The 72,089-nt window shown below is 40.4% G+C and overlaps 1 protein-coding gene across 2 annotated transcripts; it reads right to left on the reverse strand.

Annotated features, from left to right (window-relative positions):
- Window positions 1-12,998: 12,998 nt before the first annotated feature.
- LOC147180369 (Krueppel-like factor 6) lies at window positions 12,999-38,322 on the reverse strand. 2 transcript variants are annotated; one of them, XM_086081637.1, is made up of 4 exons: window positions 38,229-38,322; window positions 19,180-19,765; window positions 16,844-16,967; window positions 12,999-15,819 (listed from the first exon to the last, which is right to left on the reverse strand). In XM_086081637.1, exons 1-4 carry the CDS (start codon window positions 38,241-38,243, stop codon window positions 15,768-15,770), a joined length of 777 nt encoding a protein of 258 aa, XP_085937763.1. In that variant the 5' UTR covers window positions 38,244-38,322; the 3' UTR covers window positions 12,999-15,767. The 2 variants fall into 2 exon arrangements, with proteins under 2 accessions (XP_085937763.1, XP_085937762.1); XM_086081636.1 differs by lacking the exon at window positions 38,229-38,322 and adding an exon at window positions 23,953-24,233.
- Window positions 38,323-72,089: the final 33,767 nt, after the last annotated feature.

The raw sequence follows: 72,089 nt of genomic DNA on the forward strand, positions 1-72,089 counted from the left end.
TATAAAAAAACAATACATAATCTGAAAATGTCATTTGAAAAATGATTAACACCGTTAATGTTCATAAAGGTCAACCAAATGGCACAATTGGTTCGCCTGGACTTCTCTTAGGAAAAAAACACAACAGATATAATTTCTATACAATATAAATAGTTTTGGGCCTAGCACAGACCCTTGGGGAACTCCATGAGTGATCTTCAAGTGTGTTTTGATTGTATATTGTTTAACTACAAGTACTGATATCTATTGTCCAAATAGCTTTTCGTCCATTCATATGCTAAACTTCTTATGCCATATCTCTCAAATGTATTCATGAACTCTTTTACTGCCAAAAACGTTAAATAACGTTTAGTAAAATCCTACGGAGGGGCGCCAAAGACGTTAAAAGACGTTCACTATGTTTTTTTGTTGGAAACGGTTGGAGGAAAGCCTTGGCCAGCTGTGCTGAAAGTATCAAGCAGATCTAGTTAGTATAATGACTAGTTTTGGCCCCTAGATGGCAGCGATGACTCTCTTTGAACAAGATTGGGTGGCCGTCAGTAGAAGACGTGAGGCGGCGCTAGAGTGTATCCTGTTGCGTCTCCTTGCACGCAGGGGAGTGTTACACAAAAAGAAAAACTGTCGTTGAAATATCCACATAATTGTAAATAGTACCACAGTTGCACACATTTGTAAATAGTTTGCCAAATTGTTACACTGTTGAATGTAAATAAACTTATTTTGCTATCAAAAAACACATGTTCATTGTTGGTGGTAGTGTTTTACAGAAGTAAAGCACTGTTTAGATGTTTGTGGCATCATTCATGGAAAAAAAGGGTGTCAAATTCACTAGAGTGCATGAAATAATATCGTTTCACCAAAAGCTTGATTTCTCCGTATTTTGGTCCAAAACAAGCGCATTTGGATGAAACTAACCATTTTCTATTGTTGATTACTGAAGAACGGAATAAGGTAGAAACAAACTTTTTTTTTTGACAAAAGATGGGAGTTCATTCTTTCATTTGGTAGTATGTGTGTTTCCATAGTCCAAACAGAAAATATTCTATGGACCATGAAAGATCAGTCAAAATGCTTAAATCGGCTGGCACTGACAGCATCCCTTTTCTGAAAACGTCTGGCAGTCAAAGAGTTAATATAGAATGATCTATGGTATCAAATGCTTTTTTTTTTTTAGATCTATAAAAATCCCAACAGTATTTTTTTTTTTTCTATGATAGTAGATATTGCTTTTACGAGTTCCTGACTGAAGGAAGCCATGTCGATGCTAACCGCCCAGATCGGGTCTCTTACCTTGAAGGTGGAGCAGAGATCGGACTCCACGGCTGCTGAAGGATCACGACCAGCTGGGGCGCCTCCTGTCTCCTCCGCGTCCGCGGCCCAATCAGCTGGTAACTCCGTACTTCGGGAACCCAATTGTTATGATTTGTGTATATCATGCTTAGGTTTGTTGTTTTGGCTTTGTGTCCTGTCTTGCTTGTTAGGTTTTGCTCGCACCTGTACTCGTCATCCTGTTCCCTTGTGTCATCCAATCATCTTCCCCGGCCACTTGTGGCTTGTCCAGGTGTCTCTCGTTGTCTCGTCAGTTGGCTTGTATTTTGTTTCCTGGTTTCGTTCAGTCTTTGATGGATCATTGTTGCTGTCACCACTCTTGTGTTTTGTTGTTACTTAGATTTTTGGTCTTTTCAGAACTTTGTTGGTTTTGTTTGTTTAGAGTTTTACCCAGTTCCCCGGTTAGTGTTTTTGTTAAATAAATTGTGTTCAGTATTACACGCATTCGTGCCGTGGTTCTCCTGCCTCCCTGCATTTGGGTCCTCCACCCCTTCGTGACAACAATATTCCCCATCCTTCCCGCTACTCTAGCGACATTGGTGGGTGTGACCAATTCATTCACCAGCGTAGTCTGGTTTTTGACCAACAGCCGCAAAATTTTCCCTAACGATGGCGCCAAGGTCGCCTTCGTGATGAGCCTACTTTCCGGCCAGGCGGCATTACGGGCGATGGCGGTCAGTAAAGCCAATCCGGAGCTCCGAGCTTCATTGCCTGCTTTCCTGTCGGAACTCAGAAACGTCTTCGACCGCCCGGTAAAAGGAAAGGAAGCAGGCGACCGCTCGCTAGATCTCAAGCAAGCCGACTCGTCAGTTGCTGCATACTCTATCTCCTTCTGGGTTTTGGCCGCCGAGAGCCGTTACGACAAATCTTTGGGCGGGGCCTCAGCCCACGAATCAAAGATGAGTTGGCTGCACGGGACGAGACATCCGGTCTGGAGAAACTCATCAAACTGGCCATTCGATAGGACAACAGATTGCGGGAGCGGCAGCAGGTGCGGAAGTAGGAGCGACGACCTGCGGCAGCAGACACAGCTCAGCCGTCGTCTTCAACCACGTCCGCGTCTCCATCGACGCCCCGCCTCCTGATGCTTCGTGGCGACGCCCTCCTGCGGGAGACGACATCGAGCCCATGCAGATGGAAGGAGGACGACTTTCTGCGGCGGAGCACAGGAAACGGATGAGGGATCGGGAGTGCCTATATTGCGGACAGCCCGGACACCAAGACGTCTGGACGTCGCACCCGCTCCAGCCACAACCGTTCAACCCCAACAAAACATCCAATGTGAGTACTCGGCGGGATCATGTGACACAAATAGCAACTTAGACATTAAAAGACTGCGATTGTCAGGAGAGATGACATGGGGTGGTGGGAGCATAAAGATGGCGGCTTTGGTGGACTCCGGCGTGGATGATTGTATTGTGGAGCCGAAAATTGTTAACACCTTGAAATGTCTCGTCGTTAGACTTGATAAAACCAAGGAAGTGTAAGACCTCAACGGGCGCCTCTACAGAACGGAGAATCTACACATGCGTTTGTCGGGAAATCGCGTCGAAACGAGACCATTTTTCGTCAGCCCCGGTGGTCCTGGGTCTGACTTGGCTGGCTAGGCACAACCCTGACATACATTTGGACATTCCTAGGTTAGAGGGATGGAGTTTGTTTTGGACTCAGCAGGCCGAGGCCGCCTTTGTTAAATTGAAATTGAAGTTCTTCCATTTGTTGTCGAGGTTGATGCTTCAGAGACAGGAGTGGGGGGGGGGGGGGGGGGGGGGGCGGTGTTATCCCAACGGTCCCCAGTCCACCAGAGGCTGCATCCCGGCGCCTACTTCTCTCGTCGGCTCAACCAAGCGTAGCGCTACGATGCGGGCAACCGTGAGCTGCTGGCCATCATTCTGCCGTTACAGGAGTGGAGGCACTGGCTGGAGGGCGCGCCGGAACCCTTCCGGATCTTCACGGACCACAAAAACTTGCCGTACGTCCGGTCCGCTCAGAGACTCGATCCTCGTCAAGCACGTTGGGCGCCGTCTTGGCGCGTTTTGATTACGTCATCACTTACAGACCAGGATCCCGGAATGCCAAGCCGGATGCCTTCGAAACGATCGTTCCGGAGAACAGAGTGTTGGGGGGGTAGAGAGGAAGGTGGTGGAAGCAACTGGCAACACCCTGGAAATAAGGGTTTCGTACCCGCACACCTTTGTCAAGAGGTGCTGCAGTGGGGGCATACATGAAAGGTGGCATGTCATCCTGGGGTCGGTCGAACGCTGTCCCTAATAGCGCAGAGGTTTTGGTGACCAAGGCTACGCAAGGACATAAAATAATATGTTTCCTCCTGTACAGTGTGTGCTCGAAAAAAAAGCCCTCTCACCGTAAGCTCCACCTTTTTTAGTAAAAAAGCAGCAAGCTAAGTTATCAAACAAAACAAAACCAATCTAAAAAAAGAAAAAGTAATTAGTAAAATAAAAGTTAAAAAAAATACTATCCTAAAATATTAACTACAAGTTTTAACTAATGACTCTTATTGTAATGCAAAAAATATTGAGTTTGAACATTAAATACAAAACTCACGTCACGTTAAGTCTTGACCATAGAGTAACATAAAAATTAAATAAACAAAAAAATGAATCCTGTTTTTTCCCCCTGTATATTTTCAACAGGACATTTCATGACATGACTTATAGTACGTTTGATTCAAACTTCATAATTGTATTTCATTGTTATCATGACCAGACTTGACTGACTGGCTGACAAAAGTCACATGATTTCTGCTACCAAATAAGGGCTGCCAAATAATGGCTTACGAGACCAAATATGGTTTCTTGTGCCATACAGAAAATTCATCTTCCTTTTTTTTTTCTCTACACACAGTCTTATGTTATACTAAATAGCTTATGCTTGCTCTTGCAAATTTCCGCACAATATTTACATCTGTATTATTAATATTTACATCTAAACGCGTGCACTGTGTGTATGTGCACTGTAAACTGTATGGCACAGAAAAGAAATGGAGCAGCAAAAAGTCAGCTAGCGTCGCTATCGTTATATAATTATATGTCAAGCATTGGAGGCCCAAAATAGCGCCACTGCCTGGCCTGGGGGTAGGAGGGGCGGGGGGGGGGCGAGGGGCGGTGGTTGGAGATGAAGTACATGGGGTTAAAAATATCAAGGAAGGTATTAGTGATGCAACTAGGCCCAAAAATAATAATAAAATATATTTTTGGCAATAAGTTGCCGTCAATTTTAATTTACCTCCAAAATACCCCCCCCCCAAACCCCCCCCCCAAAAAAAACACCTAATAATCTGCTACAATTTGTGTGTTTGCTGTTATTTGTTTTGTCTAAAAAAATAATAATAAATAAAACAAAATGACAAACGCCGTAAATCTACGAGGCTAAAATATCATCTAGTAAATGTAACAGCTAAAATTTCTAAAACGTTATTTGCTTTAAAATATCACCAAAAATATTCATCATAAAACTACGCCCACAACTATTTTTAAACATAAATATTTTAACACTTTAAAAGAACAATTTGTAGATGATTATTTAGAAATATTCATATTTTGCATATATATGAAAATATGCAAAAATAATTAAACATATTTAAAACTTATTAAATAAAACAATAATTCAACAAGCACTAGAAAAAAATTGCAGAATTATCTTCATTACAGTAATAGTGTCAACCATACGCAAAATGTTAATATTAAAATATTATAAAACTTCAACGAAAAAAAGAAATTTACATCAAATCTATGCAACAAAAATAACCTTTTATGATGATGATGATGATTATTATTAAAGTACTTTTTTTAGTTATATTTTAATATGCAGCATTTTGTCTCCAGTTACCATGGTTACTTGCATGTGGAGTGATTGTGTGGGGTCTTTGTCCGAGGAGATGAAATACATTTGGGAATGGGAGGGGGCAGGGGTTGTTGGTTCAAGGCCTGACGTGACCGTGGAATAAGAATGCTGGTCAAACAATGTGCAGCGCGCACACGCACACACGCACACACACGCACACACACGCCCTGTTCGATGTGTAGTCCATGTAGCGTCCATCCCGTTGTTCACATGCATGACGTAAAGTGCTGAAGTGTTGACTTGCTGATGTCGCCTGATGACAAGTTCAAAGGACAAGTGACGCCACCTTCAGCATAGCTTGTCTTTATTATTATTATTATTATTATTATTGTAATAATCTTCTGACAAGAGATGTTTTCAAAACATGTCACGTGACTGAGCGTAGTGGAAAGTTGCGTCACATCATAAGGTTATTACGGCCAGTGTGATCCACTCGCTTGGCCACTTCATTAGGAACACAGTTGAATGTGAGCCAATTATTATGATTATTTTTTTTTAATGTCACTTATACTGTCTATAAACTAAATACAATTAAACAACTGTGAACGTCCCAATACTTTTTGTCCAAGCAGGTTTTCATCACTTCCGTCCCATTACGTTCGTTCTTCATTTTCTTGTTCTACAATTTTGCCCAGTTCACACTTTTGCCCTCAAGTGAACTTTCTGACTTCCCGCAGTTGTCCCAATACTTTTGCCAACCTTCTATTGACTGATAACATCATCTGTTTGTGTAGTCATCACATGCCCAGAGTGTAAATAAAAAAAAAAAACCTCCAGCAGTCTTCCCCAGGAGAGTAAATGGAGTCCAATCAACTGGAAGAACCACTGGATTGGCAACCCCCCCCCCCCCCCCCCATGCAGGAATCAGGCCAAAGGAGAAGACGTCATGTGTGATCATCCATCAGGTTATCAAGTGTCACGAGCAGACATTGATAGAGATGCTTGTTCCACTTGGTTCAGCCTACTGACCCAATTGACCCCCCCCCCCCCCACCGACCCCCCCCCCCCCACCGACCCCCCCCCCCTCCCTTCCATAAACACACGGGCGCACACACTATACAACCACTGTAAAATAACTGCCTTTTGTTTTATTGATTGATTTATAGATTGTTCTGTGTGTGTCCTAATACTTTTGCCCAAACTCCCCTGTTCTCATCCTGTAGGTGTTCCAATACTTTTGTCCAAAGCAAGTGTCCCATTACATTTGTCCAAATTGTATTTCCATGTCCTAAAACCTTTTTCCGCATTTTCGTAAACTTTTTCCACGTCCTGCAGGTGTCCCAATACTTTCGTCTAGAATCCCAGTTTGCTTCCGAAGCTGTTTGAAATCAGAGAGAGTGGCTCCTATTTAAGTGGTACAATGTCTATAAAAAAATAAAAAATCATAAATATGAAGAAATATGAAGCAAAGGTGTGTTTCAATTGTAGGTGCGAATTAGTGGAATAATTTTGGAATGAACCTGAAAAGTTGTGAATGACTTGCTCTGTTTAAAAATGTATGAAGACAAAAGTACAACAAAAAGATTGAAATCAAGTATAAGTCAGTATAAATTCAATTAAAAATGTATGTGATGATACATTGCATATTTATGAAGCTGTTTATAGGTGCAAGTTTTTTTTTTTTTTTTTTTCTTGTAAGGGGGTTAGGACGAGATACGGTTTTTACTTCTTCCTACTCCCTTTCGAACATGTAAACTGTGCTTAATGATGACTTATGAATGTCAAACATGACTTTTCTTTTCATCTTTTTTTATTTTTTTATTTTAATTACCGTATTTCTGTTACTGGTTCATGTGTTCAATAAACAAACAAATAATATTTTCTTCACTTTTTCCATGTCCTGCTGGTGTCCCAATACTTTTGACGACACTCCCAGGTTACGCCCTGCAGGTGTTTCAATACTTTTGTCCCAGCAAAGTATACGCCAATACTTTCGTCTTAAGTTGCAGTCGATGTCCCAATGCAAACTTTTATCCAGATAGCACATTTTTTTTTCACATCCAAATCCGAATATTTTTGTCTACGTTTTCACCGCCGGAAGGCGTCCCAATTTTTTTGTCTGTAATTTCAGGGACTCATTTTTGAGAAAATTTTCGTAATCTTAAAAGTATTTTAAATTCGATTTTTTTTTTTTTTTTTTTAAGTCAGATTTGATCGAACTGGGACAAGAATTAGGTCTTCTTTTTGACAGAATGTTTTTGTATTTTCTCCAAGAATGAATTCGGCGTCGCGTCGTGGTTGTCGACTTGCGATTGACGGCGGGCCGGCGTCGGTCCAGCGTTTACGTAAGACGAGGAAACGCGCCAGCTGGAGCTGACGACAAGCCAACAAATGCGCACGGCGAGCTTTGATCTGCTCTCCGAATGTCAACACAAGAATTTGCATGCGCGGCAAACAATATTGATTTATGCTCAGTAGTCGACATCACGAGCGCCTCGCGCCCTCGTCCGAACAAAAACACAAAGTTACTCGAGTAAAGTCGCGGTCTCGTCCAAAAAAAAAGTTGCTTTGTAGAAACAAAAAGTCCAGTGGCACAAATATTGATTCATGTTTGTCACGAGGACGTCAATGCGATCAAAACAAAATCTTACAGGGATGAAATAAAACAGTTGGTATTCACAAAAGAAAGAAAATATCATTTTTCGAGAATAAAGTTGGATTTTTGGAGTAGCAAAAGAACGCAAACACAATCTCATACATACACGCACAAAATTGTATGATTTCCGGTATTTATATATCAGTGATAAGAAATAAAACAAATAATAAAATATGTACAGTCTATCCCCCTGAAGAGTGTCTCTGCGGGTTCACATGCTTGTGGAGTCTTTTTTTTCTTTCTAAAATCTTCTCAATATTTGGTCCCCCCCCCCCCCTGCCCCCCCTTCCCCCCCGGTTTTTTTCCTCCCGCGCCTATTAAAAAAAAAGTTAGTTTTTTTTTGCGGAAAATTTCTTTACAAAAATGCAGTTAGCATTTTTGGAAGAATTGTCGGGTTTGAAGAAATGTGTGTTTGTGATCGGCGCCGCCGCCATCCCTCTCAAACGGGCTTCAATGGCCATCAATTATTTCGGCTTCCAGCTCTCTCCACTGTACATCGTTCACTAAAAGAAAAACTTGACATGCATTTGAAATTTTAAAAATGTTGTTAAACTGTGCAATTAAACACTCGTCATGATATAACAAAAATAAACTAGTGTGTTGAAATAGAATAAGAAAAAAAATTATTGCTCAAATCAAACATCAAATTATGGATTCAAAGTCGGGCTACGGTTTCAAATGATGGCTTCATACTCGGGTTAGGGTTTCAAATTTGTGTTTCAAATTTGTTTCACACATTATGGATAGGATTTAACGAGTACGGTTTCAAGGGAGGGTTAGGGTTTCAAAGTAGTGCTTGAAACCTGGGTTAGAGTTTCAAATGAGGTTTCCAAATTTAGGGGTAGGGTTTCAAATTAGGGTTATTGTTTTAAAAGTGGGGTTTCAAACTAGGGTTAGGTTTTTAAGAGTAAGGTTTCAAACGAAGGTTAGGGTTTAAAAGTAGGGCTTCAAACAAAGGTGAGGTTTCTAACTAGGGTTGCGGTTTCAAATTAGTGCTTCAAACTATAGTCAGCTTTTCAAAGTAGGGTTTCAAACTGAGGTAGGGTTTTAAATTAGGGTTTCTAACTAGGGTTAGGGTTTTCAATTGGGGTCTTAAAGTAGGGTTTCAAATTGAAAGTGGACCATTTTGCTGCCAATCATTTAAATGCTGCCCAGGATTTCAACAATTGAGAACACACACACACACACATTCATGCACGTGCACGCACATGCAGGCGCACGCACGTTACGAGCGGCGGCCATTAAGTGAATGCCGGTGCCGCTCGCATTTGAAGCAAAACAGGACGCGGCTGATGGAGGGCCGAGCGGCCCGGCAACGACAAAAGTGCATTAGCAACACGAAGAAGAGGAAGAGGAGGATGAAGATGAACGAGCGTGTCCGAACGCTGGCGGAGACCAAACGTGCTCGCCCGCCTCCAATTGTTCATCAAAGCGACGGGCTGATAATTACCACATCGTTCATTATTGATCGCTGACACTCCAACAAAGCGCACGCACAACAACACACCACGATGATGATGATGATTACGATGAAGAAGATATTGATCATGATGATGAGCATATATATATATATTTATATATCCATTTTCTTAACCGCTTGTCCTCACAGGGGTCGCGCGGGGTGCTGGAGCCTATCCCAGCTGGCTTTGGGCAGTCGGCGGGTTACACCCTGAACTGGTTGCCAGCCAATCGCAGGGCACACACAGACCAACAACACTCACACTCAGAAAACCCACACAGGCACGGGGAGAGCATGCAAACTCCACCCAGGAAGGCCAAAGCCCGGACTCGATCTCACGTCCTCTGCAATGGGAGGCGGACGTGCTAACCAGTAAACCGCCGTGCCGCCCTTATATAAATAATGATAATGATCATATTGATGATGATGATGATAAGGATGAAGATGATGATGATGTTGGCGATGAAGATGATAATAATGATGTCATGACGGCGTGGATGATAATGATGAAGATGAAGATGATGAGGATGTTGGTGATGAAGGTGATGATGATAATGAAGATGACAATGATGATGATGATGATGATGATGATGATGAAAATTATCATATTGATGATGATGATGAAGATGAAGAGGAGGATGATAGCGATGAAGAAGTTAATGATAATAATTAAAATGATGATGATGATGACGACGATGGTGATGAAGGTGATTACGATCATGACGAAGAGGACGGCGATGAAGATGATGATGTGGACGACTTGAGAAAGCTTCATTTCAAAACCTTCCCGTAATTATTTTCTTTTGTATTGCCATTGTGTCTTTTTTTTTTTTTTTTTTTTTGTACTTCAGCGGAAGTGCGCGCGAAAAGCGAGAGACGTCTGCAACGCCGTCCCACGTCATCTCGCCATCTTTCGATCGTCCCCTCAACTGGCAATGACATTTTCTTCATTTCAGGCGACGGACGGCAGCCGCTTTTGATAAGACATTCTGTCTTCTTTTTCCCCCCGCGCTCTCTCCCGAGCGCGATGGCGCCGCTCGGGGGAAGGAGCGAGCGCAGAATTGCGGCCAGCTATGGGGAACGAGACAGGAGCGTCTCGACGGCTATCTCGCGCGCACGCCTTCTTCTTTTACACGCCACAGTGAGCGCTCGCACGTGTGGAAACTTCCAAACTTCGCACATTAATTCCACTTGCAAACAAAATGGATGACTTCCTCTCTCTTTCTTGGCATGGCGTCTTCAGATTTTTTTTGCGCGTCTCCACTTATGACAGACATGCTCACTGACGGTTCAGGGGATGAATTTAAAAAAAATAGAAGCGAGTTTTTTCTTTTTAAGTCAGTGGACAAGCAATCCTTTGAAAAGAAAAGAGCACCATGACAATGTCCGAAATGGCCACTTGGAACAAAATGTGTCTTTTCATGCATGGATTGTTGTGACTTTTGTGTGGTTCTACTCATGTTAGACACGCCTACTAAAAATGTCATGTTGCTAAATCAAACTGGGTTTTTAAAAAAAAAAATTATAATCCAGTAGAAGTGTGCAAATTGACCCCAAGATGGCCACTTACAACCAAAATGGCTGACTTTGTTTGTCTTCTCAGGCATTTTTTTTTTTTTGTGGATTGCCGACATGTCTACCAATTGTCATCCTGCTAAGTGAAGTGCTAAATGAAAACTATACAGAAATTCCAAACATTCCTCTGAAACACACACGCGGTCCTAAAGTGAAAATATCTCCGAGTTTGTGAACGCGCGTGTGACAAGTGACAACAAGGATACGGCCCCGAGCGCCGCATTTGTGCTACGGGCCCGTGCTAGCATGATAGCATGCTAGCGTAGCACACACAAACTGACGGCTGCCGTCGGTTGATTGTGTGTCAGCCGAGAGAGCCGCAAGATTCAACAGCACATTTCTTGTTCCTGTCCCAAAACTTTTGTTTCGCATTTTGTGGGCGTGCGTCAGGTGATGTGGACGGATCCTGTCCGAGCGGCACCGCCGGCAGAACGGCAACAAAAGCTTGTTTGTTGTCATCACACACACCAACGTGCTGTGGACGACTTTCAACTTCTTCGGCTTTTGGGTCGTCTGAGGAAAAAAAGATCACAAGGTTCAAATCTTTTCTTCAAGTGAAAATACAAAATGCCTTTTTTTTGTCAATGTAAATTTCTGACCTCATTTTACTTAAACTGACTATTCACAAACTTCTCTTCAATTATGTATTTTTCCCCAAGATTTTTTATTTATTTAGTAATGCTCCAACTTTTTTCCCCCCAACAAAATACAACCCGATTCACATAATATTCCAACTATTTTCTAAAAACAAAACAACACTAAATCTGTTATCTTTAAGACAAATCTGTATATCTAAGATTAAAACAGTTTGATCTCATATTATGACTCAAAATTTCAAGATTTTCATTTTCCTTTGAAAAAAATAGCTTTTTCTGACTATTTTCCACAAAAAAAGTAGGACTTAAATTTTGTTGTATTTTTTTTTCCGACCATTTTCTGGCTTTTTGGGGAGGTTAAAAAATGTATTTTATTTTGCAATTTTTTTCCTACAAAAAAAAGAACTTTTTTCTTTCTCTTTTTTTTTATTTTAGAAAAACCTTTTTCCTAAATGTTGTAATATTATAATTACTTATAAAATAATAATGGGTTATTTTTTTATTTTTGGGGGAAAAAATAGTTAGAGTTCCCTTTTTTTTCATTAGAAAAAGCATTGGAAAACTTTGCGCATGAGCTTAGCTCTAGCAGGGGTTTTTCCCAATAAAAGACGATTCGATGTGCATCTCAATATAGAAGGATTGGATTTAGTTCAATATGATGCACTCGTGTTGTTTGAAACCAAATTTCTGATTGAAATCAGTTTTCGTTACACCGCTAGTTAGCAGCATATTCACGTTAGCATCTTCATAGCATGTTCTTATTGGTATCTTCATGTTAGCATCTTCACGCTACGCAACAACCGCACAACAGAGATAAAAAAAAAAAAAGACACTGCAATCCAATAAAAGCTTTTTTTTAATCCACTTTCCCATAAAAAATACATTCATACACATTTTGCGCATTTTACAAAATAAAGTAAAAAGAAAGCGTCACATTTGATCATCCAGACAAATCACATGGCAAATAAAAAAATAACAAAAATAATACTTGTGTTTGCAAAAAAAACATTTGAACAATTTGTCATCATTTATTTTTTAAACAACCCCCACATGGTTTTATTGGTCCCCAGTTTTAAAAGGGCCTTTGTGGAAAATGTCTGCAACAAAAAACTCTTTTGCTTTGTCAACCTCGCCAAGTGGAAACAAAGAACAAAGAAGGGCCGCCCTCGTCGCACGCTTGTTGTCTTGCACAAGTCGCGCCTTTGTTAGCCTTTAGCTTAGCTTATGTCAGCGAGATGAGCCAAACACCTTCAACAATCAACACCCCATTCAAGATGCTATTTTTTTGACCGATTTTTCTAGAAAGAAAGAGACCGCTTACAAGATTAGTTTTGGACCCAAAGAAGTCACAATGAGATGTAAGTAATTTTTTCAGAGCAAAAATTCAAATTTCTAAATAATGTCACATTTTTTAGAGGAATCTTAGAAGATTTATGTCCTCTTTTTCCAGATTTTATTCATTTAATTAGTAAATTGCAAGTCTTAGATCCCCCCCACACCCCGTTTATTTTAAATCATATTTCTTCTTGAGAAAAGGTTGGAAAATAAAGACATTAAAGTTGACCCCCCCCCCCCAGAAGTCATAAAACTGAGATTTAAGTCATTCTTTCTAGAAAGAAATTGGGTTTGTTATTATTTTAACAAAAAAAGTCTTAATGTTATGAGATTTAAGTCATTTATTTTTCTAGAAAAAAAAAGTCATTTATTTTTCTAGAAAAAAAAAGTCATTAACATACGAGATAAAAGTCACATTTTTAAGAAGTGAAAAAGTAGCAATCCTGCTAGATTTAAACCCTCTTTTTCTACAATTAAGAAAAAAACATTGAGATTTAAAGTCGATAATAATTTGTGAAAAACCCGCGAATTAGCGAGGTACATCCCAAGATAAACCCCGTAGCGTAATGGATGAATTTTGGACCCCCCCAAAAAAATCCACGATATAGCGAGACCGTGGTAAGTGAACCGCCAAGTAGTGACGGACGGATATGTATTTTGTCAGAAAAAAATTCAAGTTATTTATAAGTTGTCATTTTTTGGAAAGAATTGCACACCACGACATTATAAATAAGATGAAGATTGATTTTGTATTTTTCTTGAAAAGAACTGGGGAAATCTTGTTGACAAAAAAGTCGTAACATACAATTAAAGGCGGATCTTTTATCTACAAAAAGTCATTTAATTGGGCAATTTTTTTTCTTCTTCCAAGAAAACTATGAATTTAAAACGAAACCTTTTGTAAAGAATAAGTCTTAAATGTTCAAAATTTATTTTTTTCCTGAGAAAAAAAGTCACAATAGTACAAGAGGAGTCAAAAATGCAGAAAATTGACAAGGGGAAAAAGTCACATTTGAACACATAAATCTCTCCTGTCATTAGTAATTTTAATCTTATTTTGAAAGGTCTCTCGTATACGTTAAGCAGAAGGTTTACTACACAGTAGCAAAGCCCATAAGTGCGACCGACAAGTTACCGTCTAACCCAGTTTGGAGAAAAAAAAAGTCCAATCTGAAAACCTCGATCTTGTCTTTCTGACTGTGAAACTCGCGTTTTATTGTGGCGGGGGGCGGAGAGAGGAAATGAGCGTCTGTAAAGCTTTTTCAATAACTGCATTTCTGTGTGTGTGTATATTTAAGAGGACAAGGCCACTTACGTAAGGCATCAGGAAGGTCAACAGTGCACTTTTTTCTCTCTCTTTTGTTTGGACACGTACAAGCCAAAAAAAAGTGAAGGCAACTCGCCTGAAAAGCGCGATTATTAGTGGTACTCCCAACAAAAAGCCTTATTAGCGGTTTTTCGACAATAACAACAAGGAAAGTAGCTGCTCTCCAACGACGTCACCCTCCAAGCGCAACAAATGCGAACCAACCCCCCCCCACCCCAACCCAGAGCTCATGCAAACCTCCCTACCCAAAGCATTTATGCGACATCCACACGGAGTGAAGATACTGCAATGTGCACGCCGGGCCACTAGTTGGCAATGTGACTTTTTTTTGGGAGGAGCGTGTCAAGTCATGTGATGTGTTGTCGTCATGTAAACGAACGGCAAAACAATTTCCATTCAAAGCAGGAAACACTGGAAAGAAAAAACAAGAATTCTGTCGTAAATTTGAGAACAACTGATATGTAATATTGGGGAATATTAGATTTTTTAAACTTATACATTTCAATAGAAAATTTGCTTTTTTTAAATTAAAGATCAAAGTCAGATTTTTATTTAAAAATTGCATTAAAAAAAAAGATTTGATTATTTTCAAGAAGAAAAGTCGTGATTGGAGAAGATATAAAGTTGATTTCTACAGTAACCGTATGAAAAAAGTTGTCATACTGCAAGATTTTTCAGAACATTTAAGATTAAAATAAACCTTTTGGGATCATTTCTTAATTTTTTTTTCTCAGAAAAATCTTATTTTGTCAAGAAAAAATTCAAATAAATTAAAATTTTCAATGAAAGAGCGAATAGTAACTGAACAGATTTCCTTCTAGTAATTTTTTTTTAATATTGCAAGATTTTTCCAGAATGTCAAACATTTTAAGATTAAAGTCAATTTTTTGGGATCATTTCTTTATCTATACAAATTTGCAAGGTTAAAAATAAAAAATAAAATTGTTTTCCTTTCCAGCGTGTCCATGTCACTCCTCCGCCACTTCTGACTGTTGGTGTTCATTGTTTTAAATTTTTCTCTCTCGCTGAACGAACAACAAAATGAGCTTTGTGGCGTGTATGTTGTATGTCAGACAGGCTACGTCACACATTGCACATTTATTAGCTGCACCAAAAAAAGTCCACCCTCCTCTTATTTTTTTCTTCTTTTTCTTCTTCTTCTTCTTCTTTTTTTTTTTTTTTTATAAGCAGGGACCTGTAGTTCCACCTCCAAGCCTGCGGGGGGCGCACAAACAAACAGCAAAGCCCTCCTCTGCTCTCCAGGCTTTCTTTTCATTCACTCGGAGACAAAAAGACGGCATTCGTCCACCATGCACGCCGCACTTCAGCAAACCAGCGCAGGCATCCGCAGTCCAAACACTCCGTCGCCCCCCGAGAAGTCCCAAGATCCTCCGGCGGGGGGAGCCGTAAAAAAAAGCGTCAAACACCATACACGAATTTCCATCCTTTCCAGAATTCTCCGGAACGTTGCAGCTCCAGCTCAGCGAGGTGTTGGAGGCACTGAGTACGGTGCAAAATGAGAGCCTGCGTTTAACTTCCTGCTTTTTTCCCGCTGACCGAGACGCCGCCTGCCGCCGCCGTACCACGTCGACACGACGCACCGGCCTGGCTGACGCCACAAAGGTCAGAAAACATCCGCCCGATTCATTCCGCTTGGCCTTCCACTCCACCGCCGCCGCTGACAACTTAGATGTGCCGCTTCATGTGCAGGGCCAGGTGGTCCGAGCGGGAAAAACACCTGAGCAAAGGCAGGAAAAGCTGTGTCACGTTAATGTGGACGTGACAGGCCAAACTGCTGGACATTAGCATGTAGCATTAGCATTTCCAAAAAGCAGAGCAAAAAGTTATAAAAATTAAGTCATTTTGTCATTTGATAAGAAAATATATATTTTTGTCGGAAAAATTTGAAAAACTTTTATACCTAAAATCAGACTTTTTCCTTTGAAAAAAAAGTGCAAAATGACTGGACTAAAGACAGACCTTTTTTTTTTTATTGGAAAAAGTTGGAAAAACACCTGAACAAAGCCAAAACATGTCATGTCATATTAGCTTGTATGTGACAGGCCAAACTGCTGAACAGTTCCCTTTGTTTGACATGTGACATTAGCATGTAGCATTAGCATTTCCAAAAAGCAGAGCAAAAAGTTATAAAAATGAAGTCAAGAAAAAAATATTTTGTCAGATTTTCTATATATATAAAAAAAACTGAGATTAAAATTTTTCTAGAAAAAAATCGGAAATTTCAGAGAAATTTAAGATGAAGTAAGATTTCGAGATTAACATTTGTCTTTTGGAATATATCGCCCCCCCCCCCCCCCCACCCAGATCCCCCAAGATAAAAAGTCAGACTGTTATAACTATAAAGTCAAATTTGTTGAGGAAAATGTGAAAATATTTCATAATTAAACTCAGACCTTTTTTCTAGGAAAAAATGGTGCAAAAGACTAAAGACAATTTTTTTTTATTGGAAAAAGTAAAACAAAAAAAACCACATGAACAAAGAAATGTCATGTCATGTTAGCTTGTATGTGACAAGCCAAACATCTGAACATTTCCATTCACTTGATATGGAACATTAGCATTTAGCATGTAGCACAATAAGATAAAGTCATATTTTTTAATTGGAAAAAACTACTTTTTAATGTTTGATTAACGTCAGATTTTTTCTCTATAAAAATTGAGAAAATCTCCCACTTAAAATTTTTAAAGACTTTTTAAAAAATAAAACAAACTGAGGTCAAGACTGAAGCGGCAATTCGTACCTGTCGCAGTGGCTGCATTTGAATGGCTTGGCTCCGGTGTGCTTCCTGAAGTGGCGCGTTAGCTCGTCGCTGCGCGCAAAACGCCACTCGCAGCCTTCCCACGAGCATCTGTACGGTTTCTCGCCTGACACACAAAAAACACAAAAAGGCGTAAGACGCACAAACGAAACAAAATGGCGGTGGAATGTGAACAACTTTACGACGCCTGACAAACTTGAGTTTGTTTCTTCAACGCTGCTGTTTAATCTTGCTGGTGTTGTACACATGTGAATGCTGTCGCATGCAGAGTATTATATATTTTTTCAATTTTTGTCTTTTGTGTACTGCACAATGCTACTGGCTACTGTCGACGAGTGTGAGTTAAACAGAAAAACAAGCTAGGGTGCTGTGGTATGCAGCTTATGTAATGTGTGTGTGTGTGTGTGTGATGGCATTAATGTTGGGGGGGGGGAGGAGGAGGAGGGGTGCGCTCACATGGTCGGGCAAGGATGCGAGGAATGCGACTTCCTCTGCTAATGGTCGGCACGGCAGCTGTAAACAGCTCGCTTGCGGGTCAAAGTTGACGAGGCTCACGTATGTACGGCGGCGGCGGCGGCGGCGGCGCACCACCGCACACATGACACAAAACGGCAAATTCCCGTCTTGGCATTTTCCCCGAAAGGCGGGTGCTTGTTTCCAGAGCGAAATGTGAGCCGTGTTTGCAGGATAAACAACGTCAAAGCATATTTCCCTCTCTCAAATGTAAAAGTTGAACGCAAAAAAACAAACAAACACTTGAGCAAAATATAACCTTTTACCTGATTTGACATGGCACGCTACATTAGCATGTAGCATTAGCACTAACGTTTACTCGTTTCAAGAGCCTGTTCTTTAGCTCTATCAAATGTTACATTTGAGCTAAAAAAAATCTTTGAAAAAAAAAACAGCCTTGATGTCATATGACATGACACACGGCGTTAGCATTTAGCATGTAGCATTAGTAACAGCTTTCACTCGTTTTGAAAGTCCATTTCGTCAAATGACATGTTGCTCCATCAAGTGTTTAATTTGAGCTCATAAACCATTTTATCAAAAAATATCCCTTTATGTCAGTTCACGTGATGCACGACGTTAGCATCTAGCATTAACATGTAGCATTATCGGTATTTCCATCTCCTTTCACTCATTTTGAACATCCATCTTGTCTCATCTTTTGCTATCTTTTAGCCATATAGCTTTTGTAGCATTAGAGTACAGTGTTGCCTTGAGATACAAATACCTTTAATTTTTTTCTTTTTATTAAAGTAAGCGCATAATTATAACATATAATATAACAATACTCAAGGGCATCTATTCGTTATCCTTTGTAAAAACAACAACAAAGAACAACAACAACACTAATCAACTGAACCTAAACGGACTTTTTGGGGCATTCTATTTGTGGGAATGCTGAAAGGGGTGTGGGGATATAAAAGTTTGGGGAAGTGTAAAAGAATAAAGTGGAGATGTAAACAAATGCCTCCTCGTGGGTGTGGCCTGCACACCCACGAAGAGGGGGTGTGCAGGGTGTCCTCCAGGAATGATTCCGCACCCACACACTTTTTCTTTTGAATATTTTTGAGGGATACACAAGTTGTGATGAAAATAAGGGGTGTGTCTTTAAATGTAGGTTAATGTGAGGAATTTGGAAAAAAAACAAAAAAAAACAACAACGCCTGACTCGATGGCTCGTATCAACAAAATCATATGTTGCTGTGCAATTAATCGAAATTCAATTACAATTTCAATTATTACACTCCACAATTCCAAAATCAGCATAATCATTAAAAAGGAATATTAACACTCATTTTTGAGTTATTTAAATGTATTTAATGTGAACCTTTTTAAATCACTAGTTTAATAAATTTGGTTTAATCCAAAAGGAACTTGCATAATTATAGTGTTTCAAAGAATTGTATAAGTCTTAATATTTGTTTTTTACTTTTAAATATTTTCTTGTTTTGTACCAAAAAAAAATCATCCTAATGCACAAGCTGCTCTCCAACTTCAAGTTTTTGCCAACATAAATAAATAAATAAATAATATTATAAATATATATGATTATAAATTCAGTTTGGTCCAAAATAAACTTCAATAATTATAGTGTTTCTATTTTTTAATTGGTCTTAATATTTTCAAATGCTTAAACATTTTCTTGCTTTGTAAGAAAAAATCAATAATCGTTTGAATAATCGTGATTTCCATTATTGCCAAAATAATCAGGATTATTATTTTTTCCATAATCAAGCAACCCTACTCGTATGTCAAGTGTATTTTGAGATTGCGGGTGTAAAAAGTGTGCCACGTGTTGTCCGTACCTGTGTGGGTGCGCTGATGCGCCTTGAGGTGCGAGCTCTTGGTGTACACCTTCCTGCATCCGTTGAAGAGGCACCTGTGCACTCGCCTCCTGCCGTCGGGCGACGCCTCCCCGCCGGCGAGCCCTGCCTTCTCCGTCCCGCCGCCGGCCGTCCTGACTTTCCCCGCCGCGTACGGCCCGGCGTGGCTGCCGCCGGCCCACGCCTGCGAGACCGCCGGGCCCTCCTTGGCCAGCTCGGGCGAGGAAGGCGGCGTCCCAATGATGGCGGCGGCGGCGCAGGCGGCGCTCAGGTCCTCTGGGCCGTCGCCCAGGAGGTCGGCCAGCGAGCCGGCAGGAAAGTCGAGGGCGGGCGACAGCTCCTCGGAGCTGTCCGACGTCTCGCTGCTGGCGTCCGAGTGGAAGTAGCAGCCGGCGGCGTCCCGGCTTTCCGGGGGGTCCTCGTCTTCCCTGGCGAGCTTGGGGTCGGACGCCTTGTCGCCGCACGCCAGCATCAGTTTGCTCCACAGGTCCTCCTGGTTCTCAAACTTGAGCTCGGACGCCGACACGTACGGCTCGGCCTGCAGGTAGCGCTCCAGCTCCAAGCATGTCTGGGAAAAAAAAAGTTGGCATTAAAGCACTTTAAGGTGGCACATACCTTTATCTTCATATAGATATTAAATAGCCTTCTATTATTATATAAATACGTTTTAGTGGTTGTAAATGCTGAAACGCTCGCTAAAACTGAAATAGTCTGCATTAAAGCACTTCATGATGGGCCATGATTATTTCTTCATTTTGATGTCAAATCACATTATTCAACATTAATATTTGTTTAGGTGGTTGAAATTTATTCGAAATAGTGACATGTGGAGCACTTGCTGAAATTGACAGAGTCTGCATTAAAGCACTTCATGATTGCAAAATATGACATTTTGATTTAGATGTCAAATTTACATTCCTGAACACAACAAATGTGAGAGGTTGAATTGCTCGTATTTATTCAAAATGTTAAAATGTAGGGCGCTCACCGAAATTGAAACAGTCTGCATTAAAGCGCTTACGAATTGAACATAAATATTTGCTTTAGGGGTTGAGATTTGTAACTGGCTTTTGTTGAAAACAGTGACATGCGGAACACATGCTGAAAGTGAAAGTCTGCATTAGAGCATTATATGGTGGTGCATGATTATTTCCTGATTTATATCCCAAATTGCATTCCTGATCATAAAAATGACATTTAATTTGATACAGTATGCATAAAAGCTCATTTGAATTTAAACATTGTTTCTTGAAGTGAAGTTGCATTGCTGAACATAAACATTTGCTTTAGTGGTTGAAATTCATAACTGGTTCTTCTTTAAAATAGTTCAAATGTAGGGCGCTCGCCGAAACAGTCTGCATTAAAGCACTTGCGAATTAACACTTGTTCTATGTCAAATTGCATTCCTCAACATAAAAATGAGTTTTAATGGTTCAAAGTGCTCGATTTTGTTCAAAATGTTCAAACATAGATCACTCGCTGAACCAGGAGGAATATGCATTAAAGCACTTCATGGTGTCACAATATTTTATTTTTGTTTTTTAAAATGTCAAATTACTGTATATTCCAAAATGTAAAAACGAGTTTTAGCGGTCGAATTTGCTCATTCGAGTTCAAACATACATATGTGGAGCACTCACCCAACCTGAAACAGTGTGCATTAAAGCCCTTCATGATTTTACATTTTTGACATGAAATTGCATTCCGAAACATGAAAATCTGTTTCAGTGGTTGAATTTCCTTATTCCGCTCAAAACATTCAATCACAAAGCACTAAAGCCCTGAGAGAGTCCGCATTAAAACATGCAGCATGATGCTGGCGGCTCTCCTTACCAACGTATCCATTTGTTTGGCGTTGTAGCGAGCATCCCGACACACCCCATGGAGTCCGCGGCTTCGGAACGCAATGCTTCCAAAAGCGTAGCGGGCGCAATCGCGTCGGCACTGTTACAAGTTGGACACGGAAGATTCTGGAGGCCCGACTCAGGAAGAAAAGCCAAAGCGTCGCATGTTGCTTTAATTTGCGTGGACGAACATTCCTGTAACATTCCCAACTGCCGACTGTGAGCCAAGTGCTTGTAGATCTTTTAGCGCCATCAATTATTCAGCATAATGTGGATTTAATAATGCATTTGGAGGCACGGCTAGAAATAACATCGTACGCCGGGGACCTGAGAGGAGGATGGTGGATTTGGCGGGTTGGGGGGGGGGGGGAGGTTGGAGGGGTCATGGAATTGTTCTGTGTGTGTGTGTGTGTGGGATTCCATAAAGCTCCGGTATGAATACTGCAAGATCCACTTTGGGAATGCATGCGGGGGGCTTTGGAAGTTGCTATTGTGGGTCCGGCGTGGGCCAAATTCCGACGGCTGCAGATAACTGGAAGATGACTCATTAAGGGAATCTGCAGCGGCATTCCCAGACAAAACGCGTAGAGGAGAATGTGGACGCTGAGTTCAGTGGCGCGTCCCACTCTCAATTGAAATGGTACAATCCAAAGCAGGCTACTCCTGGAATTTGGCTCCAGGCCTGCCTTGGGGGAGGTCTGACAAAAGCCTTTTTTTCATTTGAAGGACAAAAAAACAAAAACAAACAAAATCAAGTCGAAAATATGAAGAACTGACTGAAATTGAAAGAGTCTGCATCAAAGCACCAACATGGCACGTTATTATTTATTGGCTACCATGTGAATTTGTAATGGAAACACATAAGTTAAATTCAACGTGTTCCTGTTCAAAACAGTCAATTGTAAAGAGCTGACTGAAATGGAAACAATCTGAATTAAAGCACTTCTCGGTGGTACGCTAGTATTTTTTAATAGGCATCAAATTGCATTACTGAACAGCTTAATTAATTTTAAGCAGTTAGAACTACTCATTCTGGTGTAAAACAGTCCAACTAAGAACTGACTCGACTTGCAAGAGTCTGCAATAAAGCACTTCACTATGACACATCATCATTTATTTTCGTTAAAATGTGAAATTGGAGTTGTTTACTTACATTCATGAATGGAAGCAAGTTTGAATGGTGGAAATTGTAATGTGTTGCTGTTTAAAACTAAAGTGTGAAGAGCTGACTGAACTTGAAAGAGTCAGCATCAAAGCACGTCACAATGGCACCTTAGTATTGCTTGATTTAGATGTCAAATTGCATTCTTTAAAAGCACAAATAGTTGAAACTGTACAACCCTGTTCAAAACAGTCAAACTTTGAGAGCTAACTAAACTTGAAAGAGTTTGTATTAAAGCACTTCATTCTGGCATATTAGATGGCAAATTGTACTTAATTACTGACTTCTTGAACAGCAACACAAGTCTTTGTGTGGCTGAAATGACTCCTTCCTGTTCAAAATATGTCAAACATGGAGAGCTCACTAAATTGAAACAGTCAGCATTAAAGTGCTGCATGATGTCATGTTAACCTTTTGCGACTTAGGTTACGTTACATTTCGGGAAAAACTCATTTGTCACCGTTGAAAGTCATTCTGCTCATTCCTGTTCAAAACAGTCCAACTTGGACAGCCGGCTGAACTTGAAAGAGTCCGCAATATAGCATTTCACCATGGCACATTATTATTTCTTTACTAAGTTGTGAAAATAAAGTTGTTTACTTGTATTCCTGAATGGACAAAAGTTTTCGTGGTTGAATTTGTCTCTGTTTGAAACTTTGAAGTGTGAAGAGCTGTCTGAACTTGAAAGAGTCTGCGTCAAAGCACGTACGTAACCATAGCGATTTAGTATTACTTGATTTAGATGGCACATGAAAATGACTTGATTTAGATGTTACATTTCATTTCTGAGCCGCTAAACTCGTTTTTAGTGGTTGAAACTGCTCCTTCCTGTTCAAAACAGTCCAACTTGGACAGCTGACTGAAATTGAAAGAGTCAGTATTAAAGCACTTCATACATTATTTATCAATGATGTCAAAATGTACCGGTAAGATCTTTCCTGTTTAAAACCAAAATGTAAATTATCCACATTAAAGCACTGCATGACGCCACATTTTTATTTTTATTTCTTCACCACATTATGATGATTATTATGATTTCTTGGTTATGATGTCAAATTGTAGTTGCGTTCCTGAAAATACAAATGAGTTTTAGAGTTCTCCCTCTCTTGCTTGCACTCACTTTGCCAGTCTACCCGCGTGCACGTGTGACAGCTCCACGCACGCTCATGTCGACCCCCAACTTGCCTTGGGGGAGGTCCGACGCAAGCGGAATTCCACTACAACCATCTCTTCTTTTTGCGCGATAAAAACAAACAAAAAAATCATTTAAAAAAAAGTGGCAATAATAAAAGGCAGCTGGTAGCTGTCAGTCGACGCGCGTACACGTGTGACAGCTCCACGCACGTGTCTCTCCCCGGAACTTGGCTCCACGCACGCACGCACGCACGCGCGCCCGCCCGCCCGCCTGCCCTGGAGGAGGTCCGACAGAATCATCATTCCACTACTTCGCGAGGATTCTGAAATATATTCCCATCACGAATTTAGAAACGGGAATAGTCGAAAAATCGTCGGCGGGGAAGCTGTCAGTCAGCGCGCGTGCACGGATGACAGCTCCGTGCACGCGCACGCACCACCGTCGATCGTGCAAAGTTTGCACAAGCACGCGCGTCGCCAGCTCGTTCCACGTCCGAGCGACGCAACAAGTTGGCCCCGAATTTACACGCCAACTTGTTTCTCTCTCTTTTTGGGGGTCTTTCTTGATTTGTTTTCTTTTTTTTCCGGGGGTGTTTTTGCTCCTCCCTCGCTTACCTGCTGCCAGTACTCCTCCAGGGACGGTAAGGCGGAAAAGTATCCGGTGTCGTGCACGATCTGGAGCTCCTGGAAGATGCTGCACATGGGGATGACGTCCATCTCAGCGGCTTGCCTTGCTGGTCCTTCGTGCGTGCGTACGTCCGTGCGTGCGTGCGTGCGCATGTACGTCGCGCTGGTTCCCGAGCGCAGCGCACACCGACTGAAGTCTTCGCCCGACTGTCAGCTTCCTCTAAACTCGCCTCTTCCTCCTCCTCCTTCTCCTCTTCATCGCGCTTACAACTCCACACGAACATGCACCACGTGACGTCGTGACGTCCCACGCCGGCGCAGCCAATGAGCTGCGGGGAGCGCTCGACCCGCCCGCCGGTGCGGGGAGCGCCAATGGCGGCCCGCGGTCGGAGCTTCTGTCCGGGCCTGGTTGGCTACGGAGCCCCGAGCGGCTCCCGCTGCTCATTGGGCCGCGCCGGAGATATTTTTAGGCCGCTATATAAACGCGAACAACCAGGAAGCAATACGCGAGTGGCGCGCACGGAGAGCGCGCGGCTTGGTTGACTCTCCGGAGGAACAGCGGCGCAAGCGCGGCCAGCGCAGCCGGGGACAGGCGCTACTGGCCGGCTGCGCAGGACACGGAAGTACCGCAGAAGTCTCCGTCCGCTGGAGGTCTAACATAATCACGATCGGCTTTTTTTTCTCTCTCCACCTAACATTCTGCTGACATATGAAACACGAGTGTATGTCTCGGTTGATGCAGGAATTGTTGGGGGGAAAAAATACAGCCAGACTAAAAAGAAACACAAACAATAGCCCACACACAAGTTGTAACCATATGAAAATAAAACTTTACATAAAAAAGAAGTACCCCCACCAAGAAAGCCTTTTGTTTATCTCATAATCTTACCAAATAAACTAGATTTTTAAAAATAGTTTTTATAGTTGTAAGTAATAGTACTATCATAATATTATAATATTAAATTATATATAAATATATATAAGTATTATAATTACATAATATGAATATTAGATTATTTATATAATAATAATAATAATAATAATAGTTGTAAGAGAAACAAAAACATTTAAATGGTGAGAATAAGGTGTGTCTTGAACAAATAGTCATATTTTCTGCCAGATAAAAAGTGGTATTTATAAAGTTTAAAGCTATTGTTGTAATATTAAAAATAAAATTGCAGAAAATCTTAGAAAAAATAAAATGTTTGCATATTTCAAAAGTAAACAACACAATCTTGGGAAAAAATACTTTGTTTCCCAGAAAGATAAAACATTTGGAAAAAATCAAACATTTTATCTCCCCAAAATACGACTTTTTAACTTGATAAAATGTGACTTTTTTCTGGGGCAAAAACGACTTCAGTCTCATCACATTGATTTTTTTCTTTCATTGTGGCCCTAAAACTCCTCCTGACCATTCAAACCAAAAGCATTTTTTGAAAAATCGAAGTGAAAATGTGATTGTCAAGCTGCGATATGTATTCCTAAGCATAGGGTGGCGCTATAACCCATAACCGTCAGCCCATTTCAGCCAATCAGAAGCTTGAAGAAAGTCATTACCCGTGAAAAGGCACACGTTCCAAAATGGAGAAGGGAGGTAAAATTGTGTCTTTTTGTTTCCGGATGACTTTTCCAATAGAAGCTTCCAGAAAACAAGATCAGACATTGCTGCAAAGACATGATTGAAATCCCCCCCTCCCTACTAGAGCAGCCCTCATGAATATTAATCCGAGGTAGCGCGATTCTGTACGTTGTCGATTTATGTTCTTGATTTGCGTCTCATTAGGACGTCAGCTTGAAAGGTGCGTTTGGAGAAATGTCACAACGTATTTAGGGGCCTGCGCTTCACTACATACCACCCCCCTCCCTTTCCTGCCCCCCCCCCCAACGCACCCTACTATTTCACACTAAAGGAAAAGTCATTGGTTCTGCTGAGAACCAGCGAACTTGATCGAAACTAAACCAACCAGGCCGCTAGTTACAACCAACCAATTACCCATCCATCCATCTCATAATACCCCCGCAAAAAAGTTATAAAAAAAAGCAAGATGCTCTAAAATAGAGCCTTGTGGAACACACAATCTCTGTCTTTAAGTATATGTATGGATCTTAGTGATTGTTCTGAAAGTTTTTTTCAAATTGTCCATCCATCCAGTTTTTCATGAATTTTCATCTTGGAATTTTTTTTTGTGTTGTTCCGATACCGTTTTTGGGCTTCCGATACAGATTCTGATACCCAGTTTTGCGGTATCAGCCGATGCCGTACCGATACCTAGTTTGTTTCTGACTCTGAAATAACATATTTTTTTAAACAACAAAACATTTTACAGCCTAAAAAAAAAAAAACTTACACCAAAACGAAACTACATTTTTTTTCTAAAAATAAATAAACAAGTGACACCATTCTGAAAATAAAACTTTTTGGGCAGAAAAAAATCTGACTTTCCAAAAGAAATTAAATATTTTATGTAAACAACAAATCATTTTATAGCAATAAAAAAAAAAATCTTAAACCAAAACGATATTTTTTTCAAAATAAAATAAGAGACTTTTTTTTACCATCATTTACATTTAGTTTTCAAGAAACTCAGAGAAAATTTCAAACCTTCAACAAGTATACTCTTGATAATACAGGATGGTCACATGATCAGAAAAAAACTTCATGTCTCGCGGCGACGCATGAGGGGAGCGTGTGACGAAGCGTCTCTATGGCGACCGTGTTAGCGCTGTGTGGCTAACGTGCGCTTACACACACACACACACACACGCGTGATTTGTTGCCTCACTTTGAAGCAGGCCAGTTGCAATATTGATGCAGACTTTCATTTTATGACAAAAGTAGTAAAATGCGCCACTTTTCCACCGTAAAGTTTACGACACTTTATTGTCTCAAAGTAATTAAGAGCGCATTAAGTTTAATATGCGGCGCACAGCTCGGGATTACACACAAACACACGCACTGCAAAAAAATTGCTCATAAAACATGTTTATGTTTAAATATGAGCACTGTCCAATAAACAAAAAAAAACAGCTCTAAATTTGCGTTTTGGTGTTTTTTTTTGTTTTTCAGACTAGAAAAGCCAACATTTGACATGCTTTTTCTTCCATTTAAAAAATACTTTTTTTATTTTAATGCAAAAAACAATACAAAATGTTCTTTGTATTTCAGATTTAAAAACTTAAAAAAAAAAAAATGAGACAAAAATATTTAAAAATTATTTTTTTCCAATGCATAAAAAACACAATATTATTATTTTTTTGGGTGGGGTATTAGTTTGTTTTGCCTAATTTTGTAGTTTTTTAAGTCAAAATTAAGATAAGTTAAAGTACCACTGAATGTCAAACCCACTGAAGTGGGGCAAAATTTTTGTCAATAAAACTAAGAAAACATTTTCTTGTTTTTAAGATAAAAATGAAAAATTGCACAAAATTTGCAAAGGAATTATAAGAATGTTCCCACATTTAGCGAAGCAATTTTTTTTCAGATTCAATTTAAAAAGTCAAAAAAATATATATAAAAAATAAGACATATGTTTTTGTTGACTTCCTCTAAATAAAAGTGTCCTCAGAGTGCAACTTTTCAGCAAGTCCGTCATTCTCAATTTAACTGTAACGGGCACACGGAAGCACAACAGTGCCGAACAACGAGCAGACAGAATGAATGGCGTTTCTTCACAACATCACATGATGTTGTGTTCTTTCGTCTTGTGGACGCTGAGTTCAAATCATCACAAGACTTCCTTAGGAACAATTCGATTACAGGCCCATTGGGTGTAATGCGGTTTCCACGAAAATATGCTTAAAAAAGTCAATTTTCAGTGAGAAACAGAAGTGGTCAGTCAGATTTTCCTCATTTATCGGGTAAGATACAACATTTGTTAGTTCCTTCTTTGATAGACAACAACGATGATCTAAAAAGTAAAAAAAAAAAACAACAACAACAACTCAGCCCTTGACACCAGTTTGACCGAGCCACATAAAATTTGGTGGACATGTCCATCAGAATATCAGGTACTGTCAGGAAAGTGGTGGTGGAGGACCCAAATGCAGGAAGCAGAGATGAAAAGGCAGAGGTGGAGTCTAAAAAGGGTTTCCTTACTTAGACAAAAATAAGGAGGCAAAGAAACAAAAAAAAAAAACAGCCTTGCGTGTGTCCAAAAAGAAGACGCTGAGGACGTTTAACGGCTGTAATGTATATGCCAAGTCTGGCGTGGCGCTGTGGCGCAGCCACAGGGAGCTAACGGAAAGCGTAGAAGAAGAATCAGCCAAGAACACTTTATTGCAATCTACAGAACAAACATGGCTTTGCATGTATCGAAACAACATGAAAAAGACGAACACGGGAGAAGTGACAATGGCGGGTGGTTCAAGTACAACAGCGCTTGTTCAACGTGGGAATAAAGAAGCTAAATATTTAGCATAAGCAAGCTAAGGAGGCCAAGCTAAACGACTACGACGCGGCTATCCGCCATTGTTGTTGACAGACTGACGGCGAGAATCGGCGCGTACGTCGTCAATGCGCGACGACGCGTCGCCATCGAGCTGCGACCGTTACGTCATCGCTGGAGGAGTCTCCTGCATGTGGCGTCCAGACGGACGCGTACGGGCCGCGTTTTGAAATCTTTCCACTCTGGAGCCCGCTTTCCAAAGTGATCGCTTTCAAGCCCCGAAAACCGCGCCGTCGTCGTGTGGACGAACGGCGTAAGAAACTTGTGAGGACACATTGACACTGGCTTTCGTGTGGACGGGGCCTAAATACACACTAACTAATTACACAACAAGGGACACCTGGACAAGACACACATCGCACTGATTGGCTGACACAAGAGAGCGAGTAGACGAGATCACACTTAATGACAAAGGAAGACAACAAAACTGACCACAATGGAACCAAAAGCAAACAAGAACACAAAAAAACCCAAACCAAAAAACAACCCTAAACCCAAAACATGACACAGAACAGGACGCACAAAAACGTCTCAAGGACCCATGGCAAAAATGAACAGACTGGCAGCCATTTTATACTGGAAAGTTACAATTATTTATTATTTTTTTTTCTTTTCTCTTGAGAGCTCAGTATTGTTCATTCGGAAATGTCATCATCATTGCTCTTTTTTTTTTTTTTTTTTAATATATATATATATATATATATTTTTTTTTGTGTGTGTGTGTGTGGGTGAGTATGTGTATGTGCGTGCGTGCGTGCGTGCGTGTATTTGTTAGCTCACCAGAAAACCTATTAGAAAAAATCTCATACCGTTCACCTAAACCGAACACCAGGAGTTGGAAAGTTACAATTAATTAGCCCTTAGTAGCAAATTCGCCGATCAACACGAAACTGGCTGACGTTGTCTATTAGAACGAAACACGCGAAAAAGTCTCAAGCACCTGCGCCTGAAATTGAACGGATAATACGGCATTTTGGTGAGCAGCAGCCATTTGGGGAAAAATGGACTTACTTTCCAACTGTAATTATTTAACTAACACAATAATAGTATTACAAAGGACCAGTGGATAAGAAAATAGCAGTACTGTAGTAGACATCAATGAAAAGCGAGCGTAATTACCTCAGCCAAGGCATCGTTATCGGCCCGTCGTTTGTGCAAGTGTACCCCGACGAAGTGCACGTGACGTGACAGCAAAATCGATCAATCTGAGCCTGGTGACTTTTGCTTTCATGTTTGTCCGCTTTGTATTTGCGCGCAGGACGTTAGCGCGCTGCTACGCTTCACAGTGCATCGGTCAAAGGTAACAGGCGGCCGTTGTTTGTGCTTGGCGGGAACAAGATGACTCATCGTCGCGCACGCTAAACACAAGGAATAAAGCGATTCCAGACGGCATGAAATAAGCTGTGTCCGCGTTCAAAGTGATTGTCTCTGACATTCATTCAATTGGAGCAGCCTGCCGTTGCCGCGGCAACCATCACACAGTCACCGTCCAATATTTGGTCAGCGGTCTGAACGACGACGGCTCGTTAGCAGAAAAAAAAAGTTAGAAACGCTCTATCGACCAACGTCCATGCAGGAAATGTAATGAAACGATTCTCCGGCGGAACCCTTCGGCAACGGACGAGCCGATTGGACCGAACAATGGCGCCGAGTCATCGAGAGGACGCGCGCTCCGGAAGCACGGCGTCGCGCATGCAACGCGTATGAATCACGTTTACATCAGGGTGGGTCACCATCACGTTCGCCCGACAGCGCTTCCTGTCACGTAGACGTTGAACGACGAGGCGAAGATCGTTGATCGTCATCGCGCTGCAGAAATATAAACGGCCGCCTTGGCTGCCGTGACCCGCACGTCGCCGAGCGATGCATTGTGGGTGTTTACGTCCCGGGGGGAGCGTACAATACACAAGGAGAGGAAATGAATGGCGGGCCCAGATAAGAGCGCCGAGGTGAGCGCGTGTGATGTGTGTGTGTCCAGTGATGTCACAAGTGATGTCACGTGTGTGAGGCGTTTCTTCTCATTTTGTGCAATTCTGCGTGCGAACTGACTTAGCAACAAGCTCGGGTAGCCTTCGACTATCTTTTTTTTTTTTCTCTAAGAACTCAGTATTGTTCATTCGGAAATGTCATCATCATTGCTCTTTTTTATTTTTTTATTTTTATTTTTAATATATATATATATATATATATTTTTTGTGTGTGTGTGTGTGGGTGAGTATGTGTATGTGCGTGCGTGCGTGCGTGCGTGCGTGCGTGCGTGCGTGTATTTGTTAGCTTCGACTATCTTTAAGTCATTCTGCTAATTATACGCTAACATACGCTACACACTTGCTAGTTACTAATGCTACTGAAAAACCAAAGCTCTTGACAAACAGCACTCGGTTTCACTTACATTTAGTTCATTTGTGAAAGTTACGATTGAATTTGATTAAAATAACTCGTTTTTCACACGTTTTGGAAGAATTTGTGCCTTTGCTCATCTGCGGGTACGCGTTCCCACAGCATTTGTGTGTGAACATTCGTTATTTGAAGGAAGTTAGCATTTGAATGGGATCCTTCCTTCCCTTTTAGCATTAGCGCTAGGCGAGCGATGTTTTAAAACCGGAACACGTTTTGTTTTTAAATACACAGCGGATGTCATTTTTGTTGTTGTGTGTTCAGTTTGACAGTTGACGCCAACTGAGGGTGTCGTTAAAAAGGTTAAATGATGCCTTGGGACAACAGAGTAACTAGAATAGCATACGCTACACACTTGCTAGTTACTAATGCTACACAAACAAAATGGTGCATTCGGGGTACTTTATCGGTGTTGGAAACTTCACTTTTCTTCGATTATAACGTTTTAAGGGGAAAATAATCGGCCATTTAACCCAATTGGTCGATTGTTTTTGCCAATGTTTGAAGGGCAATAATCGGCCAATTATAATCAACGGCCGATTAATCAGTTGGATTACTGACTAATATTAACATTTTCTTTGACCAGTTTTCAAAGAAAGCAGTTACCTAATTGTTTTTCAAAAAAGTAACGAAAGATAAAGCTAGGTTTGAAGACGTCTGATTACTTAGTAAACCAACCAACATACCAGGAAACCAATCCAACAACTACCAACTAAACTAACTAACTAACCAACCAACTGACTGGCCATTAAACACATTTAATTTAATTTTATTGTTTATTTGAAAAGGACAATGCACATTGATACAACACCCGTGTAAATGCGCTCCCGAGTTAGCATACAGCTAAATCAACCTCAATCAAATAACCAACCTACCTAAAAACATGCAAACCAACCAACCAAACCAAACAATCATTGACAAGGAAATCAGCTATCAACCAATTTATTGCACGATTGTTCTTATTAACCAAGCGGCTGACTGGTCAGCTGACCGATCACCTAAGTAACCAACCTTTGAAAATATTTTGCAGAACTCACTTATAAATTCAACATAACCCTTCTTACCAACCAACTATGATCAACCAATCAACCAACCATGTAAATAACGAGAACGTTTCCTGAAGATGACAAACTCCCTCTGAGGAATTCCTTCCAGAAAATATCATTTTTGATTTTTTTTGCGCGTCCATCCAAACTATTAACAAACTAGCACTCACTTTGCCTTCACAATGATGAGATGTGTAGTTTACTAATCGACCAAGCAACCAACCGACGCTCATCGTCCCCGTCCGACCGACCAGCGAACTGAGGTTGCTTTCGACAAAATGTTCACAGAAAATCAATTGTCAAATTTTTTTGCCGTGATCCTTCATACTAACTGAAAGACCGGTTCACTAACTAACCAACTAACTAAGACTCAGTGTGGCAAGTCCCCGCATTAATTGGTTATCTAATTCATGTGTAATCCTGCCTACCTTCTCACACTCAGATTGCCATTGACTCGGATTTACATACATCAGTTATGTCATTTTTAGCACCATTTTGCTTATAAACGAACTAACAATATTCTTTAAGTCGATTTTCACGACACGATTGTAAAAAAAACGTGGCGTCTGCCCCTCCAGAGAGCATTTGTCGGTGTAGCAAATAACATCCTAACCCGAGTAACCCGCATCCTGTTGTTGACGCGAGGACAGGAAGCGTCCGCATCCCCTCCGGTGGGAAATGCAGGCGGGTTATAAATAGCCGCAACAGGTAGCATCGCGGCCGCGCTGCTCGGGAGCGTTATCTGCCCGGCGCCTTGTACCGATATTAAATGTCAAGTTCAGTGGGTCACGCGCTGAACTCGTTGCCTTCTACACCAGCTTCAATTTGACCACTGGCTTACATTCAGTACTTTATTCCACTCTTTCACAAACAACATGATGATATTCCTTTATTGCCTGCTGCACACATTCATTTCTCAACGCAATCATTAAACTTCATGTTACCTTCCACAAAAGATCAATTTTTTCCATATATATATAAAAAAAAAAAAATATATATATATATATATATATATATAAATAAATAATTTTACCATATATATATATATATATATAAATAAATAAATAATTTTCCCATATATATATATATATATATATATAAATAAATAAATAATTTTCCCATATATATATATATATATATATATATATATATAAATAAATAAATAATTTTCCCATATATATATATATATATATATATATATATATATATATATATATAAATAATTTTCCCATATATATATATATATATATATATATATATATATATATATATATATATAAATAATTTTTTCCCCATATATATATAAATAAATAAATAATTTTCCCATATATATATATATATATATATATATATATATATATATATATATATATATATATATATATATATATATATATATATATATATATATATATATATATATATATATAGTTGATGGGAAACTGGCCAATTACCTTTTGGCCCCAACTAAACAACTCACCCACCAACAATTTCAATCAATGAACCAACCCATCTAAATAACCAAACCCACTAACAAACTAAACCAACCAGGCAGTAAGCTAATCCCCCCCAAAAATGACCGACCAACAAACTAAACCAATCCACTTGAAAAAAGAAAGCAGAAAAGCTTTTTCCTCCCTGTACTTCTTCCAAAAGTGGCCTCAACCAGGGTTGTCGAGAGCAACAATACACACAGGAAGTGATTCGCATTCAAAACAATCACTTATACGTCCTCACTTGTTATCAAAGTCAAGATAAGTGTATTGCTTTACCTTTTACTATTAACAGTTGCTGCCAATTGTGCGGCCCGAGATGCTTCACTTGACTGCGTGCGCACGGTTGATCATGTCACGTCACGTTACGCGACTTTTTCTCCGCTTTCCGAGTGCGGTCAAGCTTTACGACGCGGCTCGAGCCGGCCAAGTGCGTGCATGCCTGCAGAACGGCATCATGGGAGTTCCGTGGCGCTCCCACGCAGCCCAACCCCGCCGGCAGCTGCAAATGTGATGAGAGGAGCCAAAGACCCCAGAGAACCCCCGACCCAACCCCCACCCTGGCTACGCTGCCATAACGGCAACAAACAGGAACGTGACCCCCTTTTCTTCCCACTGTAACGCCTCCTCCCCCCTAACCCGGGCCCCCCCAGAACACCGCCCCCTTTTCCTTCTTCCTCCGCACTCCGAGGGGAATCCTCCACCCCACCAGCGGCATTCCGCATCCTGTCCGACCGACTCGCATGCAAAACATCATCAGCTTTCTCAAGATGCCTCGCAGTCACGGCGCAGGAAAGTTATTTTGAGAAACCCACATATTAACAGAGACCTCCACCAAGGCTTCTTTCCGTTTCAATCCGCATCCAGAACTATTACGTCTGTGTCCGAGGGACCAAAAAGAAGATGCAGCGCCCGTGGCAAACAGCAAACTCAATCTCAACCGTCGGTTCTCAACTGCTGGGATCCCGATACCGATCCCGAGACCTGCATTTTCCCGGTTGTCACCAAGTTGTGACCCACTTTTAAGGCTTCAACAACGATATGGACCATCTTGTTCAGATAACGTTTTAAAACATTCCATTTTCAAACACAACCGCACCAAAGAGGCTCTCGAAGCTTTTCTTAAGAAACTGAGGATGAACAAGACAAGTGCATTCAAACAAACGGAAATCTTAGCACTGATCTTCTCTTTAGGAAATGAAGGATGGATGATGACCGAAGCAACTGTACATGTTTTAGCAGTCTGTACTAACACGCTATAAAAACACCAATGGCAACTTTTATGGAAGAGGATGTTTAATTGGGGCTGGAAGTTGCGGTTACAACCCAAGTAAAAACACCTTCTGTCGCATGTCTGTCAAAACGATGCTATTTTCCAAATCAAAGGTAGCCTGAATTTTGTACGCAATTCTTTCACTAAGTACAAAACACTTCTAGGCCAAAAAAATACGTCAAACGCAATCAGATAACTTTGTCACATTGCAGTTGCTAAGCTCGTTGATGTCGTCGCAGTGTTGGGGGCGTGGCCTGCCGTCTTTCTTATTCAGCTCAGGCTGCTGAGTGACACGTCGTCACGTCTTCATCCGTCATCCATTGCAGCGACAACCAGCTCTGCGCTCTGCGGTTTTGTTTTTTTGCCGTTAAGCAGCTGTTGGGTGATTTGGGTTTGTGTTTTTGTGTATCCTATCAGCTTATGGGATCAAATTCTGCTGCTCACACAACGATATCTGCAACGTCAATATCATATGTTGTTACCATCGCAAACCAAGGACCCCCTGTCATTTTTAACTACCAGTCTGTGACCCACTTTTGGGTCCCAACACACCAGTTGAAAATCACTGATCTAAACCAAACTAGCAACTGACAGATTAAACCATTAAACCAACCAACCCCCCCAAAAAAAACAATACCAACCAACCTCTAACCAAGAAACGTATCCAACCAATAAAACAAAGCCAATCATAATAAATATTAAAAAAAAAAATATATATATAGCAATGATGACGACATTACTGAATGAACAATACTGAGCTCTTAAAAAAAACAGAAAAAAAACAAAAAAACAAAGCCAATCAAGCGATCTAAGCAAACTAATGAAGTAAACCAACCGACAATAAAGCCAACCCACCCACTGAAAAAAAACAACCAACAGTCAAAAGCAAACCAACCAATTAAATAAAAACCAAACTCAATCAAACAACCAATGATCTTTACCAACCAGGAAACAAAATAGACAAAACAACAAACTTAACAAATTCATTGAACCACTAATCAACGAGCTAAACAAAACAACTCTTCGCCCAACTGAGCTAATCAAATGACCTACATTAACCAAACCAACAAACTATACAAACCAACCCATCAACCAGCTAAACTAATCGACAAAATATAACCAGACAATTAATAAACCAAACAAACCAACAATCAACTTTAACCCACCAGTTAACTGACCAAATTGACCTAAACCAACTAAATAACGAACTAAACCAACCAAAGAACAAAACCGACCATTCAAACAACCCTAAAACCGAGCATATCTAAAACTAACAATTTAAACCAACCCACCCACCAACCAACCTACAATCTAATACAACCCAGCAACCAACAAACTAAACCAACCAGTCATCCAACCAACCAACCAATTGATATTTTGAGACCAATCCTCCTGCAGTCAACATGACTGTTTGTCATCAACAACAAAACACAAAACAAGCGGAAAGAACGTCCGCAGCTGGAGGCTAACACATGTTCCGCACGTGCTACAGAGGGGAAAACACACTACCGTTTGGTCGGCATGGCGACCAGGACAACAGGAAGTGCAAGTAAGGCGCGTTCCATTCTGCCAAGTCGTCTTTCTCTTTGATGCTGAAGACTCGTGACCACCACTTGAGGAAGTCACACAAAAAAGAAAGTGTGGAATGAATGAATGGAGTCCAGAATAAGGTCATCAATGTTCAGGCTGTGGACACGCCAAAAAAAAGATGCTATGCTATGTCTGCCATTTTGTTTTGAAGTGGACATATCGGGCCCGTAATCCTTACCTGCTGGATTTCTTTTTGAAAATTCAGCCCATAAAGCCAGTTTTACTTCGCACCTTGTCATTTGGTAGACTTGTCTATAATGAGTAGACCCACAAAAAGCTCTCAAGAAGCTATGCCCGTAAAGACAAAAGAGAGTCTGCCATTTTGTTTTGAAGTGGACCTTTTAGGGCCAATGTCCAGGGACGCTTGTCAGTGGAATTCTTTTTTTGAAAATGAAGTCCTGGAATCCAGTTCCACTTAGCAATGTGAAATTTGGTGGGCGTGTCTATGAGTAGACCCACAAAACAGTCTCCAAAAATCATGCCTGGTAAGACACAGGAAGTCGGCCATTTTGTTTTGAAGCGGACCTTTTAGGGCCAATGTCCAGGGACGCTTGTCAGTGGAATTCTTTTTTTGAAAATGAAGTCCTGGAATCCAGTTCCACTTAGCAATGTGAAATATGCTAGACGTGTCTATAATGAGTAGATCCACAAAAAAAGTCTCCAGAAACAATGCCCGGTAAGACACAGGAAGTCGGCCAATTTGCTTTGAAGTGGACATTTTCGGGGCAATGTCCGTCTGTGGATTTCCTTTTTGAAAACGAAGCCCTGGAAATCAGTTCTACTTAGCAATGTGAAATTTGGTGGGCGTGTCTATGAGTAGACCCACAAAACAGTCTCCAAAAATCATGCCTGGTAAGACACAGGAAGTTTGGCATTTTGCTTTGAAGGGGTTATATTAGAGCTTGTCCTACACGACATTGACGAGTACGTGTGCTTGCTTCTACCTTTCAGGCTAAATGCTACAAAGGCATGTCGCCTTCTGACATGTGACTGACTTTGTGTCACGAAACGACATCAGGAGTGAGCGACGTCCCCGCCAAAGCCATCAATCACCGAGCACAAATTACAGGACGACCTTCGCCCGGCGACAACCCAGCGCGCGTTCGCCGGCCGCCGTCAACAGCAGCAACCGCGCACGTGTTCTGCCGTTTGTGAGTCACGGTCGTCGTCAACGTAGCATTAGCCGCGCCACACCGCTAACTTTTGGTCAGTCTTGTTTTGTGTACTTTATGAGTCACAACTGGGCGCGTACTCTGGAGAGTTGTTATTTTGGGAATGTGTGTGATTGTATATTTTGTGTTTGTGTCTGTGTCAATGTTTGATGTAGCGAGTACGGGAGCCAATGGCTTTTGTTTGTGCTACATGGGGTCATCGGTTCTCTTTGACCGCTGTGTTTGAAACAATTTATTTGGGTAAAAAAAAAAAAAAGATTTATTGGGCTCATGATAGGCTTCAAAATCACCAGAGTGATTTGAACATGGCTAACATGCAGGTTTGACGACATTGCGTTGAGGTTAAGGACAGGCAATATGGCCTTCGAATAAAATCCCGTTTTCATCTGAAATTTGCATTAATCCTCTAAATTACCACCGGACATGAATTTGCATCAATTTCTACGGGAATCATAGAAATACAGACCTGACCTTTGACTTTTTCAAGATACAAGTCATCAACCGGCCAATTTCTTTCTTGCTTTAACTTGAGGGCAAAAACTTGAGATACAAGTGCAGTGAACTTAACTCAGATCACTTCATGACAAGCAGCAAATTGTTGCATTTTTTTTGTTATTATTATCGTGGGATAAGCCCCTTGAGATACAACATCTCGATTGCGAGGGGTCCCACACGAAAAAATACAAGGAAATCATAACGCCACACCAGACAGGGAAAAATAAATACAATTTAAAGGTGCATTGTGCCGTTTAAAAAGGTCATGTTAAAGCTTTTTCTACATCATGCAGTATGAAGAGCTGTAACCCTGCACACTCCACAGTTTTTTGGGGCGGAGTTTTTCTTACCTCATTTGAAGTCATGTCTTCGTTTTTGTCAACTGTGGCTGTCGCTTTAAGATCGTGCACGTACCATGAACGAGCCTGACACAGATGCTGCAGTTACGCTTTAGGCCAGAGGTGGCAGTCGTGAGTAAAAAAGGGACAAACTGCACAAAGATCCTTTAAAGAAAAGAAATGACAAATAAAACAAACAAACTAATAAAATACTTAACAGAGACAACCTTAATCTCAACACAACAAAGTTCTATTTATTCCATAATAATATAATAAAAAATAAAACTACGTAATAATACATTGTTGAAAACATTGACAATCAGTTTTTAAATAATTAAAAAAGATGGCAAAAAGTAAACAATTATTTAAAAAAAGAGTCTTCAAGTTGTTTCTTGCTAAAAAGTTTAACGTCTAACCCAACATAAAATATGTACATGTTGTGAGTAAAACAAACAGCTTTGCCTTAATCCATTTAGCTTAATGCTAACACACAATGCAAATGCCATAGACGGGCTAATGAAAGTAGCACAGATGTTGCGATAGCTATAGCCCTTTACACAACACATATTTGAATACAAATTTCAAAGCCAGTTAAGTAGCAGCAGAAATTCCAGAAGAGGAAAAAAAATGCAAAGGGCAAAGCTTGTTTTTGGAAAATGCCCTTTTTTCAAAACAAACAAACAAGCAAGCAAGTCATTTTTATAAAATAAAATTAATTTAATTTGAAGGACGCTGAGATCCAATCAGATGTCAATTTCCACCTCATCAGCGTCAATGAGCGCTAATTAGCATCCCGGTCACGCAACCCGCGCCGGAACATTCATTTTCCTGCTCCCGCTATTTCGCGGCCAGGCGCCGAGGGGGCGCCCGTCTGTCGCTCGCATGGGGTGGCACGCTTCAAAGGAGCGACCGCTCGCTACCGCCGCGATCGTCTGTCACGCGACAGACGCCAAAAGCCAAAGCGGCAAATTATTCCGAATGGATTCCCACACACTAACTAATCACTTACAATCGCAAAACGGGCCGCCGTCCAATCAAAATGGATGAGTGACAAGCTGTCCTCACATCTGGTTGACGACGGCACACACATATAACGCACACACACGCGCGCACACAAACAAGCGGATTGATCCTGGAGAAGCCAATCATCTGTTAAATGGATGCGGGAACAAGTGAAGGCAAACACAATTTGTCAACACAGTGGATGAGCAAATGATAGCTTACATTGTCATTCATGAGGAGTTTGGACAAAAGTATTGGGACACATACAGGAAGTGGAAAAAGAAATTGGACAAATGTAACGAGACACCTGAACGAAGCGGAAAAATATATATGAAATTGAACAAAAGTATTGGGACACCTAAAGGAAGTTGAAAGGAGAACTTGGACAATTATTGGGACACAGAATGTGGACAAAAATGTGTGTACAGCAGCACGAGAAATGAAAAATTAAGGTTATGTGGACAAAAGTATTGGGACACATACAGTAAAGGGAAAAATATGAAATTGCACAAAAGTATTGGGACACCTAAAGGAAGTTGAAAGGAGAACTTGGACAATTATTGGGACACAGAATGTGGACAAAAATGTGTGTACAGCAGCACAAGAAATGAAAAATTAAGGTTATGTGGACAAAAGTATTGGGACACATACAGTAAAGGGAAAAATATGAAATTGAACAAAAGTATTGGGACAACCTAAAGGAAGTTGAAAGGAGAACTTGGACAATTATTGGGACACAGAATGTGGACAAAAATGTGTGTACAGCAGCACGAGAAATGAAAAATTAAGGTTATGTGGACAAAAGTATTGGGACATATACAGTAAAGGGAAAAATATGAAATTGAACAAAAGTATTGGGACACCTAAAGGAAGTTGAAAGGAGAACTTGGACAATTATTGGGACACAGAATGTGGACAAAAATGTGTGTACAGCAGCACGAGAAATGAAAAATTAAGGTTATGTGGACAAAAGTATTGGGACATATACAGTAAAGGGAAAAATATGAAATTGCACAAAAGTATTGGGACACCTAAAGGAAGTTGAAAGGAGAACTTGGACAATTATTGGGACACAGAATGTGGACAAAAATGTGTGTACAGCAGCACGAGAAATGAAAAATTAAGGTTATGTGGACAAAAGTATTGGGACATATACAGTAAAGGGAAAAATATGAAATTGAGCAAAAGTATTGGGACACCTAAAGGAAGTTGAAAGGAGAACTTGGACAATTATTGGGACACAGAATGTGGACAAAAATGTGTGTACAGCAGCACAAGAAATGAAAAATTAAGGTTATGTGGACAAAAGTATTGGGACACATACAGGAAGTTGAAATTGCACAAAAGTATTGGTACAGGAAAGGAAAATAAATGAAATTGGACACAATTTTCGGGGGACCTGCAATAAATGAAAAGCTATGAAGACAGAATTTGAACAAACGTTTGTGCACCGGAAGTGAAAAGTGGTGGGGAAAAAAAAGAATGTGGACAAAAGTATTGGAACACCTCCAAGAAATCAAACGTGATGAAGATGGCAGTATTTGGACAAAAGTGTGTGCACAAGAAATGAAAAGTGAGGGCAATGTGGATAAAAGTATTGGGACATATACAGGAACAACAGGAAACGGCTGTTTGGAGACAAAAATATTGGGACACTGTTAAGTCATTTTCATTGGAGCAACCCCTTCAATACCAGCCGTTTTACTGGATTTGGACTGATCTTGCAAGGCCTACAGAATATTGTGTTCTATTGCTAAATAAACATGGAACATACGCCTCTTCTTCCATGAGAAAAATAAGTGTATTTCTATCTTTTTCCTTTCTTTAGTTATCAGCGTTAGAATAAAGCCACGTTTTTTTCCGATATTCCAATTCCTGAGAAAAAAAAAACGTAGAAAAGGTCAAACAAACATTTCAAGCACAACGTTCCAAAAAGTGCTTTTGATAACAAGATAACAGTTTATTGCACATAAAAATGAACAATTGTCTGGTCTAACTGCAGCTCAAAATAGGAAAGGTTATGATCATTCGGCTCAAATATTTCTTCCATTTTAGGTTGATGGAAATACGTACACCATATCATAAAAACAATATCCCCGTTCACAAGCATTGCACCTACACATTCAATTCTGTAGAGTAAATTTGACTCGATTTCGAGTGGGAGCAAATAGACAGTTTTAGAGTAATATTTACGCTTGGAAGAGAGTAAAATGAATTGGAAAAATAAAAGTCCAAATTTGAGGACCGAATTCCCGACCCTCAGCTCGGGAGACAGCTGATCAACTCTCTCAGCCACGGTGCTCCTGAATGTGCATATTGCTCATGTCAGCTGGAATCTTCCTGACTCCGAGACCAAAAACAATAGTTTTGGTCTCTTGGAGATAAACAAACAGTAGGAGTGACATAGGTGGTAGTCTCTAAAACTGAAGGTCATCAGTTTTTTCCTCAAACAATAAGAGGCTTTTATCATTCATTTTTTTCAATTCTGTATTTTGTTCTCTTCCAAGTATAAATAAATATTAGCCTACTCTAAAAATACAGTTTTGAACACCACAGACAAAAACAATGACAAAGGTCAACTTTACTTATGTAAATCACACTTCCTGCAGGTTTTGGATGTTTCCCCGCTCCAACACAGCTGATTCCAATCAACAGGATCCTTATCAAGCTTATGCAGAGCTTGCTGATGAGCTGATCATATATCAGCTGCGTTGGGAGAAGCGAAAACATCCAAAACCTGCAGGACTCCAGCCTTCCAGGACCGAGTTTGCCCACCCCTGCTTTGAAAAAGAACATCCACTGGAACGTTATTGAACTTATGAAATGCTGAGGCTCATACATGATAGCAAGGACTTTGAAAACAGTGATTCTAAAAATTCCATGCACGCAGGTTTGACCAGCAGATGGCGCTCTCGCAGTGTGTCAAATGCCTCGAAGCAGTGCGTCGTTTTAGGCCAATTGTCTCGAAAGTGGTTCATTGTTTCGGAAAGCCTCGGTTTCTCCAGACGGCACTCCCAGTCGCAATCTACACCTCCGGCTTCTCTTCTTCTACAACAAGATCCTTACGTGATAATGGCGTACCTTATACTTGCTGCCACCTGCTGGCCGTTTCTTTTATATAACATTGCAGTCAAGCCTAATCCTTGTCACATAAAAACAAAAATAAAAGCTTATGACGTATTGATACGTCATGTGTATTGAGAGAGTTAATAAGTGAAACTCAAAAGTTTGGTAAAAAGTATTGGATCACCTTTTGGAATTTGCATAGATTTGTATAAGTTGTACGAAAGTATTGGGACACCCACAAGAAGTGGAAAAGAGTAGAAAATACGTATTTTTTTTGGGAACCTGCATAAAGGGAAAATGTAGATTTTTTTTGTAGTGACGCAATTCAAGTGTTCTGAGAAAATTTCGGAGTTCACCTCAGTCCTCCCACAGAGCTGCAATCACACATCCAACATGTCTGGATCCGATCGAGAGCGGCGATGAAGACTCGGCAGAGTGAAGCGGCGCGTTCGTCGGGCGGGTCAAAACAGGACACGGGGAGCTCCGGTGGCGGGCCAGCGGGAGCACGTCTGACGAGAGTTTGTTGTGCTCGCCTGGTTCTCATGAAGTCATGGCCTGACACTCGGCCAAGTACACACTAAGACGCGCACGCCCACAAACACACACTAAAAGAAAACAAAAAACAATGCAGCCAAATGAGCTCAAAGTAAAAGAAGAAAAAAAATCCAGACTTTGGCATAGATTGAAATGTTGATCTTTCAGCGAGACTCTCACGCATGAAGCCGAGATTGTAAATCAGCAGCAAAGTGAAAGAACATTCTGGGATGCTGCGTGGCCAACGTCCAATCACGTCGTAGCAGCGACTCAGAAGAACTTCTGGAAAAAACGTTTGGCACACCTTCACCTCGAATTGAAGGCAGCATGCAAGGTAGGAATGTAGGATGGAAGGAGGAAAGGAGGGAGGGAGAGAAGGAAGCAAGGTAGGAGAAAGAATGAGGAGGACAGGGGAAGGACGGGTAGAGGAGGAGGGAGAAAGGGAAGGAAGGTAGGAAGGAGGAAAGTAAGGAAGAAGGGAGGGCAGCTAGGGAGGAATGTAGGAAGGAAGAAGGCGAAGGGGAAAGGAATTAGGGAACAAGGGAAGGAACACAGGAAGGGAAAAGAGGATGGGGAGGTAGGAAGAAAGGAAAGATGGGTTAGAGGGCAGAGAAAGAAGAAACGAAGGAAGCGAGGAAGGAAGGAGTAAAAAAAGGATGGACAGAAAGAAGCAAAGCAGGGCTTTGAGGGGAAGAGGGAAAGAGTGATGGAAGGGAAGGAAGCAGCAAGGAGAAGAAGGAGAAAGAAGGAGAAAGGAGGAAAGTTAGGTTAGAAGACTGGAAGGAGGAAAGGGAGGGAGAATGGTACGTTAGAAGGACGGAAGAGGTAAGAGAAGGTTGATAGGAGGTATGTAGGATGGAAGGAAGACAGGAAGGGAAAAAAGGAGGACTGGAGGAAGAATTGAAGGCGGGAGGCAAGTCAGTAAGGAGGGAAGGAAAGAAGAAATGATGGAGAGGAGGAAGAATGGAGGGAAGGTAGGGAGAAGTAAAGGGAAGCACAAAAGAAAGAAAGTAGGGGGAGGTAAGGATGGAAGGAAGGTAAGGAGAGAAGAAAGGAGGGACAGGACAAAGGCATTTAGGAAAGAAGGAAGGAAGGATAAAGAAAGAAGTGAAATAGGGAATGGCAAAGGGAGGAAAAAGGAGGAAAGGATGCTAGGAAGAGAAGATGAAAACATGGAGGGAAGTGGTTAGGAAAGGAGGTATGAAAGATAAAGGTAAAGGGTCAAGAGGACAAGAAGGTCAAGAGGGACGGTAGTTACAATTCTGTTGGAAGGAAGCAAGGAAGGCCAAAAGGTAACAATGCATGTAAGCTGATAATAATAACAATAATAAATAACCTACAAGTGCATATGTTGACGCGCGTCATATTGACTGCACACAATTGCAACTTGTCCATCCAGCAAGTATTTGTCTCACAATTTGTCAAGCGGATCAATGAAAATCTGCCGCATGTTGACGTCCCGCATTTGTTCTCGGATGTTCTGAACTCCTGCCTGACAAAACGTCTGCAGGCCAGCAGCCCCAGCGCAGATTTTTTGGCAGAAGACCACAAAGTTACGTAACAACTTTGGCAACACGTCCGCGCTCGCTTTGGCTTCACTTGGTCCCTTTTTTTTGGGGGCCGCTGCCGCTTTTCTTGTTCCGTCCTGCTGCAGTTCGTTACGCAACCTCGCAAGACTCACTTCAAATCGTCGCTACCTTTTCAGTCTGCGCTGCACGATCGAGACACAAAACAAGACATTTCTGTGTGTTTTGATGACAAGGTCAGACTTGCCACAGTTGGCGTACGTCCCGGCAGCTCCATTTGCTGCGTTTTGCTTTTCTTCTCTGCTTTTGTTTTCACATTTCAAAGCCACCGAGAAAAGACAAAACTTCAAGTTATGAAATATCGTTGATGTCACCCACGAAGTTGACATTTCTCATATGAAATTATTCCAAAGGGTTCAACTTTGCATGGATTTTTTTCCCTTTGGCTTTTTTCCTTACTTGAAAGCGGACACTTCGGAATAAGTTCATACTTTTGCTTCATTAACTGTCACCTTTAGCATGCTTCTTCTTTTTCCTTCCTTTACTTCTTCTTCTGCTCTCTTTTAGCAGCTTTCAAAAACCTTTGGTGCATTCCTGCTACCTTCTGGCCACCGGTGGTAATGCACCAAAGGTATTTGCCAGCCGTAATAATAAAGTCGTATTAGAAGAAGAAGAAAGTCTACATGATTAGCGATTTGGGTTGCCGACCTCAAATTTTCAAATATGGAAGTCAAAACCAAGTATAAGTCGCAGGCTCAGTCGAACTGTGAAAACAAATATGCAAGTCAGAGTGTGAAAATGTGGAATATGTCACGGTACGTAGTAGAAAGAGTACGTCACGATTGTGAGAAAATATGTTTTATAGAGTAAATGTAAAAAAATGCCAAATGGCGCCAAGCGGTGAGTCGGTGTCATTCTCGGCATGTTACTTCGTTGTATAAATAAAGTAAATAAAGTAATAATAAAGTCAGGCAATTCAAATTCGTAATCATAATTAATCGCATGACTTCAATAGTTAACTCATGGTTAATTGCAAATTTTATATCTGTTCCAAATGTACATTAATTCCCCCCCCCCCTAAATTTGCATACTCTAACATTAAAGTGGAAAAATGTTAATCTAATAGAAATATGGCTCAATGATAAAGTAATTTCATAATTCATCAAAATGAGTTGAAGTTAAAAAGATGTACTATATAAAACAAGTGTGATATTGATTTGTGTCGAGGTTGTTTTTTTCTGCCACTAGGTGGCATACTTGCATTTGAAGGATGTTGGTGCTCAGCTCAACGCATTTTCCTTTTCATATTAAGAGCTATCTCATCTTTAACATGATGTCACTTGACCCCAACTTGACCCCCGTCGCCACAAATATCTGCATTACATTTATTACTGCTTCATTTTGACGTGGACGTGCAATTCCCCCAGTAGAGGCTTTCCAAGTAGGGGGCGCTCATTCATCGCGTGTTAAAAAAAAAATGAGTAGCATATAAAGGAACTTTAAATGAACTCAATATTAACATACTCATTTTGACACCCCTAAAATAATCAAAAGCCCGTTCTCAGTCTTGTTTTTGATATTTCCTACTTCTGAGGTGTCCCAAAAGCAAAACAACCAAGCATCAAAGCCAAATGCTTTTTCATAACAAAAGCTTGTGCTCGGCTTATTAGTCGGAAACCAAAACGTCATGTTGAACTGCGGAGAACTAAAGAACTTAACAACTTTGTTTTCTGGTGACAAAAAAAAAAAAAAGAGTGCCTCGACTCTTTCTTTTGGTAGCTGAACACAAGATTGTGTTATGCTGTTTGTTGGTTTGTTTGTTTTACTGTTGTGAACGCTTGTACGGCAGTCGGAGACATCGCTGGAAGACGAAAGCAATTGATTTGCGTCGTCCTATCGCAACAGAACGGACCTGCGGTAAATCTCCACATTGGCGCAGACCTTATGATTACCGACCTCGTAAAAGATTTCCCTTTGGACGGCGACGCGCTTAATTCAGCGGAAATATGCAAATGACGTCGATGGAAATATAAAACACAGACGACCGCGCGGGCTTGGAAGCACAAACGGTCGCGCTCGCTTTCAGCTGTTACTCAACAACATTCAAACCAAAAAAAAACAAAAAAAAAAAAAATCAGCAAGACGCTTCATCCGTTAACCAAAAGCAGGCAAAACCTCCCGCCTGCGAAATGTCATGAGAGGCGACGCCTGCGATCCGAGCGCGTCTGGCTTCTGGCGTGGACGAGGGTCCATCTGCCAGGTGCGTCCGCAACGGCGGGAGCGCGCACCTGTGGTGCAGAAACACGCCGTGACTGGACGCCCGGGCCAGAAGAAGATGCCTTTAATCAAAACATCAAAGCAAATAATTGAACATTTTAAACCAGCAACAATTGAACATATTTGGAAGAGCTTTTTTGCAACATGGCCTTGGTTGATCTCTTATACTCTGCTGCCACCTGCCGGCCGTTTTTGGTAATAACTACCAATGCTTTACGTGTTCTCTTCAGTTCAGAGGCTGCATTAAAAAAAACGTCTAAATCCGTCTTTGGGAGCAAATGAGTTGACGGTGCAGGGCTAGCAGCATTTCTGAAAATGTTCTGAATGAAAGTGTTCTCTTCAGTTCAGAAGTTATTTTTGTATCCTCGAGCACAGTGGTGGGCAAAGTCGGTCCTCAAGGGCCGGCGTCCTGCAGGTTTTGGAGGTTTCCCTTCTCTGTCACACCTGATTCATATGAGCAGCTCATCAGCACGCTCAGCATAAGCCTGATAACAATCACGTGAGTCCCTTGAGGACCGGAATTGCCCACACCTGCGAGTTTGAAAAATATGATCATCCATCAACGATTTGATCAGAAGGTGACGCAATATGTCTTTGTCAACAACTTTTATATTTATTCTACAGTCGATGGCGGCCATTTGCGGGGAAAGGGGCTTGTCCGGCCCACGAATAGCGAAAAACACACGCACAGTATAAATGATGCCAATTAAAATACACGGGGGGGGGGGGACAAAAAAATTTCAAAACACACTGATGAACAGTGAATATAACAAGTAATGTCTTATTTTGCGGAGCTGATCAATGACGTCATTGATCGATCGGGCAAATTTAGACATTACAGTCAATCACCGATTTTGCATAAAATGCTAAATATCAGATCGGTGTAAAGCAGTTGTGGAGTACGGTTGAACATTTTGATGTTTAAATATGTCATGTTAAACGTCTCTTCCGTTGTGTTTATAACTACCATAACATCTATGCTAATTTGCGTTCGCTAGTCTATGGCGTTTTGCATCATATGTTAGCATTAAGCTAGCAGACTTTTGTTTAGGGTGAACATTTTGGTCTTTAATCATGCTTTTTTTTTTTCTCTTTTACTTCGGTTTATTCAAACATGTTGTTTAAAAAAACAATGTTTTGTTTGCTTTTGTGTTACGTGTTGGGTTTTTACAGTAACCTGGAAGTGGAAAATACAATGGTCCCTCTTAAACCTGACAATGTTTCTAATTAAAAATGAATGGGAACCGCACAACTACTCCATTGCAGCCCTCGAACAGTTATGTTTACCACTTTTTTTATTTTTATTTTTTTAGATTGTCTCTGTATATCGCGGATATTCACCAATTACGTGGAGGTCTGGAATGTCCTGTATCACCCGCAAGAAACAGAGGTTAACCATAAAACTGTAAAAAAGCTGATCAGTTCAAAATCTGCAGCAAATGAAGAACAGGGGTCAAGGTTCAATTAGCATGCTAGCTGGCTAGCAACACGGAGCAACTTCCTGGCTGTGTGCAGTCACGCAGCTTTTCCCGACAGCGTCGTTGGGGAATGATGACGCGGGAGAAAAAAGAGAAGCACAAAGCAGGTTTCATCAATGCCGCCTAATGACGAGTCACCGCCGCCGGCTCGACAGCTCGTCACTTTGATTGACAGCTCCCGGGTCGGGCGCCGGGTGGCACATCAGTCAGTCAGTCAGCGGTGGCAAATTGCGACTTGCAGCGGGAAACCCTGCCTGGCAGCGGCCGTACATGTGGCGCATTGTGGATAAGCTTTACTACCTTTTGCCAGGAATTCCGCGCCAACGCACAAAAGGACGTTCAACTTGCTTTTCATGAAACATCAAATAACAGAAAGTTAACGACTTTGCACCTTAATTAGCTCAATAGCTGCACTTTTTTATTTCATTAAGTTCACTTTTTCTATTTATTTTTTAATTTAAAGGGCAAACACACACATTACATATCTATCTATCTATATATATATATATATATATATATATATATATATATATATATGTGTGTGTGTGTGCGAGGGGTCAAACGAGTCATCATAAAAAAAAAGAAGATTTTTTTCTGTGGCCTGTACATCAAATAAGATGCAAAAATACTCAACATTCCACTACGTAACGTGCTAACTTCAAAATAAAGCCAAATGAATGAATACATGTGATTGTGTTTCATGGCGTATAAATGGACCCTTAAATAATACTTTAAAAAAATAATAATCTGACAAATATAACTTAAAATAATTTAATATGAAATTGTAAAAAAAAAAAAGGTGTAAACTAAATTCTAAAAATGCATAGAATAAATGAATTTTGTTTAAAAAAAAACATCGTAGACATTAAAAAAATGCTCAATGCAAGAAATTGAATTTTTAACCACCACTGCCACATGTGGCCAAAAAATTAAACTGCACACTCCCGTGTACACAACACGCGCATGACGTCACATCCGCAAACAGACGGTGGGAAGTTCAAACCCAAATCCAGAATCTGCAAACCGACTGTGAACAGCTAAAGTGTTCCTCTGCTAATTCGAAGTTATTTGAGTCATAAATGGTCAAATAAAAAGGGCTTTTTTTGGGGGCAAATTGCTGCATAGGGCAGCTTTAAGTCAAACTGTGCGTCATCATTATCTTACTTGAGCACATTTGATTCCCATTTAAACCATGATGTCTTTTCCACTTATGACGTCCCGTTGGACTTTAACACAGTGAGGGTGTGTATAGCGCCACCTGTTGCTTCGAATGCGCTTTTAAGCCTCAAGGCAAAATTGTCCTCTGATGTGAACATAATAGCCCGAGCGTGCTCATTAAGCCGTCATCGCGCTTGATGCAAAGCTTTCTGTAATGAGCCCAAGTGTTTCCCCGCTTGTCACTTTAAGGCCTCCAAGTGTGTGCGCGTGTGTCAGTGAGTATAAAAATAAAACTGGTCATTTGGATGGTGTGTCAAAATGAAAGAGGAAAAAAAAAAAAAATCTAGTTGTCTCCTCGGGCGCGTGTGGACCGAGCCAGCGCGGACGAGTTAATTCACGCTCACAACGCTGCGGGCCAATTCGGATGGCGCGCTCATCACGTCTCGGCGTTGCACGCACGCACACACGTAGAAGATTGTGTGTGTGTGTGTGTGTGTGTGCTGGTTTCGCATGCTGTGCTTTACGAGGTGATAACGTTCTGTTTGCTTTGGTTCAGCGTATTGACTTTCTCTCAGCACAGCTACTGTATTGGAGAGATTGTTTCAGCGCGCACCTCACTGGCCACTTCATTAGGTACGCCCGCTGATATGATCCTAAAACATCTTAATTTAAATAATCATGATATATTGAATAATAATAATTCGCTTTGAAACCCTAAACCTGGGGAGAAAAAAAAAACTGAATTTGAAACACAAACTATGGAAATCCTAACCCAGTTCTCAAACCATACCCTAACTTGAAATCGTAAAACCGGGCTTGAAACCTGAACTCGAGCATGAAAATCTAGCCCGAAACTCTAAATCAAGCTTGAGGGTTTTGGGCCTGCTACTTTTGTCTAAATACCTTCTATAAAACCCTAAAACAGGTTTGAAACCCTAACTTCAAATCCTAACCCAGACTTGAAACCCTTTCTTGAAACCGTAAACCAATCTTTTAATCAATCGAAAAATCTGTCCGTCCATCCGTTAGTTGCTTGGTCCGTCCAGGGAAAAAAAATATGAGGCTCTAATATTGAGCTTTGGGGAATGCCACTTCTAGACAGAAAAGTAATGTAATGTAACGTAATGTCATCTAATTGCGTTTGCCTGAAACCTTAAATTAAGCTTGGTTTAGGGGTTTGGGCTCAAAGACCCTTTAACAGGTTTGAGACCCTAACTTCAAACCCTAAACCAGACTTGAAACCTCAACCTTAGCAAAAAACCCTGATCCCATCTTGAGACCGTAAACCAATCTATCAATCGACAAAAAAAAAAAAGGTTCTTAAATTGAGCCTTGTGGAACACCCCTTCTAAAGAGCTAAGTAGAAAAAGCCGCAAAATAGAAGAATAATAGAGTGGATTTGTTCAAGAATAAACAATCTTATTCGGCAGAGATACCAGTCGATAATGTTGGACCAAAACTGCCAAAATTAAAAATAAATGACTAAATAAACGGCGGAGCCAAACTCAAGACATGCTTAGGACCGCCCCCTCATTTGAATAACATTTCATCCTGGCAGAGCGTCTGCAGCATGAAATAAATAAATGTGAGAGCAGAACGTTTTTATTTTTTGATTGATATTTAATTCTATTTATATGTTTATTTTTTGTATTTATTTCCAAAATTATATTTTTATTTATATAAAAATTTTGAATCTTATTTTTATTTATTTATGGTGTAAATATTTTTGTTGTTTTTACTTCCATTTGTATTAAATTTTTGAATTCTATTTTTTATAAAAAAAATTATTTTCACTTTCATCTATTGTTTTATTTATTTTAAATGTTGGCAGTTTTGGTCCTCTATAGTGGATATCTTAATTCTCTCATGTGATTTTGTGTGTCTGTCCGCCCATTGGTTGGCTTGCAAAAATCTTTTCTGTTCAGCGTGTGAATGAAGGACATAGACAAGCGCAACAGCAATAGTTTGTTCATGTCGTGAGAAAAAAACAACAATAGCATAGCGCTAGCCACAACGTCCATCTCCGGAGGCTCAGCTGCACTGTGTTTGTTTACGGAGGCAATTACATTTCCTGGCCCTTAGCTAATGTGTTTCCGCGGGAATTCCGCACACCTCCGGAGCCGCAACTCAATGTTCCGTACCGTAAGATTCGCACACGCGTAGCGTTCAATCCCCGGTGATAATATTAAAAAACATGAGATGAGATCAAAGATTCCCGCATTAAAATTCCCTGCCAAAAAGCTTCATGACGGGATTGAGATGCGGCGTGATGCATGATGGGTAAACGCGCCGGCTCCTAATAACACCTGAGACGTGACGCCTGACTGTGATTTAGGCCGTGGCGAGCGCGAGCGAGAGCGCGAGCGTAAGCGTGAGAGATGGAGTGCCAGTCTGATGACAAAAATGAAGACTTTCATTACTCGGACGCAAGCGGTGGAAATGCTCCCGGCGCCACAATTTCTTCTTTTGCACATTCACGGAATCCATTTTTCAGATGGATTTGGACGCGTCTTTAAAAGTTGAATTGATTTTTCCTGAGCGGCGACTTCTCCGTGCGGCATCGGGATCTGTCCCGCGCCCGCGTTTGTTTCGTATTCACGTGGAAGACTTACATGAGGAAATGATCAGTATCCAACATCGAACACAAAAAGTGGGAGGATCAATAACAAGCACGGAGGTCAAGGTTTGCCTACGATCGCAATTATAAGCACTAAAGCAAGTGCTACTAATGCAAGTGCTAATAGTCGAGCTAATAGACTCGAGCTGGATTCTGAAGTATTCCGTTTAGGTGAACGCTATGGGATTTTTCATAGGTTTTAGGTGGACTAATGAGTACACACTCACACGCACGCACACACAATTTTAAAATAAATAAATAAAATACAAAAGAGCAATGATGATGACATGTCAAATCGGTAAAATTACCGAATGAACAATACTGAGCTCTTAAAAAATAAAAAATAAATAAATAAATAAATAAAATAAAAAACAAGTGCTAATAGTACTACTATTAATACAAGTACAACTACTTCTACTAATAGTAATACTACTACACTACTACTACAAGTACTGCTACTACTACTATAACTGCTACTACAAGCACTGCAAGTACTACGACTACTACAAGTACTAATATAAGTACTACTACTATAAGTACTGCTACTAATACAAGTACTACATGTACTATTACAAGTACTACTACAAGTACTATTACAGGTACTACAAGTAATGCTACTACTACAATTATGACTACTACAATTATGACTACAAATACTACAAGAACTACTAGTACTACTACTAATACAAGTACTACAACAAGTACTGATGAGTATGCCGTACATTTTTACGTATATTTTAACTGAATATGTTTCCCATTTAAAAAAAATTCTTATCTGTATTTTATTTTTAAGTCAAAACTATAATGTATCATAATATATAATAATAATAATTTTAGAATTAAAGTTTGAACCCCTTCGGACCCATAAGATGATTGCAGTGGACATGACACGTTTTTGTGTCTCAACCAATAAAACGCATCATTTGAATGACGTCAACACTTTCGGTTCGTGATTGGATCTTAACGAACCAATCAAAATCGCAATTTGATTTGCAAGATATTCATGTTAAAAATGTTACATTTCACAACACGTTACAGCCGTACTATCCTGACATCCACGATAACAAAAACACAAGATGACCCCCAACATTTTTTTCCCCATGTTGTTCTAATGTGGGAAAAAAGTCAAAATCAGTAAAATAAATAAATAAATAATCCAGCAGAAATAATGCGGGCCTAAAAGGGTGAACATAATTTCTGTTTATATGAAATGTTTAAGCTCTACAGTTTCCCTTGCTGAGTGTACATTTTATCATAAAGTTTTGACTTTTTAGCGTACATAAATATAAGCCATGATAATAATAAAAAAAATTGTTTTTGATACATCTTGTAGAGTTTCATAGCGTCAGACACTGACAAATATTTGACACAATTTCATCAGCTTCGCGTCAAGTTTCGCATTCCAAGTCGTCATTGTTGTTTGCCCTTGAAAAGAACCAAATGAATACTAAAGCGTGAGAATTTAGTCTGTGATGACGCAAGTCCCAAATGAGTTGAGGACGAGTTGCAACACACCTCATCCGCGCCATTATCCCGGCGGACAGCGGGGGGGCCTTTTCCCAGGTCGCCCCCGCCGCGTGAACGAACGCATGCGAGCCATCGGCGAGCGACTCTGTCGGCTTTGATGTTTTCCCGGCAGCGGGCCGGCCGGGGCTCTCGCCTGGCATTTCCCCGCCGTTGCGACATGCGGGGGAAGCTGACAAACAACCCGCCCTTGCGGTGAGCGCGGGTGGGAATCACTCACACACGTGATGTCTCGAATCTTAACTGTCACGTTATTGTGGCAAAAATCAAGCGCGCCGATGCGAGTAGACGCGACATTTCAAGTCAAGTCGTACGAACTTGCTCAGTCACGACTTTAGCCAATTTGCACTCAGTGTTAGCATTTAGCATCATTGCTATATCTGTGCTTTTCTTAGTTTGCTCTACTAACGTGTTCACAATCACAATCGTTTATTTTTTTATTTTTAATAAGTCACATAAATGCAAATTAGAATTCTTCAAAGTATTAAGCTCAAGTTTGATTTAAAAGACTCGTAGAATAACGAAAAGGTGTGTTTTGAGCCCGGCAGGCTGTTCCATAGTTGAGGACCGTAATGGCCGAATGCAGCTCTTCACCCTGGGAATAATTAAATGGCGGGTGCCAGAGGAGCTCAGGATCCGCGAGGGTTGACACGATAAAAGCAGGTCAGATAAATAAGATGGCAAGACCGTAATGATATCTAAAAAAAAATAATAAAAGCACCTTAAAATCAATTCCTGAAACACACGGGGGCGCTATTGCAGCCATTTGAAAACTGGCCCAAGTTGCCGCGGCCAAAATGCGGCGGAGTTCCTGTTAAATCTCAAGTCAAGTCATCCTTTGAGTTCGGCATCCAAAAGTCAAGTCGGCCGAGACCAACCGCCATTTGTGAAAATCCACAACGACGCTCCCTTAAAATGGACGCAAATACACGGGGGAACACGTTACAAAAATTCATGGAGCATATCGCCGCCGTTGGGCTAAAACCTTGCACCGCCAAAAATCGTCACTTTGCAAAAAAAAAAATTTTCATCAAAGAGAAAAAGCCATTTTCACCACTTTAGATTGATTGGTCAATTACATGGAAAAACGACACCCACGCGGACTATCCCAAAAGTATAGATGTTTGAAAAAACATAACATTTGCCAAATTGTGACACAGCCCGACTTTCCCAGTCATGACCCCCCCCCCCCCCCCACTAAGTCACAAATACGCAAGTTTCAAGCAAGTCTCAAGTTACTGTGGCAAAAAAAGCGAGAAAGTCGCAAGTCAAAGATTCCAGTCTCTCTCTTGGCTCTGTCACAACAAATATTCGCAATTAGCCACTTTAGCATGTAGCACCATCTGTACTTATATTCGTAAGTCAACCATAAACATTTATTGACAATAATACGTTATATGTGACCTCACTCGTCTCAACGTGACATTCTGATGAATATTACATTTGTGGAATATAAGTTATGCAGCTGTTTTATCCATCTCAGGGGGCGGCCATTTTGCCCAGTTGCTCAGGGGCTCAGGCAACGGCCAATCACAGGTCACTTGTTTTCTGAAGCTGAGCTGTGATTGGTTGTTACCTGAGACCTGAACAGAACTGTGATGTCATTTTCACGCGATAGCAAGTGGCAAAATGGCCGCCTTCTAATATTGATAAAAACTGCTGGATTTTGCTGCTTAACTCATTTTCCACTAGCGCAATATTAACCAGAATACAATATTTAGACTAGTGCGGCTGCATAAAACATATTATTGTCATTTTTGTTTTTAAATTCCTCTTTAACTCATTCACTGCCATTGACGGCTTTAGACGTCAAAATTTATTTTTAACTAGTTTAAATTTTTTTCCACTTTTGTTAACAAGAGTATGAAAACCTAGAAATGTTTGTTTGTTGTATATTAAGAACAGATATAAAATTTGTGATTAATTATGTGTTAACTATTGAAGTCATGTGATTAATTACAATTAAAAAATGTAATCGCCTGACGACCTAATTTTTAATAATCTTTTCTTTTTTTAAATAATCTTTTTTTGAAATATATTATAAATATAAATATAAAATATTTTTTCCCCTAGGTTTTCATAATCGTGTTGACAAAAGTGGGAAAAAATGTTAAACTAATCGTTCAAATGAATTTTTGACGTCTCTCGTCTATATGATGGCATTTAATGTGTTGACTAAAACTTGCAACCTTCAGCTCACATCTGAAGAACTGGTTGGCGGCTAATCAAAGCCTGAATAAACTGCGGTCCGCTTTTATTGTGTTTTAGTCATGTGATTTATGACTTCTTTGTTTTGAATTCAGAGACCAAACGTAAAGAAATATCACACTCTCAAAAATGCCGACTACCAATTTGAAAGAAGATGCGGTTTCAATCGAAATCAACTTGAGTCTTTGATAAACGCCTTCTCATCAAGCGGTACGATTGGCCACTTACGCGGACGTCGTCCCCCAGCTTCGGCCCATGAAGCGCCCTCGACTTGCGACCGTACCGACGGGATTGGTCGCCAGCGGCGGCGGTGACAGTGACGGTGGGTCTTCAATAAGCGCACGCGGACAGCAGCTTAATTATTCATGGCGACTTAATGAAGTGTCAAAACTGACAAAACAGGTTCATAAGAGCGTCTCGGCTAATTGGCTTTTCCCGCAGCCGGGTGACGGGACGCATTTCTCCCGCCGGGCCCCTGCGGTGCCATCTCGTCGCTCTGGATGACCTCCGCCAAGGCCGGACAGATGCTGGCGTTACGTTAGGCTAACGTGTAGCAATCGTCGGTCTGAAGCGAAGTTAACGTAAAATTCTGTGAATAACACGCAAACGTGCATAATATTCCTTAGAAAGCTTTTTTTCTCTTCTTTTTTATCGTAGTGTGTTTTGTTTGCTACTTTGCATCTCTTTTTGGTCTTTTGTTAGCATTCCAAGTTCCTTGTTTGCCTTTTTGGTTTTTCTTTTGGAAGTAAATCCCCCTTTTTTTTTGACATCCTGCAAACCTGACTCGCCCCACAACTTTCTGCATTTAGGTCCTCGAGTTCGAGTTCTGGCCATAACAAAGCGATCAGAACAAATCACTCCAAGTCGTTCAGGCTTTACACGAGCTTCCAGTCAGCGGCAGAATCGATTTCAAAATTCTGCGACTGGTCTATAAAATCACCGAATGGTTTGGATTCTGACGATATTGAAGAAATGCTGATCGAATACGAACCCAGCAGGGCTCTAGAGATCTGCAGACTTGCGCCAACGAGTGGAACCCAGAGTTTTAAGTAAACAGGGTGAAGCTGCATTTAGCTGTTATGCTGCACACAAAATGGAATAAGCTGCCAACAGAAGTGAAGTCAGCTTTGAGTGTAAATGCTTTTAAATCTCGGTTAAAGACTTTGCTATTTTATGATTTCTTGAATTTGCTTTTATATCTCTTTAACTCTGTTTGTAACCGCTTTTAAGTGGTTTAGTATGTGAAGCATTTCAGTGATTCGATTATTATTATTATTTTTTTTTACTACCCCTAGGTACTGACGAGGTACTGGTAAAACATTATTATTATACAGTTACACCATCTGATAACTCTTATTTAGGCGCCAAGGAAGTTTCATTGGTTTTCCGGTATTTTGATATGGCTGAATCGGAAAAATGCCATTTTTTTTTCAAAATTGGTTGTAGTTTTTGTTGAAATGCGAAGAATTTGGTATTCACTTTATGCTCCAACTTTGCTGAGGGTGTAAATGTCTTTTCAAGCATTTTCATATCGTAGTGATTATCGTTAAAGATGGCAACGGTTATGGCAGAGAGCCTTTGTTATGTAAATCAGCTTTCATGTGAAAATCAAGCAAAACTCAGAAAAATGAGCCAATATTAGCAGTGAACAAAAGCAAGAAAACAGGTGACGTCAAAACACTACCTTTAGTAAACATCACATTAACTGTCAATCATTTAATTGTCAAAAATATCAATATTTTAAAAACTAGAGCCAATGCAAAGAAACTGATGTCATTTTCAGGCTCAACAGATTAAAAGTATCCAGAAATCTTTCAAACATGTTTGGCACTCAAAAAAAAAGAATGTTTCTGTCTTTGTACTGTAAATGATGGTTGGGGCTTCAAGTCTGCATTCGGGTTTCAAATGATGGTTTCAATCAAGGAGTAAGGTTTCCAATTAGGATTTGAAGGTTCCACGTTAGGGTTTAAAAGTAGGGTTTCAAATTGAAGTAAGGTTTTCAATGAAGGGTTAGGGTTTGGGTTGAAGGCCGGTTTAGGGATTTGAAGTAGGTTAGCACAATTGGTTATGGGTTCAAAATAGGGTTTTTAAAACAGTGTTTGGTTTTCCAAATAAAATTTAACCAACTTGGGTGAGGGTTTCAAGTTAAGAGTTTCAAACCTGAGTTGGGGTTTCAATCCAAGTTTCATCAAAGAGTTTGGGCCTCAAATTGCGGTTTCTTAAATAAGAGTTGCAAAGTCTGGGTTGGGGTTGCAAGTTAGGGTTTTAAGTCTGGGGAAGACTTCAATCAATATCGTTTTCAAGAAATGTTTTAAAGGCTGATTAAGGGTTTCAAATTGAAGTAAGGTTTTCAATGAAGGGTTAGGGTTTGGGTTGAAGGCCGGTTTAGGGATTTGAAGTAGGTTAGCACAATTGGTTATGGGTTCAAAATAGGGTTTTTAAAACAGTGTTTGGTTTTCCAAATAAAATTTAAAGCTAGGCGTTAAATTAGGGTTACCGACTTGGGTGAGGGTTTCAAGTTAAGAGTTTCAAACCTGAGTTGGGGTTTCAAAAGGGGGTAGGATCTTAAATAAGAGTTTCAAAGTCTGGGTTGGGGTTGCAAGTTAGGGTTTTAAGTCTGGGTAAGACTTCAATCAATATCGTTTTCAAGAAATGTTTTAAAGGCTGATTAAGGGTTTCAAATTTGGATTAGTGTTAGGGTTTCAAAGTAAGGTTTCAATTCAGGTTTAGTTAGATATAAGCTCGGTATTCAAAATCAGAATCAGCATCAACTTTATTCGCCAAGAATGTAAAACACACAAAAGAAACGTTTCTACGTAGCATGAGCTACACTGCGATTGCAGTAACAAGCAAGTTAGGGTTTCAAGCCGCAGCTGGGGTTTCAAATTGGGGTTTCAAGCCATGGTTGGGGCTTTAAAAGTTTCAAACCAGCGTTAAGAGTTTTCAGTCTTGTGCGAGGGGTTCAAAATAAATGGCAATCCAAAGTTACGGTCTCAAGCCAGGGTTTGGGTTTCCAATCTCCAGTTGGCATCCAGACAGCATCGCTATCAATCTCCCGTCTAAGCTAAACACCAGGAACATATTGCCGTTCAATCCCAGACCTATCGCAGACGCCCCCCCCCCCCCCCCCTGACGTGTTTATTGAATTATATTTCTTGCGTGCGTCCACGACGGCGGTGACAGCAGCGACCGATCGATGCGCCGGCGAACCGCGCTAACAAGCGGCCGAGATCCGCGGCGGCGCGGCCCCGCACTCGCGCCTGTCGGCGTCCGCTCTATTTACGGCCTGCTTTGTTTTAACATCCATTCAGGATGAGTGGAAATCAATTTTTCATTTGGACTTAATTGTGTGTGCGCGCCGGCCGCCCCCCCCGAGACCCTCGCGCAGCGCTATTTTATAGCTAATTACACGTCTGCCGCCCTCGGCGACCGCCGCGGCGCTTCAGGGGAACGGACGCAGCCGTCCAGACGCTGGTAGCGATCCGGTGGACTCGCATGAGGCGACAGGAAACGACAAGCGGCGGCCACGGGTGAGCTACGGCGCGACTGGGATGCGTTGCTTCACAGGTGCCATGGAAGCAATGCTAAGACATTATTTGGGGCTTGCAAGTCAGGTTTGGTGGGGATCAAAGTAGGGTTTCAAGAGAAAATGAGATTTCACGTCAGATTAGGTTTTCAAGTAGACTGAATGTAGGATTTTAATTCAGAGAAAGTAGGGTTCGAAACAGCATAAAGATCTCAGGTTAAGGTTCGAAAGTAGGGTTTCAAGACATAATTGGAGGTTTAAAGAAGGCTTTCAAATCTGGATTGGGGTTTCAAAGTATGCGTTACAATCCAGAGTAAGGGTTTTAAATTAAGGTTTTAAGACAAGGCAAGCCTTTGTCCAGTTGAAGCTAAGGTTCGAAAGTAGGGTTTCAAGACATAATTGGAGGTTTAAAGAAGGCTTTCAAATCTGGATTAGGGTTTCAAAGTATGCATTACAATCCAGAGTAAGGGTTTTAAATTAAGGTTTTAAGACAAGGCAAGCCTTTGTCCAGTTGAAGCTAAGGTTCGAAAGTAGGGTTTCAAGACATAATTGGAGGTTTAAAGAAGGCTTTCAAATCTGGATTAGGGTTTCAAAGTATGCGTTACAATCCAGAGTAAGGGTTTCAAATTAAGGTTTTAAGACAAGGCAAGCCTTTGTCCAGTTGAAGCTAAGGTTCGAAAGTAGGGTTTCAAGACATAATTGGAGGTTTAAAGAAGGCTTTCAAATCTGGATTAGGGTTTCAAAGTATGGGTTACAATCCAGAGTAAGGGTTTTAAATTAAGGTTTTAAGACAAGGCAAGCCTTTGTCCAGTTGAAGCTAAGGTTCGAAAGTAGGGTTTCAAGACATAATTGGAGGTTTAAAGAAGGCTTTCAAATCTGGATTAGGGTTTCAAAGTATGCGTTACAATCCAGAGTAAGGGTTTTAAATTAAGGTTTTAAGACAAGGCAAGCCTTTGTCCAGTTGAAGCTAAGGTTCGAAAGTAGGGTTTCAAGACATAATTGGAGGTTTAAAGAAGGCTTTCAAATCTGGATTAGGGTTTCAAAGTATGCGTTACAATCCAGAGTAAGGGTTTTAAATTAAGGTTTTAAGACAAGGCAAGCCTTTGTCCAGTTGAAGCTAAGGTTCGAAAGTAGGGTTTCAAGACATAATTGGAGGTTTAAAGAAGGCTTTCAAATCTGCATTAGGGTTTCAAAGTATGCGTTACAATCCAGAGTAAGGGTTTTAAATTAAGGTTTTAAGACAAGGCAAGCCTTTGTCCAGTTGAAGCTAAGGTTCGAAAGTAGGGTTTCAAGACATAATTGGAGGTTTAAAGAAGGCTTTCAAATCTGGATTAGGGTTTCAAAGTATGGGTTACAATCCAGAGTAAGGGTTTTAAATTAAGGTTTTAAGACAAGGCAAGCCTTTGTCCAGTTGAAGCTAAGGTTCGAAAGTAGGGTTTCAAGACATAATTGGAGGTTTAAAGAAGGCTTTCAAATCTGGATTAGGGTTTCAAAGTATGGGTTACAATCCAGAGTAAGGGTTTTAAATTAAGGTTTTAAGACAAGGCAAGCCTTTGTCCAGTTGAAGCTAAGGTTCGAAAGTAGGGTTTCAAGACATAATTGGAGGTTTAAAGAAGGCTTTCAAATCTGGATTAGGGTTTCAAAGTATGGGTTACAATCCAGAGTAAGGGTTTTAAATTAAGGTTTTAAGACAAGGCAAGCCTTTGTCCAGTTGAAGCTAAGGTTCGAAAGTAGGGTTTCAAGACATAATTGGAGGTTTAAAGAAGGCTTTCAAATCTGCATTAGGGTTTCAAAGTATGCGTTACAATCCAGAGTAAGGGTTTTAAATTAAGGTTTTAAGACAAGGCAAGCCTTTGTCCAGTTGAAGCTAAGGTTCGAAAGTAGGGTTTCAAGACATAATTGGAGGTTTAAAGAAGGCTTTCAAATCTGGATTAGGGTTTCAAAGTATGCGTTACAATCCAGAGTAAGGGTTTTAAATTAAGGTTTTAAGACAAGGCAAGCCTTTGTCCAGTTGAAGCTAAGGTTCGAAAGTAGGGTTTCAAGACATAATTGGAGGTTTAAAGAAGGCTTTCAAATCTGGATTAGGGTTTCAAAGTATGCGTTACAATCCAGAGTAAGGGTTTTAAATTAAGGTTTTAAGACAAGGCAAGCCTTTGTCCAGTTGAAGCTAAGGTTCGAAAGTAGGGTTTCAAGACATAATTGGAGGTTTAAAGAAGGCTTTCAAATCTGGATTAGGGTTTCAAAGTATGCGTTACAATCCAGAGTAAGGGTTTCAAATTAAGGTTTTAAGACAAGGCAAGCCTTTGTCCAGTTGAAGCTAAGGTTCGAAAGTAGGGTTTCAAGAGATAATTGGAGGTTTAAAGAAGGCTTTCAAATCTGGATTAGGGTTTCAAAGTATGCGTTACAATCCAGAGTAAGGGTTTTAAATTAAGGTTTTAAGACAAGGCAAGCCTTTGTCCAGTTGAAGCTAAGGTTCGAAAGTAGGGTTTCAAGACATAATTGGAGGTTTAAAGAAGGCTTTCAAATCTGGATTAGGGTTTCAAAGTATGGGTTACAATCCAGAGTAAGGGTTTTAAATTAAGGTTTTAAGACAAGGCAAGCCTTTGTCCAGTTGAAGCTAAGGTTCGAAAGTAGGGTTTCAAGACATAATTGGAGGTTTAAAGAAGGCTTTCGAATCTGGATTGGGGTTTCAAAGTATGCGTTACAATCCAGAGTAAGGGTTTTAAATTAAGGTTTTAAGACAAGGCAAGCCTTTGTCCAGTTGAAGCTAAGGTTCGAAAGTAGGGTTTCAAGACATAATTGGAGGTTTAAAGAAGGCTTTCAAATCTGGATTAGGGTTTCAAAGTATGCGTTACAATCCAGAGTAAGGGTTTTAAATTAAGGTTTTAAGACAAGGCAAGCCTTTGTCCAGTTGAAGCTAAGGTTCGAAAGTAGGGTTTCAAGACATAATTGGAGGTTTAAAGAAGGCTTTCAAATCTGGATTAGGGTTTCAAAGTATGCGTTACAATCCAGAGTAAGGGTTTTAAATTAAGGTTTTAAGACAAGGCAAGCCTTTGTCCAGTTGAAGCTAAGGTTCGAAAGTAGGGTTTCAAGACATAATTGGAGGTTTAAAGAAGGCTTTCAAATCTGGATTAGGGTTTCAAAGTATGCGTTACAATCCAGAGTAAGGGTTTTAAATTAAGGTTTTAAGACAAGGCAAGCCTTTGTCCAGGTGAAGCTAAGGTTCGAAAGTAGGGTTTCAAGACATAATTGGAGGTTTAAAGAAGGCTTTCAAATCTGGATTAGGGTTTCAAAGTATGCATTACAATCCAGAGTAAGGGTTTTAAATTAAGGTTTTAAGACAAGGCAAGCCTTTGTCCAGGTGAAGCTAAGGTTCGAAAGTAGGGTTTCAAGACATAATTGGAGGTTTAAAGAAGGCTTTCAAATCTGGATTAGGGTTTCAAAGTATGCGTTACAATCCAGAGTAAGGGTTTTAAATTAAGGTTTTAAGACAAGGCAAGCCTTTGTCCAGGTGAAGCTAAGGTTCGAAAGTAGGGTTTCAAGACATAATTGGAGGTTTAAAGAAGGCTTTCAAATCTGGATTAGGGTTTCAAAGTATGCGTTACAATCCAGAGTAAGGGTTTTAAATTAAGGTTTTAAGACAAGGCAAGCCTTTGTCCAGGTGAAGCTAAGGTTCCAAAGTAGAGTTTCAAGAGAAAATTGGGTTTAAAGTAGGATTTAAAGTCTGGATTAGGGTTTCAAAATATTGCTTACACTCCGTAGACCTTCAAGCTGTTGAGAGTTCAAGTGGCAGTTAAGGTTCCAAAGTAGCAGTTCAAGAGGGATAGGGTTTGAAATGAGATTTTAAAATTCGAGTAGGGTTCAAGACAGGGTTATCGTTCAAGTTATGCTTTCAAGACAGAGGAAGTATTTCAAAGTAGAGTTTCAAAGTTATGGACTGAATGTAGGCTTTTAACCAGTGAAAGTCGTGTTCAAGACAGCATAAAGATTTCAAGTTAAGGTTCTAGGGTCGGGTTTCAAGACAAAATCAGAGGTTTAAAGAAGGCTTTCAAATCTGGATTTGAGTTTCAAAGTATGGTTACAATCCAGAGTAAGTGTATTAAATTAAGGTTTTAGAATAAGGTAAGCGTTTTAAGATGGTGTTGTGATTTCAAGTTAAGGTCAAGGTTTCAAAGTAGGGTTTCAAGAGAAAATTGGGTTTAAAATAGGATCAAGTCGCGAGTGGGGTTTCAAATTATGAGCGACAAACCAGATTTAGGGTTTCAATGCAAAGTTGGGGTTTCAAGAAAAAAAATAGGGTTTCAAAGTAACTTTTCAAGGCTGAGTTAAAGTTTCAATTTCAGATCCTGTTTTTTAGTTATTCAAAGCTTTTTTTATCTTCAGTTAAAATATTTATAAAGCATATTCAGCTTTAAATGAAAACATATTTGTTACATTTTGTACATTTTAAATTCTTTTTAAATCTGTATCCGGATTTAAAAATGTATTTTATATTACATTTTTATTGAAATTAAAAACTATTCTGTGTGTTTACTTTACTTTATTTATTTTGACTTAAAAAAAAAAAAGGATAGTTGTAGTTAAGTTTTCACTTACAACACCAGAATAAAAATTTTTATGATGCAAAATTGCGTAAATTGTTGGTGGGTTTAAAAATAAGAATCATTTAAGAACTGATCTTCTTTGCCGGTATTTTGTGATGGCATCAGATCTTTTTTTTTCTCCCTCAACATGTTGTTTCTCGTCCCATTCTGCCGCAATGCAACTCAAGCCCGCCAGCAAAAATCAGTAGCAGAGTTTCAAGTATCTTCCTGGATACGCTAAAACGTTCACGTTGAGACACGCGGGAATCAAAAACGGCGGCCGAGACGCATTAGCGCGCTCGCCGCGGGTGAGCCACGTCAACGTCTCAACGCCCAGTTTGCAGGCAACCGATCATGGGACGGACGAGACGTTCCATCACGCGTCCCGCTGAACTGAAATGAGATTTTCCGGCGAGGATTCTCACGCTCGGGTGACGGATATCATTTATTTGTTTGCTGGCAGGTTGCTTATGATGAAAATCGTCACTTTGGGATGAAAACCTCGTATCTTCACTCTATGCCGATTTGGACATTTGAACCTCATGAATGAGATTCTCCCGCACGTGTTTGTTAAAAGCGTGGAGCCGAACAACCAACGGAAACAGTTTCATAACAGCACATTCAAAATGATCTCCATTTTCTTTCAAAACTCTTTTGATGATTTTGACGAAACCCACGAATGAAGTTCCTAATTGGGGTTTGTAAGTTGATAGTCAAAAAATGGCTGTTTCAAACAAAACGGGACAATCTTCTGTTCAATTTCGAGTATGGGTCTTTGAGACTTTTTTGTGTGTCCTGTTATGATAGACAAGTCGACCGAATTGCAAAAACCATGAACAAAATGGGTGCCAGGGGCTATTTTTTCTATTTTTCCAGGGGTGCGATTTCTTCCAAAATGTCTACTTCAAAACTAAATGGTTGACAAGTTGAGATTCAAGAGACTTTTTTGTACGTCCTGTTATGATAGACATGTCCACCCAATTTCATGTCCACTGGTAAAATGGGTGCCAGGGGGTCATTTTTTTCCCTAATTTTCTCGAGGTGCGTTTTTAGTCCGAAGCAAAATAGTTGACTTCCTGTTTACTTTTGAGTACGGGTTCCTTAAGATTATTATTATGTATTATGAAAGACATTTCCACCCAATTTCATGTCAATTGGTAAAATGGGGTTTCCCCTAATTTTCCAGGGGCGTGGTTTAGTCCAAAATGGCTGCTTCAAATTCTGTTCAATTTTGAGTATAGACTTTTTTGTACATCCTGTGATGATAGACATGTCCACCCAATTTCATGTCCACTGGTAAAATGGGTGCCAGGGGGTCATTTTTTTCCCAAATTTTCTCGAGGTGCGTTTTTAGTCCGAAGCAAAATAGTTGACTTCCTGTTTACTTTTGAATACGGGTTCCTTAAGACTTTTTTTGCGCGTTGTATTATGAAAGACATTTCCACCCAATTTCATGTCAATTGGTAAAATGGGTTTTCCCCTAATTTTCCAGGGGCGTGGTTTAGTCCAAAATGGCTGCTTCAAATTCTGTTCAATTTTGAGTATAGACTTTTTTGTACATCCTGTGACGATAGAAATGTCAACCCAATTTCATGGTCAATTGGTAAAATGGGTGGCAGGGACATTTTTTTTTTTTTCAAATTCTCCATAGGTGTGATTTAGTCCCAAGCAAAATGGTTGACTTGATACTTGAGTAACCATTCCCGTAAATCCAGCGTCCGTCCTCACTTACAGTATCAATGTTAAAGTGCGCTATTTAGTCATCCGCGATGACGTTTGACGGAGCGGCAGGTCAAAAAAGCGGAGTCGCGCGGCTCCGATTTTTACAGCCGGCATCGCTGAGTCATCCGGCAAATCAGTCATCCGGCATCCAGGAAAGTCTGTCAGCATGCTTCTCCCTTCCCATCCCCCGCTCCAGCCTACCGCCCGCCGCTGCGCACCCTTCAGCGGAGAAGGAAGTGCTGATGTCACACCACTATTGTTTTCCCGTAACGCCGCCATGTTCCCGGTGAGTCTTTGTGAAATTTGACAGCAAAGGGGAACCTTGGGGACGAAAGGCCTGAGGATCTTCCAAGTGGTTCGGTTCAGTTCCGATTGTTACCATATGGTAAATCCCAATCTGGAAAATGCTTGGAATGCGGAATCTAAAACACATTTTTCGTACGGTTCTGAGAGAAAAAAACAAAAACAAAGTGTGAGACTCTTAAAGGATGGATATTTTGGGAAAATGCTAATTGAAAAGGTTCCTGAACTATTTTAACCCAAGCTGCAATTCTGTCTACTGACTTCATCCATCAATGAAATGCCCGAATTTGGTCATCAACAATCCAGCAGCAAGTGTAAGTGTTCTAAAAAAGTGGGACTGTTCAGTCACGTATATTCTGGGACCCGGTTCGACGGGAACACATCAAATGCATCCTGAACCTGAACAGTCTCGTTCATATCAATTCAATTCAACATTTTATTTCATTCTTCAAAAAAAAGAAATGAAAGGAGACGGACAGAAGTGAAACATATCTGCCCCTGATCAACACACACGCACACGCACACGCACACAAAATAAAGAATCAAATAAAAATAATCAACACAAAATATATGACGGTAAGCAGTCAAGATGCTTTCAAGGTAACAATTCAACCAAAAAAAATCAACAGCATGACCTTGTGCTTTATACATTTTTTTCCAGTAATTGAGCTTTTATACATTAAAAAAAAAAATACAAATGGACTGAGATGATTAAATTTTATAATCCAGATTGTTCTGCAAACTGACACCTTGAGTTCTTTTGGTTTTGTTCTGTATTTAGGTAATATCTGTTCCTCTTAACTGGTTCCCTATAATAATCACAAGGTGTTTGCCAATGATAACATATCGATATAAAATAGCAAAAAAAAAAACGATATATTGAATTTGTGCTCGCCAGTTAACTCAACAAAGAAGACTTTATGTGTCGCAACACGGAAAATAGCGCTGCGAGGCGACTTCATCCAGAATTAAATAGCTGCAATTTCATCTTCATTCTAAAAATGTGGGAAAGATCGGAACGGATATTTTGTGACCCTTTTTAGACGGAAATTCAGAACCGCAACAGCATAAACTGTGGTTGGACCACAATAACTAAGGTTTCGTAATCGGCAAGTAACTTATGTTACTGTATCGTGATGTTTTGACAATGAAAACAATGCTAACGCAATAAAAAAAATTAAGCATAAATCGAAATATTTCAAATAAAAACATCTACGATACACTAGGAAGTTTACGTAACAAGACCAAACTTCATTGTGTTGATTTTAAAATGAATGTTTTTAGAACAGAAAAAAAAAATGCATACAGCATTTCTGTTGTTACGCTTAACCCCCAAAAATACGCACATTAATTTGGATGCTGGCAGTGACAACACCGATTTGCGACGGGAGGAGGCATTGCCGGCATTGCGAGCGCGACAATACCGATCCATATAATGAGATGAAATTGAGCACATATTTTTAGATCAAAGCTAAAAAAAGTCAAACGAGTTGTTGTCCTCCAAGGAAGACATTTAAGAGGTGAAGAAGGTAAAGGGCTGACGATGAGCTAAGTAAGTATTTTTTACTAGAAATGGCCAAATCACGCAGCGGAGTCTTGTAAAATCCGCCGCGCTGGAAATGAACAACGTACATCTTCTTTACACCTAAACGCGGCGGCGCACGTATAGACGGCAGCCCGGCGCAATTATGTTTGCACACTTGAGCAATATAACCCCGGCGCGCTTATATGATGTAATGCGGCGCAATAAGTCCACTTTCCAATTAAAGGCCCAATTGGTCTCCAGGCGCTCGCATAAACTAATATGTTTGGAGACCAACGGCCCCTCTGAAAGCAGCACAACATCTCGCGCGAAAGGAAAAAAAAAAAGAAAAATATCCACTTTTTATCTTACTGCACTTGCACACGGAGAGAGAATATTTCAATAATGCAACTTGAAATGAGACGTCTCACCGGGGCTAATTAGGTGATTAGCGGAGGCTAGCTTGGATGAGCTGTAGCTAGCGAGGGCTAGCGGTGATGTCCCAAGGAGAAATGCAAATAAATAATTTAGGGTAGAGTAAAAGGATGTCATGTGAAATAAAGGATGTGAGAGCACATAAACGTGTAAGAATGCGATTTAGACAAAAATATGTCATTTGAGCAAAAATGTATGTGGACTAAGTAACAAAGTGGAATAAAAGAAGTAAAGTGGAATAGAGGATGTGAATATGACAAAATATAGAATGAGGCCCCAAATGCATAATTCAAGATGTAATGATTTAAAATTGTGTAATGTGGAGTAAATAATGTAAAGTGGAATAAGAGAGGTAAAGTTGAATAAGGATGTAAAATGGACAAAAAGTGGTACCCAGTGACACAAATTCTGTATACACAAATGTGTATTGTGGAGTCGATGATGTAAAGTGGAAAAAAGAGGTGAAGTGGAACAAAGTGTGTAAAACGGACAGAACAGAGAGGGAAGTTTCAAATGAAAAATTATACAAAATTATGCAAGTGGAATAAGGGATACCCAAAGGAGTCAACAAAAATACACGGGTGCAACACAAGCAAAAATATAAGATATGGAAAGAAGGCCACAAGGTGGAATAAAAAGTGGAATAGAGGTAAACAATATAGACAAAATATGGAATGGAGGCAACAAATGCAGAATTAAAGATCTACTATGACACAATTACACACAAATGTGCAATGTGGAGTAAATAACATTAAGTGGAATAGAGCACTCAAGTGGAATAAAGGCGTTAATGGACAAAATGCGGTATCGAATGCAGAATATAAGATGTAATGTCGCACAATATGAAATGAGAAAATGATGTAAAGTGGCAAAAAGTGATGAAGTGGAACAAAGTGTATAAAATGAACAAAATGTAGAGTGAAGTTTCAAATGAAAAATGATACACAATTATACAAGTGGAATAGGGGATGTGAAAGGATTTCACAAAAAGACAAAAGGGTGTAATGCAAGCAAAAATAATGCTTATGAAAACAGGCCATAAGGTGGAATAAAAGCTCTAATGTGTAATAATGATGTAAATGCAAATGAAGCAATAAGAATAAAATGTGGACTAACTCGTATCTTTTGCAGTAAAGGATGATAAGTGGACTAAATGATGTTCTATGTACAAAATGATATCATATGTAATAAAGACTGCAATGTGGAATAAAAATCCAAAAGTGACATCTTTGCCATTGTAAGGCTTCTCAAAACAAACAAAACTATGATGTAAATACTATTTTCTACTTGATGATGTAATCACAACACGTGGAATATTCCAGTTTTAAAAGATGATTCCACTTGACTGAGCGTGTGCGGCAAAGCCAGCGCAGTCGGACGATGATTTTGGGAATCCTGCACTTAAGTGACTCATCCTATGAAACTTTGATATGATTAACTCGTCCGCCATGATGTCATGGAGTTGCCCGCACAATTTACACACGCGCGCGGCTCTACAAGAATCATATTTTAGCACACACGCCGAGGACGAGGGGATGATGTCACACTCTAAATCCACTCCGGGCCAGACGAGTGTGAAAACGACCAAGCGGCTAAGTGGCTGTCAAACTGCAGCGGGGAGCCACGTCGGCGCTAACGCACTCGCTAGAGCAACATCCCGCCATCAGTGCATTATCGGACGCCGCGATCGCGTGTTTGCGATGTGGAAGCAATCGCGAATGAATGACGTCTAATTGGCCAAATGCGTGATGTGGATGGATGAAAGGAAAAAAGGGGAATGTGGTCAAAGATTTGTGATCTTAAAATTGGAATGTGGAACAAAGGATGGAAAGGTCGTAGACAAAACTAGTGCCGTTACTGTCGAATCATTTTAGAATCCATTCATGTTAGAATAAATGACATAAGTTATCCCATATTTACTCTTATATTATTGCAAAGCATGGCCCGTGCTTTGCAGCTGGAAAACAGGAACTGTGGCCTTATCATAAGATAAGGACGGAAACATTTTGTTGTTGGAACGCCCTGTAAAAAAAATAAAAAGAGGGGGCTCGGGAGCGTGCCTCAGAGCGGGTCGGAGATTGTACCTGAGCACGTCTGTCCGTTCTCCTGGCGAGTAAAAAGAATCTTAAGTCTTTTGCCTTCCTTCCTCTTCTATTGTTCATTAAATGGTCTCGGTTGACTGAACCTGACAATCTATCGACTAATCGGATTAATTTTAATTTTGCATTCAAGTGTATTACAAAAGCATGTTTTCCTCTGATGACTGTTTATTAACCAGTGATTGGTGCTTATTTCGTACTTCCTATTCGTATAGTGATTAAAAAACAGGGGGTTGATGGGTCGGTTCGGTCATTGTTTTTCAAAGTAAAAACAGATGTTTGCAAATGTCTTATTTTAATTAAACACAGAAATAAGTCAACAATTACTGTTGATATGCTGTAATCAGAGGATTTGGACAATTATAAATAAAAAATGGCTCCAAATGATTATTAAAATAATTATCAAATTATTTGATAATCAATTACTTGCGGATTAATCGATTATGTTCACCGTTCTAGACAAAACATAAATTGGAATATATACTCAACAAAAACATAAACACAGCACTTTAGTTTTTGCTCCCATTTTTTTATGAGATGAGCTCAAAGATCTAAAACTTTTTTCATATATACAATATCACGATTTCTCTCAAATATTGTTCACAAACAAGTCTAAATCTGTGACAGTGAGCACTTTTCCTTTGCCGAGATAATCCATCCCACCTCACAGGTGTGCAATATCAACATGCTGATTAGACACCATGATTAGTGCACAGGTGTGCCTTAGAATGCCCAAAATAAAAGGTGCCGTTTTTTCTTATTGGGGGAAGTGGTTGGTCTGAGGACTCAGAAAACCAATCAGTACTAACTGGTTTTCGGAGTCCCCCAGACCCAATAACACAAAACAAAACTGATGTATCTGGGGTTGGTGATTTGTAACTCTGTGGGTGAATGTTGGTGTCTGGTTGGTGTTGGATCTATTTTTGCTACATCTTTCCTTCCTTTGAGCCTTTCTCTGATCTCCTGACAACTTCATGACTCTGGCGGGAGTCTTAAGTATCCGGTTAAGGCTCTTACATTTATAACTGGTTTCAGGTGAATTATAGAGTAGTGGTCCCCAACAGCGGGCCATTTTGGACCGGGCTGCGGCAGGTCGTACAATTAAAGAAAGAATTTTAAAAAAATAATACTGTACTTCCGGTTAAGTCATTAGCCGAGGCTTAAACTTATATTTTATTTTGAAAGTGACCGGATTCTCTCTGTTACGACGGACTCTTGACGCATGTCGAGATGCTAATTATCTCAGTCGCGTAGCGCTGATGCTAATCGACAAGTTAGCAAAATGAGTAAAAAAAAATGAAGTTTCTTTGCAACGGAGAAAAGGCCCAATGATGAGACAACACAGGAGCCAATGACCAAGAAGAAAAAGAAAGATGCGTGTATTTACAGCTGCAGGTGATTCCAACGCATGATGAGCTCTGCGGCGAGCGGCTTTTAATTTAGCATTAATTTAGTTACTCATGGACTTTAGATTTGTTCTGTGGTGCCTTGTTAAGTTGGCGCGTTTAATGGGATTACACCACAGTATTTTAAACCCTTCCAGTTAACTATAAAAACATAATGATTCAATCTTACCTTTGGCACGATGGCGATGTAATTTTTAATGAAATATGAGGTGGTTAGTTCAGTTAGGTTTAGTAGCACAAAAAGTTCTACTTGTTTTTTTACACAAGTATCAGCCAGAGCCTTTTTTTGGGGATTTTAAGACGGCCAAGACGGTATTTGGACACAATGTTTACTGATAAAGGCTACTTTTGTCACTTTCCCATGGGGGGTCTCAGAGAAAGTGGGCGTGCGTTTGGTCCGCAGAGGCGGTGCGGGGGTGGATCCGATCCTAATGACGTCCAAAAGTGTTCACAGCTCATTTTCTCAGGTTGGGAGGGGCTGGTGCCCGGAGAGCCAAATGACATCGAATTTCTCATAGAGGAGCGAATAGAGGAAAACTCCACTTCGGTGATGTTTTTGGTGAGTAATTAGCATTTTAGCATGGCTAAAAGCTACAAAAAGTTGATTTTTCACGCCTTTGAGGAGTGTGTTCCTAATATAGTTACATACAAATGTGGCTTCACATTTATTATACCCCAGTTTTTGTGTTGCTCGTATCATTCATAAGCATTACCATAGTGACCTCGGCGTTGTTGTTACCCTCGTTATGGTGTCTGTGCCGCTAGCACAGGTACATGCAAATACAGAGTGGATTTGCGTTTTGTTGTTGTCGCCTTTTATTAATCAGCCGCCAAACAGCCAAGCCCCTCCCCCCACGCAAAAAGAAAAATGTGTACTTGCGTGAATT

The sequence above is a fragment of the Leptonotus elevatus genome, chromosome 1 (genome assembly GCF_054856555.1).
Source record: "Leptonotus elevatus isolate MCC_2025b chromosome 1, RoL_Lele_1.0, whole genome shotgun sequence".
Taxonomy (NCBI): domain Eukaryota; kingdom Metazoa; phylum Chordata; class Actinopteri; order Syngnathiformes; family Syngnathidae; genus Leptonotus; species Leptonotus elevatus.

What these genes read in the sequence shown, in the direction of transcription:
- LOC147180369 (XM_086081636.1), bottom strand. Translation starts at nt 24,117, where the DNA reads ATGCGCACGCACGCACGCACGGACGTACGCACGCACGAAGGACCAGCA. An exon ending in GCATCAGCGCACCCACACAG is followed by an intron (nt 16,968 to 19,179) that starts GTACGGACAACA and finishes TTTGTGTGTCAG; the next exon opens with GCGAGAAACCGTACAGATGC. An exon ending in AAATGCAGCCACTGCGACAG is followed by an intron (nt 15,820 to 16,843) that starts GTACGAATTGCC and finishes GCCTTTGCTCAG; the next exon opens with GTGTTTTTCCCGCTCGGACC.